Genomic DNA, 71,710 nt, shown 5'->3' with positions numbered 1-71,710 from the left:
GATGCGGGACCTCGGAAGCGCGTCGACGGCATGCGTATGAATGAGCTTGTGAATGAAAACAATCCGACTGAAGAAGGACATTGCTCCACGAAGGCCTCTTGAATCCATCAATCACTACACGTACTTTTTGAGCTGCGGATGGACAAATCTTCCTACTTCCTGACGACGAGAGTGATGTGGTGAATTTCTTGTGAATCGTACAGTTCCTAGCCGCATAATTTCCAAATCCACATCAGGAATTCGGATGTTGGGGAATATTGATTGAGGGGAAGCTAGCTTCTGTTATTCGCCGATCCTTGCGCTCAGGGACCCCAAACCAAATCTAATATTAACATAGTAGGTTGGCGTCCACCTCGGAGGCATCTCGGGCCGAGGACTTTGTCGAAGCGAGGGGAGGAGCTTCAATCGAATGAACCCGAGTGCGGCTTGGCACGCTATCGATCGCCGTTGAGGCCAAGGAACACGAGTGAACTAAGTCCGTGCACTCCACCAACTCTAAATTGAGCTTTCCATCGGTTTCGGGTTTCCTTGCACTCCGCCTTAGGGCGAGTCCTTTTTCCCACAACGATAGCGACGTCGACATACACGTGTCCGTCCTTCCACAACGGTCTGATATTGCGACTCCTCGTGACGCACTTTAGTATGCAAGGTCCGCATCGGCCCTCGCACGACCGCTTTGTGGCCGACTACGCAGTCGCTCAAAGGAAACAGAAGTCGTCTGACATTACAAGCTGGATCGTATTTGCATGCAAGAAAACAGAGCGACACAAAGGCATACGATGGGCCACAAATCTCCATCGCACAGAGCGAACGTCGGCGTCCACTCACCTCGTCTGCTTTGTTGTAAAGCTTGACGAGGACTCGCGACCTCAGCCGCCACGCCGCCATGGAGTCGAGGACCGCCAGCGGGACAGCGACGGCCAGCGCCATCTTCCTCTGTTTTCTTTCCTCTCGCAGCTAGTGAGAAGAAAGAAGAAAAACGTGTGAGCGCATCGTTCCGACGCCTACGCGCGACTACTCAGAGCGTCGTCACCATCGTGATGCGCGCGTGTGGCTCTAAGCCTCTGATGCTTCTTCTCTCGCAGCTAGACGACGATGTCGTCCGCCACCGCCGACAAGCTGAACACGCATTCGAACGGTAGCGGCCCTCGGCTTCATATTCATCGGTCACCTCCGCTTCCAGTCGCGGCCGTCATCTGGAAGGTTCCGTCGTGGTTGCGGAGGTCACTCCCGTCTCCGTCTCTCACCGCGTCCTGCGTGGCGCTCTCGCCGTCCTTCCTCCTCCAAACCAGGGCGCCGCGCTTGTAGGACGACCTCGCGCGGCATGTGTCCGGAGAGGTACGGCGTCTTCTGGAGGAGAGCCACTACGTGGAAGACTCTGCTGACCGAGGGAGACGTGACACCAGTTGAGAGAGCGACGAGAGACGCGAGAGAGAGTGTGGGAGAGGAGGCAGATGGGGAGAAAACGTGTGGGATGAACAAAGGTGGCAGAATATGATAATAGAGGATAAAAAGGAAGTCTAGTGTCGTGTAGAAAAGATAATGATTGAATGAGAATGTGTTGAGATGGTGAAAATAGCTAGATGATGTGTGAGAGGAACAAATATGGGAAGACAATTGATAAGAGGAGGAAATGATGGAATGAAAACAAGTATGAATGGAGCGTGTGAGAGAAAGTATGGAGACAATCAATGACAGATTGACAAGAGAGAGATTGTGTGAGAGGGGGAAAAGATGCGAGAACACAAGATTGGAGACAAACGTGTGAGAGAGGAAGAGGAGCCAACGAGGAAATTGAGTGCAGCTTTGTAATGCCAGCAAAGGTCCTGTAGGGGGCGTGCTAACATGAGTGTGACTGCACCTGTTACTGCATCAGAAGCTCACCCCATTGGTCAAATACTTCTTCAAGTAAGAAGGGACAAAATCTCAGTGAAGTATTGCTTTCGTTTGTTGAATCCAAAGTCTTATGGGTTCTTTGTTTTTCATTTTGTTGTTTTATCTTTTGTTTGCTGTGTAGTGTTTCCGTCGTTTTTTCGTTTTGTCCGTTATTCCTGATAACGGTCGCCACTTGAGTTGGTGACGAAGAGCTGTGGGTGAGCTGCTGGCGATCCATCTCACATTGTCTCACCTCGACCGCCATCGAGATGAAGGCTTCTCATCGTAACTGTCGATCCCAACCATCAACTCTCATCGTCCTCGTCGTCCCACCATTCGCAGCCTGAACATCCACTGATCATGTGAACACCTGAGAGAATGACTGTTGAAGCGTGACAACACCATGTCGAGAGAGAAGGAAACGTGTTTATGAGGAGGAGAACGTGTACGAGCACACGAAATCGATTGATTGTGGACATGCTGAACGTCAGCACAACAAACTCCATTTTGTTGAAGCGCTCGTTGACATTTCGATGTAGACTTTGGCCGTTCTGTCTGCTGTCTTCTGTCTCATGCGCAACATACCAGTTCTGTGTCTGCTCTCTCACCAGTAGTTGAGGATCATCTGCTGATGAATTATGTCACACCAGGGTCCTGTTGTGGTTTGCTTTCCATCCTGCCTTGCTGTCGTGAGGCGCGAAATCGGAACGCGTCGTTCAACACTAACCGACATCAAAGTAGTCTGGGATGTGTTGGAATTTGAGACGTCATGCTGTCGTGAAAATACTTGAGCGTGTGAAGCACTGAAAGATAAACACAAACAAACAGGTTGATACTACTTTTTGTCGATGGCCCAAATCTTGCACTCTACTTCCTATTCAAATGATTTTGTCTTCAGTTGAAACGATATGTGAACGTCTTTATATTTATGGGAAAATACATTAAAATCAAAAGATACAAAAGCATTCCATTTCTATATGTGTCCTTTAAGACAAATACTTTAATCTTTATTTCAAACGTATTCTTACAACACAATCTTCCAATGGATTCAAATAGTAGACAACAGACGCTCATATTTCAATTGATTGACATTTGACTATCATGTTCCAATTATCATGCCCTTGCTCAATAAATTGATTATATATAGTCCTTGTAATAACAGATTCGTCATAATGGTAGACCGATATATTTGAACTTAATTGTAACTCATAAGCCATATTCATGAAATGAGAAATATAAAGGAACTTCTTTATACTTCTTACAATAAATAGGTATAGAAGTATGATCTAGCATAAAGGATACGCTGAAGCACCTGTAATATATAAGCGAGATTTGTGTTTGTCCTTATTTTTTATTCAAGAAATGAGATTTGATTTGGTATTTTTTTCCCACATAATTGAAATGCGCTCTCCGTGAGGCTAATAGTCTCTCCAAGTCAGCTTTGCCCCAAGTAAAGCATTTGCCAAGAACTTCGGAACTGTAGCGGTCCAAGTGTTGCTCCGCAAAGATCAAGAGCGTCGACAACCAATCATCGGACACTATCGGGATCATCAAGTTGTGGACAAAGTGGCACTTACCGGCGTGCACGCAGTGGATTTGCGCAGCCTGCGACAAACATGACACACAAGTTCAACCTTCGCCAAGTTTGACTTTTTCGACCACAAAGCGACGACGACGCCTTCCACGTCGACGGCCGAAACGGCAAATGACAGCATACCGAAGACGGCTCCTTCTTTACCTGTGCCGATGACGTCAACATATACTTTCGCATTCCTCATCATTGGCGACAAGATTTGACTCGCGTGCTTGTTGGTCGCTCTAATGAAGTCGAGTGAGCGAAATTGGAGACGAGGAGCACGGCGCGAGTGTTTTTGGAAGCTTGTGATGAAACAGCGACGCTTTCGTTCTTTGGCTGCGCGCTCGCTCGAGCCTTTCGGTAAGTCCACTTTACCACCGCGCCAGCCCACTGTTCCACGAAGATACATACACGACATGCGTGGAGGAAAACAACATCTGCGCTATGTTCATGCAAAAGTAAATCAAACTTCCCAAGGTGTGGATTTCCTCTCAATTTTGTTCTGTTTCCAGAAAATATTTGATGTTTTGTTTGTGATGATAAGAAAAACGGGGAGAGTGAGGTCACCACATTCTGAGGGGCCGCAGGCGCTTAAATTGCAGCCACGCTTCGTCAGCTGCCTTGCACAAGTCGTGTCCTAGGAGTGCCTAGAAATGTGCGATACAAGTGGTCAAGCGTTTGGATTGAGTGTAGATAGAATCAAGTTGTATATTTATCTGTAAAAGAAAAGATGTCAAATTACAACTGAGGCATAAGTTATATTTTTTGTAATATTTGAGAATAAAAGTTGCCATATTGTCCAATGAAAAGTAGAATGCCCTCTATTTTTTAGAAAAAAAGCTGCACTTTTAACAATAATTAAGTTTGTATTTTCGGGGGTTTTTAGAGGCATCAGAGAATATTTTTACTTTTGCTATTTCTTGCTGATAGAGTTTTATTTGAAAGATAGCAAGTACCCCTATGGATGTTTCAGTGTACTACGCCCAGTTTGATTTTTATGAGTAAGTCCACAATAAAAACGAAAGGAATGTAGTGTGTATATTCCAGAACAAGAATGGCAAACAATGCAGTCAAGCTAAGAAATCCAATGTTTTTATTGTCGTTTAAAACAAAAAAGAGACAAAGCATGCAAACAGAGCATTCCTGGCAGCAGCCTAAAACTTTCAATCACTTGGGTGGTAACATGAGCGTCATGAGAACAAGGCCCCCGGTCCCCCCCCTGGTTTTTGGTGTTTTTTTCTTCAAGCATCATAAAAGTCATGTGACAATCTTCAACAACCACAATTGTTCTGTGTTAACGCTGACGTTTGAATTCATCCTCAATCGTGCGGAACAAATGAATAATTATGAGACAAAAGCCCGACAGTAAATAAAAAGACCCAGTAGGTTTTTTTTTTTTTTTTTTCAACACATAAAATAAAGACTTTGATTTGACATAAACATTTGATCCTACTTAAAACAAATAAAAGTCGTATAAATCTGAAGCATTATGCGCAATCCATCATGTACAACATACGCAGAAGCATGCAGCCAATGAGTCCGCCGCACTCAATACATGTACACTATTACAAAAGCAGAAAAACAGCAACTGCCAGTTTGGCACCGGGACACAAACTTTTAAAAAATCACGTGTTGAATAAAAAAAAATAGACAAAAAGATGGAAAACAAAATTGGGGAAAAAAAATCTGTTTTTTTTTTTTTTTTTTTTTTTTTTTTTTTTTTTTATGTTAATGATAAAGTTGCTTTATATTTGGGCGATATCGAGGAATTAAACTTAAACATAATTTTTGGTGAATTGAGCCAACAATTAGAGATTTTGTGGGGGGTGGGGGCAAAATTATATATATAATAAAAGAGGGGAAGCGGGCATTTCCACCATCAGTGAAAGAAAGGAAAAATGATTTGGTTTGGTGTCGTGGGACAAAAAAGAAAAAATGTAAATCGGGCATTGCTATCTATTTAAGAAAATAAAGTAAATTTTTATTTATGTAACTGGTTTAATAAATTAAAAAAGTGGAAAATATATAAACTCCAATTTGGCAATAATTCTGGTGGAAAAAAACAAACGCTTCCATTACGCAATGGAGATTAGTCAAGAATAATAATTATTTGGTATGATTGACCTCATTTAAACAAAAATAAATAAATACTTTAAAAGTGTTGTGGGGGGGGGGAGCTCCAAGGTGGGATAAAGCAGATGAATTTTATTGGCAATTCCATTGTGAAAAGATATCCATAATTATTTTGCTGTAATTCAGCTAATTAAAAGGGTGGAAAAAAGCACCAATTGGGGGTGGGGGGGTGAGGGGGCATCTACATTTCCACCATGGAAGAAGTCATCAACAAAAATGATGAACTTGGTATAAATTGGAATAATAAAAAAAAGGGGAAAAAAGTTATTTGTTTGTTTGTTGCCATTTTCCAACCGTGAAATCCTTCGTCAAAAGAGATTATTTGGTATAAAATTGTACAAAAAAAAAGGGGTTTGGGAATTGCAGCAAGAAACGAAGAAGAAGAAGAAAAAAAAAGCGGAGTTTGGTTGGAGGAAGCACCTGAGGGTCTCGACAATCGCTTGTTTGTTCCTGAGTGCTAAACGAGGAAAAACTGCTGGGGCTGAGCGTCGGACGCTATGTACAAGCCAATTAGTCCGACCTTCCTTTTCTCCGCTTTATCATCCACCAACGTTTTCCCCGACGCTGGAACCGACTCTGCGAGCGGAAGAACCCGCTACGGACTTTTTGCGGTTTTCCCCGGTCACGCCTCGTGAAGGCGATGGCCGTCGAGTCACTGAAGTCGACGGATGCGGACGAGCCGAGGTAGAAGTGAGCGATTCCGGCGGTGGAGGCTCTCCCCCGCTTGCCTGTGGCCACGGCAAAGGCTGCGCTTGCTGGAACTAGATGATCACGCGAGATTAACTTCTGCAGTCGCACGCACTACCACCATTGGGCCGCCCATTCCTCCGTCACTCCCCACTGAGGTCCATGTACCGCGCCCGGGTCGGAGTTGACTCTCCGTCGTCTCCCCCCGTGCCCGACTTGCTGAACCTGAGAAAGACCGCAACCATGAACGGTCTAAACGGAGCTACTCTCGGAGACGTTTATTGTGTCCGCTGCAATAACTGATAAATCCAAAAGATGACAATGTAATAGTGGTTGTTCCACGTCGCACAGAGAATATATGCTGCTGTGTGTGAAAGTAGCAATTGTGAAGGTTTGTAATTATCCAACTGTATGCCAATTATCTGTAGCCCGCCTGTGGCATTTCAATTATATGTAGCATTAAGCTGTGCAGGCTTTGGTGCGATGAAATATAATGGATTGGTAACGAGCCCTTTGTGTGTTTACATCGATAATGTTTGACTATTTGTTGTATGCTCCCGTTGTATGTGTGTCTGCTAAAACATTTTCTAACTTCAAATTATAGATGACAAGTGTCGTTAAACTTGTACTGAGCCCCTGGTGCAAGGTATAGAGAAAAACAAAAATCATGATAATCCTGTTCCCTCAGTTCAGTAATCCGTACCCTCAGTTAAACAAATGTCTGGGCTCCGTATACCTACGTATAAAATCTGTCAAGTGAAGTAAGTGTCTATTTGATGTATATATCTTACTGTGGATATTCTGGCGAATATGTCATGTCCTGATATATCCTACATCCCATTTGATCAACTAGAACGCACTATTGCTGCGTAGTTTGATCCTTATATCGCAGTACTAGCAGACTCTGCTACAATAGCCGCTGTTCCTTCACTTTCCGTGCTTTAAGCAGTCGCTTGCTGCAATCATGCACGCTATCGCGATAAACCTTCTATCCCCGATATGTTGACAGTATGTGTAGTTCTTTTTCTGGCACATAGCGGCCACCAAGGGTTCCTAGTTGAGTAGAGTTCGATAACGATTGTTGGGGCTACTTACTGCCGAACTGAGCTACCAGATTTTCCTTTTCAACTGAAAGACAAAGTTTGAGGGGGTTGATATTGGCAGTGGCCGGCTATCACGAATGCACGTTTCTCTGCAACGATGTTTTTATCGGCCTTTTAAGACATTCACTGGAGTCGTGCTCTCATATAAAGCTCTTCTATACCCCGCATGCTCCGATTGAAGGAGTGTTCTGGAAGAGATTTTGGGCAGCCGTCTCGATATCTTCCTCATTCCTGATCACAGGGGTTCCCAAACGTTTAGGAAGGAACCCCCCACTGCCCCCCCCCCCCAAAAAAAAATAACAAACCCGGTCACTGAGGACCCCCCCCCCACACATGTTTTGATCGGTGGTTTAAAGCTCAACATAACACTGACATTTTTTCTGTAAATAAATATGCTAAATGATAATCTAAACCGATTCTATTCCCCAGAACTGTGTGATGTTTGACAAGTACTGGTATCCCATTACGGATCAACAAGAGCTCTTAGAGCTTTACTTTCATTCTGGGACTTACCTACAAACACATTCTGCACGTGCTGAGCTCCAAACACAGGATTGATCTTAGTTTGAGGACCCTCAAACGAATTGTGAAGAGCATGGATTGTTCCGCCGAATCTATTTATGACCACCCAGAGGCAGTTGTGACTTTATCAGGAGGAGCTACAAGCTCAGGGGCTTTGCATGGCTACAGGTGGATGCACACAAAATGCAAAGACAGGGGCTGCACGTACGTAAGAAGATGTACGCTGCTCCCTTTCCACGATGACCCAGAGGGCACCGAATTTAGAAGGAGAAACGACTGCACGGGTCCAAATTTGTCTGGCATGTGATTCGTATGACAAATTAAAACCTTGGCATTTGTATCAGTGGAGCCGTGTGGTTTTCAAGGCGATTCTGTGCTGAATGCATACCATACAAGCATTGATCCAAAAGTCATCAGTGGCTACTTTATTGAAACCATGAAGGAATCGGTGGATGTGCGCGCATGTGTAGATCTGACATGGGGACAGAAAACAGTCCTCCGAGATATGCAGCGTTTCCTTCGTGGACCCACAATGATGTTCATGCTGGTGACAAGAGCTTTGTTGTTGGAGAGAGCACATCGAATCAGAGAATCGAGAGTCGCTGGGGCTTTCTCGTCTAGAGTGTGCGGAATTCCTCGGGACCTCTTCCGCAGACTGAAGGATGAAGGACATTTTGATGCCCGACTACTGGACAAGAACCTCATGTTTTTTGCTTCCTTGGTTTAATCCAGCAAGTAGCAACATTTCACAGGCATTTTGCATGTGCTTACTTCAGTTGGCCATCCTCTGTGCATATCATGCAAAGTTACAAATGTGCTCTTTGATATTTTCATTCCCAGGAATGGACTTTGATGAAAAAGTTCAATGGCATTCCCATTGCAAACTATGAAACTTTGCCCTCAAAATAACAATAACAATAAATCATGGTAAGGAGCAATTTCTAGAGTTAGAAACAAATTGTACTTACGCTGCAGTCTCACTGGATTTGATTCTTTGGCATGTAGCCTTGACGGCACTGCACCAACATTTTGGAGGACAGCTGTACTAGCTAAAGCTAAAAAAGGACACCCGTCATCAAAATGATTCATTCAATTAAGAAATCGGTATGTACAGTGGGTACGGAAAGTTTTCAGACCCCCTTCATTTTTTCACTCTTTGTTACATTGCAGCCATTTGTTAAAATCATTTATTAATAACTTCCACATTCATGTACACAGCAAAAAAAACGTAATTGTTGAAATGTATGCTGTTTTATATTAGAAAACTGAAATATCAACATTCGCCATAAGTATTCAGACCCTTTGCTGTGACACTCATATATTGAACTCGGCTGCTGTCCATTTCTACTGATCATCCTTAAAATGGTTCTACACCTTCATTGGAGTCCAGCTATGTTTGATTATACTATTGTTATTTTATAATACTATAATATTATTGATTTGTTATTCATTATTTATTATTATATTACAGTTTGTATATCTTTATCATTTATGATTACAATGACCCGAAGCACACAGCTAAAAATACCGAAGGATGGCTTCCGATCAACTCCGTGACTGTTTTGAATGGCCCAGCCAGAGCCCGACTTAAACCCAATTGAGCATCTCTGGAAAGACCTGAAATGGCTGCCCACCAACGTTCGCCTCCAACCTGACAGAACTGGAGAGGATCTGCAAGAGAATGGCAGAGGATCCCCAAATCCAGGTGTGAAAAACTTGTTGCATCATCCCCCAAAAGACTCGTGGCTGTATTAGCTCAAAAGGGGGCTGCTTCTACCTCCCACAAACATGCATGCTCGGGTGATTGAAGACTCGAAATTGCCCTGTAGGGGTGAATGGTTGTTTGTTTCTTCCTTCTAGTGCCCTGTGATTGCCTGGTGACCAGTTCATGGAGTGAACCCCGCCTCATCGCCCGAAGATTAGGCTGTGATAGGCTCCTGCACGCCCGCGACCCACCCTGTGAGGAGAAGCGGTACAGAAAACTGATGCACGGGTTATGTAATTATTTAATTTACAGGACATTTTATTTCTGTTAATACTGTAAAGACAGTCAATATCACAACTATTAAAAAAGAGGTAAGGAGAGTTACAAAGGATATATAAAAGTCAACACACCCCGTTTCAGTGGTGTACTTTAAGATGTCGACCTAACGCTACTGGTCGGGATCTGAAGTCTATTCAAGTCTCTGCATGACTGGAAATTAAATACAAGCTACTTTTAAAATAGGTTGTTATTAAAAAAGATTATTGTCTATTCCAGCAAAATATTGGTCGTGCTCCCTAACTGCATAGTTACAACTAAGGATTACGGTATACTTATAAAAATGTACAAGGTGAACCCTCAATTTGGACCGGAAGCAGTTTGAACCTCATTGAAATTTTATGAAAGAAGTTTGAAACAGCAGTGATTTTTTTTCCTTCACTCTTCACTTTGCCACAATATTACAGAAAGCATCCACCACATTAGTATAGGTGCGATTCTACACTTCATGAAATTCACCTTTCATAAAAGTGTCAATTTGAGTTTTATGTGGAAAATGTTTCCGATAACCCCGCCATTTGATTTATGACACTTCTTTTTGGTAACCCCTTAGATGATTTTGGATTCCCCACCAATGGAAGTGTGAACGCCATCTAATTCGTCCATCAGCACGAGCGTGTGCCTCATGCTCACTGGCCTCATGCAATGTTCATGTAACCAGCGCTGTGTGTCACCCGGACCTTTTGTGGCAAGTTGGTTGAAGGACTTATGAGGTGTGAAGGTGACCTGCTCCACCGCAATGAAGTTGCTTGTGATGCTGATTGATATCACCTTCTCTTGTACACATATAAAGGCGCAGAACAACCTTCAAGTCCCAGTCGATTATATATGCCATGGACAAATATGGTTTATGAAATTTTTTGTTTGTTGCAGTTCATTTCACCGCATAGCTTTTCATTGTAATATAATTCTAGTGACATCATTATAACGTGTATTGGCGCCTTGATATTGGCCACCCAAAATGCTGGATTTATTTTGATCAAAATATGAAGCTATAAACCACCGATCAGCATGCAGTGAGTAATACAGAAACAATGTCACAATCAACTAATTGTGAACATTAAAGTCTGTTTGCAATAAAAAGTGTGTGGTAATGAAAAGCAGTTTGAAGAATAAAGACCACTTACTTTCTACTGGTTTCAGGTATCTAAACCAGCTTGAGTACGAACTGTATTTTTGATCCTTGGTATAGTCTCAGTATACTGCACATTTCTGGGATTATATCTCAATGACCAATGAAAACGAGGCGATCAAGTTACGCGAATGGACTTTGGCAAATCGTGCAGAAACAAGGTGACGAACTTAAACCTGTAGACTGTAGACAAATCTCTACATTTTGCTGTCTTCCACACAGAATCATTTTTTTCAATTGGAACATTTGCGGACTTTTATTTTTATACAATCAGTGAATAACAAGGCACATGTAGTGCGATCACACTATTACCCTGAATACCTGCTTTATAAAATAACACAATACAACTTGCAGTAATAGCAGTAGAACGGTTTTTATAAAAGGAGAAAAAAAAAATAAGTACTTCCAACTTGCATGACAATACCCGTAAAGTTGTTTTAAACCACACCAAAAAGGGCTTCTTTAGTCAAAAACAATGATGCAAATGTAAGGTAAACATGTCCAAACTCCGTGTAAACAAGTAGACACCTGCTGGTATGAATAGAGGTGTTTGAACGCCAACTTTCAATCGCATTGTATATAACACAATGAACCACATAAAAGTGACATCATCCCCAAAACTAATTATCTGATCATACCACAGTACATTATAAAAGACCCCAAAACACAATCTGACAAAGTAGTCTACCGAAACTGTTCCAACATATGCAACAGTATCTGGTTTTATCAAAGTTTTAACTAGTTAAATTAAAATACAGCTAAAAGCTGGGCTTAACTTGCTATCCTTTCAGATAGATAGTGTAACAAAGATGTTTGTGTTTACAGAAAAATAAAAAGATATTAGTACCACACCAACATACACCAAACACTCCCCACCCGAGAACCCATGTGCTGTCACTTTTCGATTCATGCTCTCTTCATTGTTGTGGTTTTGTTGCTCATTCAGTATCCAACAATTGACTCATAATTTGGCAATAGACCCACACTAAAACAAATTTTTATAAGGGCCTTTAACATGCCATTTCAAGACATTCCAAAGTCAACTAATGGCACAAAAAAAGAAAATCATACCAAAGTCCACTAAAGAGGCAAATCAATATGACATAAGAATTACAATTTAAAAAATCAGTAAGTACACATTATCTCACACTGCCATAAGAAGTCGTGTGTCCATCACACCAAGAGTACATCAATGAGGAACAGGCATTTACAGAAAAATGTTGACACTTGAAGCATAAATATCTGGATTCTACACAAATATAAACACTTTGTTCCACATCATAGTGCTACCCACTTTGTGAACATAAATCCAGTTAGAACTTGAGGTGATTTGCAAACCGTACCAAACAGAAAAATCCACGAAAACAATATCGCACCTTGGTGAAATCAGTGATCAATCAATATAGAAATAAAATAAAGGATTCAAAAACCAATTACAGAACTATAATTAATATGAAAAGAAGAAAATATTACCTGTACAGAATTCCTCCGCTGCCGATCATATCAACACCTGATATTATTTTACAGATATTCGAAACGGCATCAACAACATAATTGGCATAATTCAGCCAAGGTATGACTGAAGACAGCATCCTAGTCAAGACCAATATAACTTCTTCAACACCGAAAACGTATCTCTTGTTAAGCGTCGCACCGTACCTCTACCCACAATCCTCTGTCCAAGGTAAGCACAATAGCTGTTACCTCCAACGCAGTCCGCACAACTCTCAGAACAGGCGTCATGCGTTCAGAAGAACATTTCCACGTCATTATTAGAAGAGACCTTTTTGCATGACAATTAAAGTCGATGTTTTTTTCAATCACCTTTCGCTTGTTCATACTTCACACCAAAAGTTGTTTGTGGCTCAATCATTTCTTCGGTGAAGTCTCGCCTTGTAAATTCGAAATCTACTTTCCCCCCTAGTTTGGAAGATTCCATCCGGAAAAATAGTGTTATGCCTAATTCTATTCATTGTGACATAGTTGTATTAAATGTCTCGTGCACTCCCCCTCTTCTCTGTCTCACCTGCACAAATCTGCCCTGATACTCTTCAAATTGGCCCATTTGAAATTGCGTTGTTCTTTCGAGGCAATTAGAATTGCCAGAAGGTTTATTAACCACAAACGCTCATCTGTAAGCCATTGGTGGATCCCCCCGTTTTGTTGATTCATGAAATCAAAGAAAAGTTCAGTTGCTTTGGATAAGGATGTGTTGGTTCCATCAAACACAGCCACTTCTCTCTAGCAGTACTGACGTATGGCAATTCGCTCAGTCCAATACTGACAGCTGCTGATCAGCGTAGCAATCGATCTTAGGAACAAAGAAGAACATTTTATCCAACAAGAAGCTGTAGCGAAAACTGCACTACTAGCATGGCCAACAAACATTCTGAAACATAATGACAAGCCTAGAGAGTAAAACGTGTTAGTTAAGCCAGGTAGAGAAAATGATTGACAATAACAGAGTTCTTTTTTCTGATCGAGCTGCCAGAAACTCCTTAACTCAACAGCAGAACAACATTTCCCACTGTTCACATTTCAATGATTGGCATAGCCTCATAGCACACTGTATATCACCCATACCTAATGTACATTGTGGATCACATGACTGCCTGCCACACACTTACATTGATTGACAGAGAATATTCACGAAACGAGGTCATTGGTGCATGCACCAATTACTAGGTTAGGCTATTTCTTTCATGTCAAATAGAAAGATGACATACCTTGATTTTACACTGTGTACTAACTCACCACCTGCCAAAAATAATTGGTGTGGCAACTTCACTTCGGCCACATAAACCCAGATTACAGAGAACTGATTTGCAACGTTTACAACACCCTCCCCCCCTCCCCAAAAAAAATCAACCATATTCACACTGCATCGTAATAAAAGAGCAAAAACATTCGCCTTGAAGATACAGCTCGATGAAATGACTAAATGTTTACAAGGGGGAACCAAGCATCTCTCAATAAAGGTGGCAATGAACTTCATTGCTTCTTGAAGGAAAATTCGAAAATTTAGAATCCACCTCGAAACAAAAAAAAAGGTTCCTGTCAAACCAACAATGTGCAAAATGAGTGAATCTGCCTGTGTTGTATATTAGCACGCTGGATTTCAATCTCTGCATTCCATTTTTGTCGATAGTTTTGCCAGTTTAGTCATCACATAAACTGGCAATGGTTTCACAATACAATATCTATAAAAACAGTAAATGACCACACATATTTTATGGTATTGCATAAACACCGTGATCATTATCCTCAGACCACAGCCTACCAGCAATTGATGAGCATGAAATGGCTTACACTTGACATACCAGAGGACACAAACGACTTCCATTTAATAAGCCATGGCAAACATTGAAGACACAACAAGATGAAAGGTACTTGAACATGGCAATATGGAGTCTGCTCAAATGTAAAAGGGCCCAAGTAACGCGGACAACATTCCTCAATCAATCAAAATGATTGTTTGAAATTTGAAAATGTGATTCACTGGGTGTGTAATAGCATATGTTTTAGCATATACTGATCCCTTAGCAGAACCCAGAAGCTCATTCCGCAGTAAGTAGCCCCAACAAATCGATAGATCGTGAACAAAAATGTGAATAACTGCAGGACAAGATACTTGCATTGCTTGAATCCGAGACGCGGACGCAATTTGTCTGTCTGCGAACTTCCCGCTTCTGTCGGCGAGAACTCAACTCAACTAGACCCCTTTGGCGGTCCGCTATGTGCCAGAAAATAAAACGACACTTACGTCAACATATCGGGATAAGAAGGTTACGTGATAAGCGTTGCAGCAAAGCGAATGCATAAAAAGCACGGTTAAGTGAAAGGAACACGCAGGCAAATTGTAGCCGGTCCTGCTAGAACTGCTATATAATGACACTACAGCATATTTGCCTTCAGTTGAACAAATGGGATGTATGATAAATCACACATGACACTTTATTCACAGAATTCACACCAAGTAAGAAAATTAACATCCAGAATAGAACTTTACTTCACGGTTACAGATATACTAGGTAAACGGAGCCCCAACATTGAATACACTGAAGTACGGATATACGAACTGAGGGTACATATTATCATGATTTTTAATTTTTCCTCAAACCTGGCACCAGGGGGACTCCGTAAAACTATATCTTTTTTGTAATTATTAAATTGAATGTGACAGAAAAGTTTAATATTTTTCAAGCTATTTTCTCTTTGTTAAATAAAAATCTATTCGTATCTAAAAACTAAAAATAACCCACTATAATATTCAATTGCTACGATTCAAATATTTTACAATATTATATACACAATTTTTTTTATTTAGTGATAATTGAACTATTTTTACTTTTTAATTAGAAAAATATATATAATCTATACAAACTTGCATAGAAATCCTGTACTGCATCTAAAAGTAAATCAATCTCTTTTTAGCTCGAGGATGTTTTTCTTTTGAAAAGAGGAAAACGACTTGTAGACGCTTCGCGCGGCGGTTCGCGCCGACCCGAACGACTCGGATGAGGCCTGAAGAAGCGCCCGCTTCTCGTTAGCCGTCGCGCTGGGGCCCAAAGTTAACTGGCAACGTTTCGTAGCATGGGACAAGACTAATCTGACGACAAAGCAGCAACAGCAAAACATTCCCAAAATTTTGCCTTAAATCCAAGTCAATCTTATAAGCATTTTCCCTAAATAAAAAACATGAACTGTTTGAAAAAACGATGTTTCATCTTTAAACTAGATTTATTTTTTTTTCCCAAGATCAAAAATATGGAATGATGAAGAGTGAAATTTTCTCTTAAATAAAAATTAATTTTTGTTGTTTATCAGGAATCAAATCATCTTAATTTGCCAATTAATGTCCAAACACAACTAAGGAAGTTGTCTCCGGTTAGTTGGAGCCGCTCTAGTACAACAGACAGTCAATTTACAGAACACTTAGGAGACAAAAAGAACTCAAGTCCAAAAAATTGACAGCTTGTTGTAAAGGAATTATAGTTAAGCAGTTTAAGAAGTTGATCGCAAGAGGGAAGAAGCTGTTGGAAATGTCTACTAGTTCTATTTGCATTGATCGGTAGCGCCTACCTGAGGGAAGGAGCTGGAAGGAGCTGGTGACCGGGGTGCGCAGGTCCGAGAGGATTTTGCACGCCCTTGTCTTAGTTCTGGCAGCGTGCAAGTCCTCAGGGTGGGTAGGGGGGTGCCGACAATCCTTTCAGCAGTTTTGATTGTCCCGCTGCAGTCGGAGTTTGTCCTTTTTTGGTAGCAGCGCCAAACCAGACCGTGATGGAAGAACACAGGACCGATTCGACGACCGCTGTGTAGAACTGTCTCAGCAGCTCCGGTGGCAGGCCGTGCTTTCTCGGAAGCCGCAGGAAGTACATCCTCTGCTGGGGCCTTTTTGAGGAGCGGAGTTGATGTTGGTCGCCCACTTCAGGTCCTGGGAGATTGTAATTCCCAGGAACTTGAAGGTCTCGACGGTTGACACAAGGCGGCTGGACAACGTGAGGGGCAGCTGTGGCGAAGGATGCCTCCTGAAGTCCACGATCATCTCTACAGTCTTGAGCGTGTTCAGCTCCAGGTTGTGTCGGCCGCACCGCAGCTCCGGGCGCTCCGCTTCCTGTCGATGACAGCGGTGTCATCTGCAAACTTCAGGAGTTTGACAGTCGGGTTCGCTGAGGTGCAGTCGTTCGTGTAGAGAGAGAAGAGCAGCGGAGAGAGGACACAACCTTGGGGCGCCCCAGTGCTGATGCTGCGTGTGGATGAGGTGGCGCGGTCACGTCTTCCTGACAGACAGGCGCGTTCCCGACGCGTGTGGAAAAGGAAGCGCAAGATGACGACGTTGATGGCGGCGGTCGTCCCCGGTCGCTCCCCCAGGGCTCATGGGAAAATGGAAGACAAGAACAAAGGTTAGTTCGACTTAAAAATCTTCCACTGACTTAATTGAACAAGCTAGAAAGTAAGCGGATATCAACCAAATTTAGAAGCGATGACAGAAACGCCGTTTACTGAACAGGTGACTATGGGAGGCTCGGTCGTGCTCGCGTGAACTTATTGACAAGTGAGAACCCAGTGTGTCCCCTCTCAGCCGCGGGTCGGTCGCCGGTTTTGGCTTTTCAGTTTACCCGCAACAATAACAAAGACAAAAGCAATGAAGGATACCTGCAGACTGGTAGAGGAATCAGGGGAAGATCATGCGCAGTGACGTGGGTGTAGCAAGCCGTTTATTGTACACCCCTGGGGAGTAATAATAAGAAATCAGTCGGTACCAGAGCTATTTTTAAATCGTCAATCTCGCAGGAATATCGCGGTACTGAGGAGGAAAACCACGTGTAGCGATTGTAATAGTGAGTTCAAACCGATCAACTTTCAAATACTAGTTACGTGATGGCAGGGGAGGAGGCGGTTTTTGCCCAAACAGGAACGAGGAAAGTGGGATATTAATTGCGTTAAAAACAAAAAGCCTCAGGAGGCTGCGCAAGTTTCATAGCTCGCGAATTACAAATTTAGATCCACCGATTGGGTAAGCACACAAATGGATTTATTGCAGGTTATGGGAGTGCTGACTTAACGCCGATTCTTGTGTGATTCTTGGTGATTGACATTGCCGCTGTTGGGAAACGTGTTAACAATGAATCATCAGTGTTAACATGTGATTCGTTATTTATGGAAATCATGTCAATGTTTGGTGACCATTGTCGACTTGGCCCTTCTCTAGGATATGAAGGCAGGAATTCTGGAGTCCCGGCAGGAACATCTTTTGCAGAGGTGTGATTAATTTATTCAAGGACTTGTTTACAGGACTCGTCAGCTGGGCCTCTGCAATGGTGGTTTGTATTCCTGTTGTTGTGTATTTGCTGGGCGAGGAGCCTCTAGGAACTTTGCTGTACTGACTCCTACCAGTAACATCTACTGCCGGCGAACCGCAGACAGCTATCGAAGAAGGGTGCCCGGGTAAAGTGGACACATTGATGCGTGATGTATCCCAACGGGAGGTTAGTAGTCCAATTCTGAACTTTGATTCAACACTATACTGATATTGGAGGTTGCTAGTTTATGCAGGTTCATCACAGGAAGTTGGATGGAGGAGAGCTGAGGAAGACACTGCGCATGCATGACTGGGGGGATACGGAGTAGGACCAATGTCGGAATGTCTACCACAATACGATGGAAGGAGTTCACCTGATATGGTAGTAAGTACCTTAGCGTGACACTGACGGTGAGTATGATATGAGTGAGTGGTAATGAATAATACGAAACAGCTATTGACACCCCTGCAGAGGTTATGATTCAAAAAGTGACAGATATATGGAAGTCGGCATGAACAATAAATATAGAGTAACTATGGTATAATGAGCTTTATTCATAAATGTGTATTCAACGACGCTATAACAACAAATTATGACGTCGCTAGATAGCACTAGCTTAGCTTTAACTTGCTCACTTCCGCATTCTCGCTTTGCGGTGAATAAATCGTCCAAAACGGTGACGACGACAAAGTGTTCCCTTTTCGACGTCTATCGACCTTCGGTGCGGTTATGTACTTGTCCCAATTGAATTGTTTAGCGAAACGAATGACGTATCTTGACTGCGACGGGCACCGTCTCCATCTTGTTTGCGTTCTTCTTCGTTGGCGAAACGCGAACTGGCGAGGACGCCGCCTGGCGGGCGCCGCGGTTGCCCGAACTGCCAGCAAGACACAAGCGCTATCAATCAAACGTGTCCATTGTTTCAGATGAGTGATCTTCCGACAAATTATGGATTGGATATCGGCTACCTTGGTCCAAAGTTTTGTTTACGAACACTCACTGTGAAACTACGAAAGGATGTAGTAAGATTTCAATGAAAATTCTGTATCATGACACGAGCATGTGATGAATCTCCTCATCTTATTAGCAATGTTTATCAATGCAAATTTGTCAATCACAAAGCCGCTTTTTTCCCCAGTATTTCACAAGGATTTATATTGAATTATCAAAACAAGAAGGCCAAAAAGATTTGGAGTTCATGTGCGAAATGGGATTTGTATGTATAAAACTGAATCCATGTATTTCTATTATTTGCATGGAAGAAATGACTTTGTGAATGACTTTCTTTACTCAGGTGATACAAATGATTTTTGCATGTGTTTAAAATGTACAATGGAAGTTCATGATTTTGTATTGTATTTTGTCCTTATTTTAAGTTTTCTAACGTAGTACCAGTGTAAAAAAAAAAAAAAAAAAGACTGTGATAAATAAATACAAATAATGACGTCAAAAACAAAAACATGTACAATATATTTGAACAATAGTATGTTAGAGGGTGAAAAAAAATGTGTGCATTTTCGTGTGGAACGGCCAAAACTCATCTTTTTGTCTTTGCTTGTTTTTATGAAGCGCGCCCAAACGCTTCCAACAGAAAGTGAAAGTTCAAGTTTGATGCTGCGAGACGCACAATTGTTTGTCAGCGAGCCACGGCACCGACGACAACGGGTTGGACCGGCTTTCGGGCATGCGACTGCTGACTTTCATCAACACGAAACACGTAGTATGTTCCGGGAGGGCAAGAAAAGCCTCCTAAAAATGGTCAAATTCAGAACGACACATCTTTACGATCATCCGTTTATTGGTCCAAATCTCGATCTCAAGTTCCAAAAACAAATGCAATCAACAACATTGTCACATTCTGAGCAACGGACAAATTGACAGAGTTGTTTGTTGAAGTGAATCCATAACAGGATTATAAAATCATTTTGGACTGATAAAAGGAGTGCGAGGCAAACCAGCAATCGACACGTTGTGATATCAATTCATCGTAGCTATTCAAGTGCTTGATACAACGAAAGAAGAAATCCTCTCAGTGTGTGACTGCGCCGATTTCTGACAAACTTAACGGACAGAAGAAAGCAACCCCATCGACTCAAACGAGTCTCACCCAGAGACACCAAAGCCAGCAAAAACTGTGACTTCACAGAAACATCATAATTGCACAAATTGTCTGCGTGAAGAACAAATCCCAAGCGTGATGAGAAAGCGCTCGATGGAGACGTCTCTCTCGTGTTCCGACACCTGCACGAAGAAGAGCACGTGAACGCACCTGGAAAGAGTCCCGAGAACACGAGCGGAGTCCGCGTCGGCGAACTCACCGTGCGACGGCGGCTGCGTCTCACTCGGAAGCGGGCGTCGGGGCGGCGGGCTCGGAATCGGCGTCGACGGCTGCGATGAATGAAAAAAAAGATGTGAATGAAAACAAGTCCGACTGTGGAAGGAAGGACATTTGCTCCACGAAGGCCTCTTGAATCCATCTTCACTCGTACTTTGAGCTGCGGTTGGGACAAATCTTCTACTTCCTGACTACGAGAGTGTGGTGGGGAATTTCTTTGGAATCGTACAGTTAATAGCCGCATATTTACAATTCCACATTCAGGAATTCGGATGTTGGGGAATATTGATTGAGGGGAAGCTAGCTTCTGTTATTCGCCGTCTTGCGCTCAGCCCCAAACCATATCTAATATTAAAATAGAGGTGGCATCTCGGGGCCGAGAAACTTTGTCGAAGCGAGGGGAGGAGCTTCAATCGTCGGGTTCAAACCGGACGTTCGGGGGCGGCTCCCTCGGAATCGAATGAACCCGAGTGCGGCTTTGGCACGCTTCGCCGTTGAGGGCCAAGGAACACGAGTGAACTAAGTCGTACATTTTCCACCAAATCTAAATTGACTTCCATTCGGTTTCGGGTTTTCTCCGCCTTAGGGAGCGAGTCCTTTTTCCCACAACGATAGCGACGTCGACATTCACGTGTCCGTCGTTCCACGGCTGACTATTTGCGACTCCTCGTGCGCACTTTTGTAGCAAAGGTCCGCATCAGACCTTCGCACGACCGCTTTGCCGACCGCGGCTCAAAGGAAACAGAAGTCGTTTGACTTACAAGCTGGATCGTATTTGGCTGCAAAGAAAACAGAGACACAAAGGTCACGATGGGCACAAATCTTCCCGACAGAGCGAACGTCGGCGTCCCTCACCTCGTCTGCTTTTGTAAAGCTTGACGAGGACCGCGACCGCCGCCGCCGCCAGAGCGAGGACCGCCAGCGGGACAGCGACGGCCAGCGCCATCTTCCTCTTTTCTTCCTCTTCGCAGAGTGAGAAGAAAGAAGAAAACGTGTGAGCGATCGTTCCGACGCGCGACGATCTGAGCGTCGGTCACCTCGGATGCGCGCGTTGCTCCGGATGCTTCTTCTCTCCAGCTTGACGACGATGTCGTCCGCCACGCCGGACAGCTGGAACACGCATTCGTAGCGGCCCTCGGCTTCATCGGTCACCTCCGCTTTCAGGTCGGCCGTCATCTGGAAGGTTCCGTCGTGGTTGCGGAGGGTCTCTCCCGTCTCCGCGTCCTCGTGGAGCTCCTCGCCGTCCTTCCTCCAAAACAGGGCGGCCGCGCTGGGGTAGAAACCCGTCGCGTGGCAGGTGACCGGAGAGGACGGCGTCTTCTGGAGGAGAGACACCGTGGGAAGCTCTGCGGGCCGAGGGAGACGTGGACACCAGGTGAGAGAGGGGCAGAGACGGAGAGAGAGAGTGTGGGAGAGGAGGAAAAGATGGGGAGAATGTGTGAGAGGAACAAAGATGGCAGAATATGGAAGAGGAGAAAAAGGTCGGTGTCGGTGTGAAAAGGATAAAAGATTGAGAGAATGTGTGAGAGGGTGAAAAATAGCTAGATGATGTGTGAGAGGAACAAATATGGAAAGAAAACAAGTTGAAGGGAGCGTGTGAGGAGAAAGTATGGAGACAATCAATGACAGATTGAAAAGAGAGAGATTGTGTGAGAGGGTGAAAAGATGGAGAGAACAAAAGATGGAGAAAACGTGTGAGAGAGGAAAGGAGCCAACGAGGAACGAGTGCAGCTTGTAATGCCAGCAAAGGTCCTGTAGGGGGCGTGCTAACATGATGTGACTGCACCTGTTCTCATCAGGAAGTCCCTCCCATTGGTCACATACTTCTTCAAGTAAGAAGGACAAATCTCAGTGTAGTAGTGCTTCTTGTTTAGATTCCAAAGTTCGTCACGGTCCAACTTGAGTTTGCTGACGAAAGCTTGTGGGTGAGCTGCGATCCATCTCATTGTCTTCACCTCCATCGAGATGAAGGCTTCTCCATCGTAACTGTAGTGTTCCCAACCATCAACCTCATCGGTCTCGTCGTCCCATTCGCAGCCGGACATCCACTGGAACATGTGAACACCTGAGAGAATGACGTTGAAGAGTGACACCATGTCGAGAGAGAAGGAAACGTGTTTATGAGGAGGAAGAACGTGTACGAGCACATGAAATCGATTTGAATTGTGGAAAGCTGAACGTCAACAAACCTCCAGTTTGGTTGAAGCGCTCTTTGACAGTTTCGATGTTGACTTTGTCGTTCTGCTCATTACCAATACCGATCTGTGTCTCTCTCTCCCAGTAGTGAGGATCATCTGCTGTGATTTTGTTCATCCAGTCCTGTTTGGGTTTTGCTTTCCTGCTCTTGCTGTCGTAGCGCGAAATCGGAACGTCGTCAACATAACCGACCTCAAAGTAGTCTGGGATGTTTGGAATTTGAGACGATGCTGTCGTGAAATACTTGAGCGTGTGAAGCACTGAAAGAAAAAACAAACAAAAAGGTTGATCTTACTTTTTTGTTTGATGGCCCAAAATCTTGCACTCTTCCTATTTCAAATGATTTTGTCTTCAGTTGAAACATTTGAACGTCTTTTTTAGGGAAAATAAATTAAAATCAAAAGATACAAAACATTCCATTTTCTTTTGTGGTCATTTAAATACTTTAATATTTATTTCAACTTATTCTTACACACAAACTTCGCAATGGATTCGACAACAGACGCTCATAATTCATTTGATTGAATTTTGACTATCATGTTACAATTATCATGCCCTTGCTAAATAAATTGATTTAATAGTCCTTAATAACAGATTCGTCAATAAATGTAGACGATATATTTTGTAAACTTAAGTTGTAACTCATGAAATATCCAAATGAGAAATATAAAGGAACTTCTTACAATAAATATGTTAGAATTATGATGTACTAAAGGATACGCTGAACACTTTTTTTTTTTTTTTACACAGATTTTGTTTGTCGTTATTTCAAGAAATGAGATTTGATTTGTATTTTTTTCCCACATATATTGAAATGCCGCCTCCGTGAGGCGAATATTCCAATGGCAGCTTTGCCAAGTGAAACCAGTTGCAAGAACTTCGGACTGAGCGGTCCAAGTGTTGCTTCCGGCAAAGTCAAGAGCGTCGACACCAATCATCGGAACACGATCGGGATCATCAAGTTGTGGACAAAGTGCACTTACCGGGCGTCACGCTGTGGATTTGCGCAGCCGCGACAAACAAGACACACAAGTTCAGCTTCGCCATGTTTTGCTCCTTTTCGTCCACAAAGTGACGACGACGCCTCCTCGTCGACGGCCGAACGGCAAATGACAGCAAACCGGAAGACGCGCCTTCTCTACCTGTGCCGATGACGTCACTTTCGCATTCCTCATCATTGGGCGACAAGATTTGACTCGCGTGGCGTTGTTGTGTCGCTCAAATGAAGTCGAGTGTGCGAAATTGGAGACGAGGAGCAGCGCGAGTGTTTTTGGAAGCTTGTGCTGAAACAGCGACGCTTTCGTTCTTGGCGCGCGCGCGCGAGCCTTTCGGGGAAGTCACGTGACCGCGCCAGCCCACTTCCCGAAGAAACATACGACGACATGCGTGGAGGAAAACTACATCTGCGCTATGTTCATGCAAAAGTCATCAAACTTCCCAAGGGTGTGGATTTTCCTCTCATTTTGTCAGTTCCAGGAAAATATTTGATGTTTGTTGGGATGATAAGAAAAACAGAGTGAGGTCACACATTCTGAGGGGCCGCAGGCGCAGAATGGCAGCCACGCTTCGTCAGACTGCTTCACAAGTCGTGTCTTGGAGTGCCTAGAAAAGTGCGATACAAGTGTCATGCGTTGGATTGAGTGTGAGAGAATCAAGTTGTATTTTTATCTGTAAAAGAAAAGATGTAATATTACAACTCAGGCATTTCTGTAATTTGAGAATAAAAGTTGCATATTGTCAATGAAAAGAGAATGCACTCTATTTTTAGATAAAAAGCTGCACTTTTACAAGAATTAAGTTGTATTTTGGGGGGTTTTAGAGGCATCAGAGAATATTTTATTTTTGCTATTTCCTTGCCTGATAGTTTTATTTGAGATATGCAAGTACACCTATGGATGTTTCAGTGTTCTAGAAAGTTTGATTTCTATGAGTAAGTCACAATAAAAACTAAGAATGAAGTTGTATATTCCAGAAAAAGAATGGCAAACAATGCAGTCAAGCATAAGAAATCAATGTTTTTATTGTCGTTTAAAAACAAAAAAGAGACAGAAGCATGCACACATTCCTGGCAGCAGCCTAAAACTTCAAATCAGCTTGGGTGGGAACATGAGCGTCATTGAGAACAGGCCCGGCTGGTTTGGTGTTTTTCTTCAAGCATCAGAAAAGGTCATGTGACATCTTCAACAACCACATTTGTTCTGTGTGAACGGCTGACGTTGAATTCATCCTTCATTCGTGCGGAACAAATGAATAATTATGAAGACAAAAGCCCGACATCAATAAATAGACCCAGGAGGGTTTTTTTTTTTTTTTTTCAACACATAAAAGAAAGACTTTGATTTGACATAAACATTTGATCCTCTTAAAACAAATAAAAGTCGTATTAAATCTGGAGCATTTTGCGCAATACAGCATGTACAACATTCGCAGAAGCAGCAGCCAATGAGTCCGCAGCACTCAATACATGTACACTATGTACAAGCAGAAAACAAACTGCAGTTTGGCACCGGGCACACTTTTCAAAAATCACGTTGACAAAAAAAAAATAGACAAAAAGTTGGAAAACAAAATTGGGAAAAAAATCTGTAAATTAGAGAAGTGCTTATAGTTGGCGTAATCGGAGGAATTTAAACTTAAACATAATTTTGGGTGGAATTGAGCAATCATTTTGAGATTTTTGTGGGGGGGCAAAATTATATATATTATAAAAAGGGGGAAGCGGGCATTTCCACCATCAGAGAAGGAAAATGATTTGGTTTGGTGTCGTGGGACAAAAAAGAAAAAATGTAAATCTGGCATTGCTACTATTACGAAATATAGTATATTTTTATTTGATGTAACTGGTTTAATTAAATAAAGCGAAAATAAATACTCCAATTTGGCAATAATTCTGGGGAAAAAAACAAACGCTGCCATTTCTGCTATGGGAGTTGTAGTCAAAAAAATAAGTATTTGGTATGATTGACCTCATTTAAACTAAATAAATAAATACATTTAAAAAGTGTGTGTGTGGGGGGGGGGGGGGGGGAGCTCCAATGTGGGATAAAGCAGATGTATTTTTGGCCATTTCCATGTGAAAAGTAGCCAAAAATATTTTGCTGTAATTCAGCTAATAAAAAGGGTGGAAAAAAGCTCCAATGGGGGTGGGGGGGGGGGGGCATCTTTTTTTTTACTATTTCCACCATGGAAGAAGTCATCAAAAATTATTACTTGGTATAATTGGAATGATAAAAAAAAATGTGGACCAAAAAAAATGTTGACATTTCCACCGTGAAAGCCGTCGTCAAAAATGATTATTTGGTATAATTGTACAAATAAAAAAGGGGGGCTGGGAAATTGCAGCATGAAAAGAAGAAAAAAAAAGAAAAAAAAAAGCTGGCTTGGTTGGAGGAAGGCGACCTGAGGGTCTCGACAATCGCTTGTTGTTCCTGAGTGCTAACGAGGAAAACTTGCTGGGCTGAGCTCGGACGCTATGTACAGCCATTTAGTCCGTCCTTCCTTTTCTCCGCTTTAGCATCCTCCAACGTTTTCCCGAGCGCGGGAACCGACTCTGGCGAGCGGGAAGAACCCGCGACGTCTTTTGCGGGTTCCCCCGGTCTACGCCTCGTGGATGGCGATGCGCGGCGAGCGACGGAAGTCGACGGAGGCGGACGAGCTGCGGTAGAAGGAGCGAGTCCGGCGGTGGAGGCGCGCCCGCTTGCTGGCCACGCACAGGCTGCGCTTGCTGGACGAGATGATCTCCGTGATGAACTTCTTGCAGTCCACGCACACCTCCATGGACGCCCAGTCCTCCGTCAGCTCCTCGGGGAGGTCCAGGTCGCCCCGGGTCGGAGGTGACGCGTCGTCGCCGCCGTCGTCGTCACCCGTGCCCGACTTGCTGAACCTGAGAAAGACGGTGTGGTTAAATTTCGTTCGCCTGTGCTTCCGAGCCGTTGGTCTCCCGGGAGAACTCCGACTTCCGTCTGGCATGGGGCGAATGAAGACTTCGAGACACTTGGCGTTTGGGCTAATTCGATTTCTTGAACAAGCCTTAGTGTCATAGCAGCTTCTACATTGCCAGAATGACGAAAAAGCCCCCGAAAACCCCGGGATCTCAGTTGATCAAGGTTCTAATTCTCTGGGCGTGAAATTAGCCCCCTCCCTGGTTGCATCCGGAAGGATGCTGCTCCTCATGACCATATTTGGAATCGCCCCCGCCAGCTGGTGTCTCTCCGTCTGGTCCATCTTTCTGCCCTGGGCCCTTTGTTGCGATAATGAAAAACAGTTCTCTTTGAAGATCTGGCCCGGTTGTAAACCCCCGACAGGTCTCTGTCAGAGGGGGCAGGACAACCCCAATATACATATAACTGGCTAAAGGATGTCCTTTGATGTAGAAGTACAAAGAAAAGGCAGTTGGTGTGAATACAGGTCTCCAAGCATTTGTCCTTCCCAAAGGAACTCTGATTGTGTTACTATTCAAATATACTCCTGTCAAGTGGGCGGCCAAGCCACATGAAGCGATGGAGCAAAAGGTGGAGATTGGCTTCTGTAGCTGGGTTCATGTGATTGAGCTTAGCCCCAGTTTCAATTCCTGGTTCAACCACCAGAGGTCGCCAAACCAAATTTAGATCATGAGTATGAGTCGCCAGGTCAAGCATAAGTCTTCTTAATATCTCAATACTATTAAACCCCCTATCATAGTAAACAAACACATACTGAAGTCAACCACTTATAGCCATTTGTTTGATTTTATATCCTTGAGATCATTTTGATGTTCTTTTGAAAATCATTGATAAAAAGTACATCAAGCCTCGTAAGGCTGTTATACATGATTCTTACTTTTGTATTACTATGCTTTGGAACAGCTTTTATGCAAAAACTGTAACCTGTGTAAGATTGTCTCTCTCAGGCAACGCAGCACAAGATGTACTACAAAGAAAAGAACGAACCTGTTGAATGCATGAGAGAATTGTATTCACATGAATGTTAATACATTTATTTGACATTTAACATATACACATGTATTGCAGATTGCTTAGAGATGAACATGGTGCGATGAAATGTATTGGTTGAGTTCAAGACATGTGAAATGTGCTCGAACGTATTGACTGAGAAAGCTATTTGGGTGAGCAAATCAGAGGTCAAGTCAGGATAAGGCTGAAAGTGAAAGTGAAAGATATTCCCACTCGGGTCACGTCAGGACACTCTGAAGTGGTAATAAAAAATAATAGCGAGGAGGGCGTGTCAGAATATGTAAACAAAAGGATTATTTTGGGAAAGGGAGTTTCCGAAAAGCAAGGTTATAAAAGCCTCACCCGATGATAAACGGGGCTCCTTATTCTCTCGAGATAGGGAGACACACGCTCTTTTCTCTCGCAATGATAAGGGACATGCTGGCAGGAGGAATTCAACAGGCTACTTGCATAGTACTTCATCTTTGAATTTTCCTCCGTAATTGGGTAAGACTAAAAGATTATAATAATAAGGTAACGAACAGAACCGCCATTGACATTGCGTGGATAGGGAAGAGAGCTAGTCAGCTGTCCAGGGATTCTTATATTCCAAATGATCTTATTATTAATTGGCATTATGGCTCCGTGGGACTTGATCACTCCTTAAAGCTCACTCAAAAGGGAATACTTGTTTTATGATTTCATCCTTTGAACTATTTCTACTCCTTTGCATTTTAGTTATTTTTATGATTGTTTATTTTATATGATAAACCCTTACTGTCATATTATCATCCATCCATCCATCCGTCCCCTCGTCGCCCCCTGAGGCCACACGTGCGGACCAAACAGCCAAACGACCCGAATCTCCTCCCCGCTATCAAAAAGGAGCCAATCCCAAATGTATCAATTTGCACGCGCAGCCTCGTGGAAGCGCCAAGGTTTCGCGGCTCTCGGTCGAAAAACCTCTCTCGAACGAGACGAGGAAAAGAGCGAGAGTCAGATCAAGTGTCCTTCGGAGCCCCGTACATCAAAACACCCGAAGGGACCCTGACTCGGATGGCAAACCACACACACAACAGAATAATGCAAACATTGAAATCAATGAACAAAAAACAGCGTAAAACACAAAAAACAACTGTGGAAGCACACATATCAAAATCAAAATACAAATCCTAAAGGTGGTCTCCCTCCATATGGTCTACAGCTCGTGTCATCGATGAAGAAACTGCTGTCCGTAATCACGGTCCATGAAATGGTCCCAGAGTCCAGGTTTATCCACGCGGGACCCCGAACAGCTCCAGACCACCCCTGGAAGAACAAAAGCATCTGCCAGTATTTTGCACCCAAATCAACCTTCATCCAAGCCATTTCCAAATGGATATCTAACAGTCCAACATACGGAGGGCAGTCAGTTCTACACATGTGAGGCAGACACGGTCGCGGCAGTTGCTTCATCCGGAAGTGATAATACCCCCCTTGCATCGCTGTATGCCTCCAAACCCCTGCGGACATGACTCCTACGCGTACCACCACCGCTGGATATTCTTTTGTTGCATGAAGGAATCTGAGCCAAGAAAATGAGCGAACTTCCATCACCACGTCTGAACCCCGGTCCTCGGAACTGTGAGGCAGACGCTCTAACCGGTCGGCCACCGTGCCGGCCACTCTCACGTCACGCTGTCTAACTTAGTCGACAAATAAGCTCTTGGTCTTAGTTGATCACCGCGTTGTTGCGTAAGGTCGGAGGTCACGTCATAGCTTTCCCACTCTACCATTTGAATGAATGTTTCATCATCATTTGGAAGGGCCAGCGCGTTACTGGACACCAAATGTTGTTTCATGTCACTGAAGGCCTTTTCCGTCCATTTTCTAAGTCCTTCTTTTTCTGACTTCCTTTTTCTATTTTAGACACCATGTTTAGCCAGACAACGACGTCGTCCTATCCCTCTTTTTTCTATGATTTTTATGTCGACTTTGATTTCGTCTCGACGTTGAACCAATTTTTCGAATTTAGCTGGCCCGCGACATCGTATTTGGTTATCCGTGTGCTGAAATGTTTCATTTTGTAAGGGGTTTGGAGTTGAACATATTTCCAGTCTTTACACGTTAAGCGTTCTTTCGAATCCGTTTGACTGTTATTTTTCCTTATTTTGTGAATTTGGAAGTCAGTTTATTTGCGCCGAGAGTGACCTAAATACTGACTTTATTCAAAATGACAGGGTGACAATGAATGTCCGGGCTTTGGTACTCCTCAAACTTCTCCCCACACGGGGCGGAGGATTCTCGCACCTGCTTCCGAACCCAGTGGTAATTTGCAATCCGGTCGTATACATTCATACTTCTACACATTCACACGATACTAGTAACGTATTTACAAACCCCCGGAAACACGAAATTTGACTTGCCAGTGACTAGTATTACCCTAGGTTTATTCTTCCGCAGACTTCTTTGTCGCGCAATTCTTTCCATCGAAATTGTCCATAATATGAATGCGAGCTAAGCCAAACTATGATCATTTCTACAATTTATTTAACAGGTGCCCCAACCCCTCTTCTTTCCTAATTTCCCGCTTCTCACCCCCCTTGCGGCATGGGCTTGTCCCTGCCCTCCTGACTTACCTCACCCAATTCGGTGGATTCTTGGCACGCTCCCCTAATCATCCCCCCCGTCATGCATGCACAGTGTCTTCCTCAGCTCTCCTCCATCCAACTTCCTGTGATGAACCTGCATAAACTAGCAACCTCCAATATCAGTATAGTGTTGAATCAAAGTTCAGAATTGGACTACTAACCTCCCGTTGGGATACATTACGCATCAATGTGTCCACTTTATCCGGGTCACGCCGCCCTTCTTCGACAGCTGTCTCCGGTCCGCCGGCCGTAGATGTTACGGGTGGGATGCATTCCAGCCAAGTTCCTAGAGGCGACTCGCCCAGCAAATACACAACAACAGGAATACAAACCACCATCCACATTTAAACAGGTCATCTACCCGTTGCAGAGGCCCAGCTGACGAGTCCTGTAAACAAGTCCTTGAATAAATTAATCACACCTCTGCAAAAGATGTTCCTGCCGGGACTCCAGAATTCCTGCCTTCATATCCTAGAGAAGGGCCAAGTCGCCAATGGTCACCAAACATTGACATGATTTCCATAAATAACGAATCACATAAGAATCGGCGTTAAGTCAACACTCCCATAACCTGCAATAAGTCAACACCGTCACCCTGCATCCTCCTGGGCGTCCTGAAAAATAAAGTTATGTCCAGAAATCAGAGTCAACAAGCAGAGTCTTCCCCGTGTCCTTATGTACACCGTCACAAAGGTCAGTTCGTCAACAGTCTGTGTAGACCTTGCCCACTTGTCCGTCATGTCCTCGGTCGTCATCAACATGTTAGTCTCAGATGACCCCACAAAGTGCATCAAAGCCTTCTCCACATGAGGGAATTTGACCCAGTGGTGCTTCATTTCTGCTTTTACTCAACACGACACAAACATTGAACACAAAACCATAAACATTGAGCACAGAATATATATTGGTTGCCATCACGTAACTAGTATTTGAAAGTTAATCGGTTTGAACTCACTATTATAATCACTACCCGTGGTTTTCCTCCTCAGTACCGCGATATTCCTGCTAGATTGACGAATTAAAAATAGCTCTGGTACCGACTGATTTCCGATGATTACTCCCCGAGTGTAGCAGAAACGGCTTGCTCGTATGTCGGTCTTTACACCCACGTCACCGCGCATAATTTTCCCAAGATTCCTCTACCAGTCTTCAGGAATCCTTCATTGCCTTTTGCCCAATTTCCAATATTACATCTGACAAATCCGCAAATCAAGTCACCCTCTTCCACGTCAGACCAGATTAATTCATCGATCAATGCCCCCCTTTGTATATTAGCCCCTAGGGCCCCAATACAGTAGATGGCCTTGGTCCATCGATATTTCCATGTGCAGCGTAGGAGGCTTCGTGAGGCATTTGCTAACAAACTACTACCAGACTCATTAACCAATCAAGTTGGAGGGCTGCTCCTTTCTGACCTCTCTCTTTCAACCCCTACCGACGTTGAATTTAAATTTTGAAGTGGAATTCTATCGGAGGACTGCATGACCTCATACTCCCATAACGGCAAAAATATTTCGAGCCATAATTTCTCCCACAATCCTATCGAGTGCCTCTGCCCACCCCACTGACTCGGGAGATTTCTGACTCTGAGTAAAATGTAACCCTCCTTGTACTGAAAACTCCTAAATATCTGCCCTGCCTAGCCTTTCCCATTTGTTGCTGTTCAAGGGCAGGTGACCTGCTTAATACCAATTACCAAATGACCTCAAGTGTGTCCCCACCATCTTCCGCCGAGCCACTGATCACCGACCGACTCCGACCTCCGCCACACGGCATCCTTGATGGCTTCGAGATGTGTCCACTTTGTCCCCCACTGAAACGGACTTTTCATCATATTGTTCCAATCCGCTTGGTAAACGTGGAGACGCAGGACCATTCAGCTGCTCTTTGTCTTTCCAGCTTTTCGCCGTCATTTAACATTTTAGTGCAAGTTCCCGGCTATTTTAGGGCTCAGGGCACCGCAGGACTTCCCAGATTATCCTGTCTGCTATTTCCTCAATCAACCTTAACTCGTATTTATTAATCTATATATGGTGCTTCCCGATGACCCCTTTTGTGTATCATTCATTACTTTATGTCTCACATGATCAATGCCTTGACCAAGCCTCCCCAACCGCCGTAAGGAACCAGTCCCCAATCACTGGGGCAACAATGTTATCTTCTTTTTAGAAATCTAAGAATACTATCCCTGATAAATGTGTCCCTTTCGCTCAAAAAGTAGCTCTCCGCTTGTCCACAAAGTGTTGTAATCGACCTGATTTAGGAGACAGAATGCAACTAAATAACCCTCCTCCAAATTGGCTTGCCAGACAGATGGAAAAATCCTCTTGGTCTTCCCTGCTCTAGTGCTGAATCTGGGGAGACAATCAAACAGATGAATCCTCATACCAAATCACGTCGTCATTCTCAAAGACATGTGCTCCTCATCATTTCCCTGGCACACGATGCAAATGAGGCACAGTCTCATATCGTATGTACCATAAGTAGCAACTCAACCTTGACCCCTCTATGGCCCATCCTTCACTTCTGTGAATGAAAAGAGTGGCATTCGCTATGCTGCATTCATAGTCACTATACTGTATCAACTAAATATTGTAAGGATGTCTTGAGTTGACTGGTGTCCCTCGCATCATTTTCTTAATTCTGTTTGCCCCAAACAGGAACTTCGATGTATATCCACTTACAAAAATCACAGCCTCCCGGTACATTCACAATTACAACCATCCTGCCACTTCCTTGTGTGCCATTCCGTAAAAAACCCAAAATGATTCCCTCTGACGCACAAGTTAACACATTTTTCATGACTCCTCTTCTAGGCATAAACAAGTTTAAAGCCATCGTACGCGTTAATATGCTTCTCACAATCTTCCGTCACTTCAAATGCTCTCTAAGCATCTATCCATTTATTAGCCTGCTACTTTTTTCTGCTGCAGCATCAGCACCATGAATAAATAGTAACACTCTGACCTTCAGAAAACTCTAGTGCCCTGCACATGGCCAGCAGTTCCGCAGTTTCATAACATCATTTATGGACCAAAGCGTGGGGATTTCAGAATTTGGGTTTCCGCGATATCTTCTATGGCCTCTTGTTTACAAGGATACTACGGCACGTCAACAAAAGCAGTCGGGTCTACCTCGAATGTTACCGGAGTCACGGATGTACACAGACCCCTCAGACCACAGTGAGTCCGGCAGCGAGCTCAACAGCTGTGCGGCGTCCTCATGGTCCGAGAGCTCTCTGCCATGGAATCGCGCCAAAGTCACATGCTCCATCACCCCTCCGTCCACCATGGTACCTTGAATACAAAAACATTCAGTACGAGGAGAGTACAACACATTGGGTATTTGATCTTGTTGCCAATCATTTGCCAAATGGCATTTTCTCACCATGGGTCCCAGTTCTCAGGCTTCATGACCTCGTGCAAGTGCAAGTGAAAAAGTGTGGAAAAGATGTCAAACTCATCATAAACCACTCACTCTGCTCTGGCGCCAAGGTGGAGGCAGCTGCCACACCTTGCTTCCCTATGTAAATACCTTTACTATTGAGCATCCAGTTTTCCTCCTGTATTGACTCAAAAGCTTCCCTAGAAACCAAATCGTCATAAAACAGTGTGGGATGGAGGGGATCGATCTGTTTTTCTGCTTCCATTTTTATTGATTGATTTATTTTTAATGGCCACTTTACAGGCCTGGGCCAATTGTAGCTTCAAAAGTTGCTCCTGCATGTCCTTTACCTCATCTGATGATTTGTGTTTTCTGTCGACAAAAAGTTTCAAATGGTGTGCCACATGACAATTAAAGAAGCTATCTCCCCCTTTCATGAGGTCAGGGTCTTTAAAAGTTCAGTCCTCACTTCAACCGGCAAGGTGTCAAGTAAAGCTATTCTAGAAATAACATTTGCCTCCCTTAAACGGGAGGGATGTGACCCGGTTGTCATGAACGGAACAGAGGATAGGACCCAAAAATGCACGACTCCAAAACAAATGGACAGTTTCCAAAAAGAGAGGTTTAATATACGGGCGTAGGTCAATCCAAGAAAGGCAACAGTATCCAAAAACATGAGGCAAAGAGGCAAGGTCGATAATCGGAACAGGGTCAAGTCTTACTGTGAGTCTGTGACGTGGAAACAAGGAATGCTGGAACGCGACGACAAGGTACAACGAACTGGCAACGAGAGGGACAACGAGGCACGAGGTTAAATACGAGGGCTAATTAGGTTGAACGAGGCACAGGTGGTGAAGATGCTCACAGGAGCAGGTGTGTGAGGACAAAATCCGGAACACACACACATGACACCGGTCTTATCTGTCCAAATACTGATGCAATGTTCGAAGTGAGAACTGGGATCCGTGAGAGGTTTGAAGTCCGGAAGCTTCGGCACCGTTGGGCAAGAGGACGGGAACATGTCGCACAGCAAACACTATAGGAGCAAAAGGGGCAAATCAAATTTCCGGTTCGACATTATTCAGACCCGACCGTGTCCAAATATCATCCGATTGGTGAACCGAAATGCAACAGGCGCGTATCAATCTCACTCTGTCACCACACGCCAGGCTCATGTTGTCCGTCAACTTTTTCAGCCCCTGGATCCAAATGACACCAACCGCAGCCAGTCCGGGCAGCCGTTTCTGTCAAAACTCCCCCCCAAATTTTTTTTTAAAGACAATTTTTGTATATTTACCCACCTTTTTGAATGCGGGCTCGTGCGGAATTGATAGGAGTTTTCTTTCCCCTCTACAATTGTTCTGCCATTTGAGCAGCTCCCTTGACCGGCAATTGCCGGTTAGAGTGACGTCACTGGGGAATGCAGCCCTATGGGGGGCACAAGTCAGTGCAAACTGTAGGCCGGTCCCAAGCCCGGATAAATGCAGAGGGTTGCGTCAGGAAGGGCATCCGGCTTAAAACCTTGCCAAACAAATATGAGCGTTCATCCAAAGAATTCCATACCGGATCGGTCGTGGCCCAGGTTAACAACGTCCGCCACCGGCGCCGTCAACCTGTGGGGCGCCGTTGGAAATTCAGCTACTGTGGGTCGAAGTCAAAGAAGAAGAAGAGGTGGAAAGCGGGTTCTTCGGCAGAAAGAGAAGAGGAAAACAGAGAGCCTAGAACTGAATGTGGGGACTTTGAATGTTGGGACTAAGACAGGAAAATCTCGGGAGTTGGTTGACATGATGATTAGGAGAAAGGTTGATATATTGTGTGTCCAGGAGACCAGGTGGAAAGGCAGTAAGGCTAGAAGTTTAGGGGCAGGGTTTAAATTATTTTACCATGGTGTAGATGGGAAGAGAACCATGTGGTGGAAGCTGAGACAGGACGAGTGTTGTGCAGCTTTTCGGAAAGAGGTGAGACAGGCTCTCGGTGGACGGGAGGAGCTTCCAGAAGACTGGACCACTGCAGCCAAGGTGATCAGAGAGGCAGGCAGGAGAGTACTTGGTGTATCTTCTGGCAGGAAAGGAGAGGAGGAGACTTGGTGGTGGAACCTCACAGTACAGGAAATCATACAAGTAAAAAGGTTAGCTAAGAAGAAGTGGGACACTGAGAGGACCGAGGAGAGGCGAAAGGAATACATTGAGATGCGACACAGGGCAAAGGTAGAGGTGGCAAAGGCAAAACAAGAGGCATATCAGAATCAGAATCATCTTTATTTGCCAAGTATGTCCAAAACACACAAGGAATTTGTCTCCGGTAGTTGGAGCCGCTCCAGTACAACAGACAGTCAATTTACAGAACACTTTGGAGACACAAAGACATTGACAAAAAACAATTGTGCAAAAAGATGCAGAGTCCTCGAGCACTTAGAGCAGTTCGAATGACTAATATCGCAATAGTCCGGTGCAATGACCATTGTGCAAAGGGCGCTGAGACTTCAAGGAGTGGATGCGGTTTAAAGTGACGAGTAGTGCGATAATCTGGGACAATGGTTGTGCAAATGTTACAGATGCTCCTCAATCATTGTGCAAATGGAGCAGATGCTACTCTGGCATGAGTGGCCGGTATATGCAAATAGTGCAGCACGGCGAGACAACTACAGCGAGTGCACGAGTAATACATCATTGGCCCCACAGAAATGTGACAACGAACTCAAGTCAGAAAATTGCCAGCTTGTTGTAATGGAATTATAGGTTAGCTGTTTAAGAAGTTGATCGCAAGAGGGAAGAAGCTGTTGGAATGTCTACTAGTTCTAGTTTGCATTGATCGGTAGCGCCTACCTGACCGTGATGGAAGAACACAGGACCGATTCGACGACCGCTGTGTAGAACTGTCTCAGCAGCTCCGGTGGCAGGCCGTGCTTTCTCAGAAGCCGCAGGAAGTACATCCTCTGCTGGGCCTTTTGGAGGACGGAGTTGATGTTGGTCGCCCACTTCAGGTCCTGGGAGATTGTAATTCCCAGGAACTTGAAGGTCTCGACGGTTGACACAAGGCGGCTGGACAACGTGAGGGGCAGCTGTGGCGAAGGATGCCTCCTGAAGTCCACGATCATCTCTACAGTCTTGAGCGTGTTCAGCTCCAGGTTGTGTCGGCCGCACCGCAGCTCCGGGCGCTCCGCTTCCTGTCGATGACAGCGGTGTCATCTGCAAACTTCAGGAGTTTGACAGTCGGGTTCGCTGAGGTGCAGTCGTTCGTGTAGAGAGAGAAGAGCAGCGGAGAGAGGACACAACCTTGGGGCGCCCCAGTGCTGATGCTGCGTGTGGATGAGGTGGCGCGGTCACGTCTTCCCTGACAGACAGGCGCGTTCCCGACGCGTGTGGAAAAGGAAGCGCAAGATGACGACGTTGATGGCGGCGGTCGTCCCCGGTCGCTCCCCCAGGGCTCATGGGAAAATGGAAGACAAGAACAAAGGTTAGTTCGACTTAAAAATCTTCCACTGACTTAATTGAACAAGCTAGAAAGTAAGCGGATATCAACCAAATTTAGAAGCGATGACAGAAACGCCGTTTACTGAACAGGTGACTATGGGAGGCTCGGTCGTGCTAGCGTGAACTTATTGACAAGTGAGAACCCAGTGTGTCCCCTCTCAGCCGCGGGTCGGTCGCCGGTTTTGGCTTTTCAGTTTACCCGCAACAATAACAAAGACAAAAGCAATGCCGTGAAGCCAGGAAGGGGGGCGCAACTGTTATTATTTGTCACGAGAGACTGAGAGAGACTCGTCAACCTGACGATCGCATCTATATGAAGGATGTTTCTCATGACAGAAAGAGAGCCAAGGAAAGGACTTTGTGGTGGAGACGGCGGAAAGCTGGAAAGACAAAGAGCAGCTGAATGGTCCTGCGTCTCCACGTTTGCCAAGCGGATTGGAACAATATGATGAAAAGTCCGTTTCAGTGGGGGACAAAGTGGACACATCTCGAAGCCATCAAGGATGCCGTGTGGCGGAGGTCGGAGTCGGTCGGTGATCAGTGGCTCGGCGGAAGATGGTGGGGACACACTTGAGGTCATTTGGTAATTGGTATTAAGCAGGTCACCTGCCCTTGAACAGCAACAAATGGGAAAGGCAAGGCAGGGCAGATATTTAGGAGTTTTCAGTACAAGGAGGGTTACATTTTACTCAGAGTCAGAAATCTCCCGAGTCAGTGGGGTGGGCAGAGGCACTCGATAGGATTGTGGGAGAAATTATGGCTAGAAATATTTTTGCCGTTATGGGAGTATGAGGTCATGCAGTCCTCCGATAGAATTCCACTTCAAAATTGATATTCAACGTCGGTAGGGGTTGAAAGAGAGAGGTCAGAAAGGAGCAGCCCTCCAACTTGATTGGTTAATGAGTCTGTTAGTAGTTTGTTAGCAAATGCCTCACTAAGCCTCCTACGCTGCACATGGAAATATCGATGGACCAAGACCATCTACTGTATTTGGGCCCTATGGGGTCAACCCTCCTGACTTTGGGCTGGGGTAATATAGAAAGGGGGCATTGATCGACGAATGAATCTGGTCCGACGTGGAAGAGGGTGACTTGATTTGAGGATTTGGCAGATGTGATATTGGAAATTAGGCAAAAAGCAATGAAGGATACCTGTAGACTGGTAGAGGAATCAGGGGAAGATCATGCGCAGTGACGTGGGTGTAGCAAGCCGTTTATTGTACACCCGGGGAGTAATAATAAGAAATCAGTCGGTACCAGAGCTATTTTTAAATCGTCAATCTCGCAGGAATATCGCGGTACTGAGGAGGAAAACCACGTGTAGCGATTGTAATAGTGAGTTCAAACCGATCAACTTTCAAATACTAGTTACGTGATGGCAGGGGAGGAGGCGGTTTTTGCCCAAACAGGAACGAGGGAAGTGGGATATTAATTGCGTTAAAAACAAAAAGCCTCAGGAGGCTGCACAAGTTTCATAGCTCGCGAATTACAAATTTAGATCCGCCGATTGGGTAAGCACACAAATGCTTCCAGAGGGGTTGGTTGGGAATTACGAGTCAACCAATATATATTCTGTGTTCAATGTTTATGGTTTTGTGTTCAATGTTTGTGTCGTGTTGAGTAAAAGCAGAAATGAAGCACCACTGGGTCAAATTCACTCATGTGGAGAAGGCTCTGATGCACTTTGTGGGGTCATCTGAGACTAACATGTTGATGACGACCGAGGACATTGTGACGGACAAGTGGGTAAGGTATCCCAGAAAGAGAAGAGGAAAACACAGAGGCTAGAACTGAATGTGGGGACTTTGAATGTTGGGACTATGACAGGAAAATCTCGGGAGTTGGTTGGTTGACATGATGATTAGGAGAAAGGTTGATATATTGTGTGTCCAGGAGACCAGGTGGAAAGGCAGTAAGGCTAGAAGTTTAGGGGCAGGGTTTAAATTATTTTACCATGGTGTAGATGGGAAGAGAAATGGAGTCGGGGTTATTTTAAAAGAAGAGTTGGCTAAGAATGTCTTGGAGGTGAAAAGAGTATCAGATCGAGTGATGAGGCTGAAATTTGAAATTGAGGGTGTTATGTGTAATGTGATTAGTGGCTATGCCCCACAGGTAGGATGTGACCTAGAGGTGAAAGAGAAATTCTGGAAGGAGCTAGATGATGTAGTTCTGAGCATCCCAGACAGAGAGAGAGTCGTAATTGGTGCAGATTGTAATGGACATGTTGGTGAAGGTAATAGGGGTGATGAAGAAGTGATGGGTAAGTACGGCATCCAGGAAAGGAACTTGGAGGGACAGATGGTGGTAGACTTTGCAACAAGGATGCAAATGGCTGGAGTGAACACTTTTTTCCAGAAGAGGCACGAACATAGGGTGACCTACAAGAGCCGAGGTAGAAGCACACAGGTGGATTACATCTTGTGCAGACGATGTAATCTGAAGGAGGTTACCAACTGTAAGGTAGTGGTAGGGGAGAGTGTGGCTAGACAGCATAGGATGGATGGTGGTGTGTAAGATGACTCTGGTGGTGGGGAGGAAAATTAGGATGACAAAGGCAGAGAAGAGAACCATGTGGTGGAAGCTGAGACAGGACGAGTGTTGTGCAGCTTTTCGGGAAGAGGTGATACAGGCTCTCGGTGGACGGGAAGAGCTTCCAGAAGACTGGACCACTGCAGCCAAGGTGATCAGAGAAGCAGGCAGGAGAGTACTTGGTGTATCTTCTGGCAGGAAAGGAGAGAAGGAGACTTGGTGGTGGAACCTCACAGTACAGGAAATCATACAAGGAAAACGGTTAGCTAAGAAGAAGTGGGACACTGAGAGGACCGAGGAGAGGCGAAAGGAATACATTGAGATACGACACAGGGCAAAGGTAGAGGTGGCAAAGGCAAAACAAGAGGCATATGATGACATGTATGGCAGGTTGGACACTAAAGAAGGAGAAAAGGATCTATACAGGCTGGCCAGACAGAGGGATAAAGATGGGAAGGATGTGCAGCAGGTTAGGGTGATTAAGGATAGAGATGGAAATATGTTGACTGGTGCCAGCAGTGTGCTAGGTAGATGGAAAGAATACTTCGAGGAGTTGATGAATGAGGAAAATGATAGAGAAGGGAGAGTAGAAGAGGCAAGTGTGGTGGACCAGGAAGTGGCAATGATTAGTAAGGGGGAAGTTAGAAAGGCATTAAAGAGAATGAAAAATGGAAAGGCAGTTGGTCCTGATGACATTCCTGTGGAGGTATGGAAGCATCTAGGAGAGGTGGCTGTGGAGTTTTTGACCAGCTTGTTCAATAGAATTCTAGTGCGTGAGAAGATGCCTGAGGAATGGAGGAAAAGTGTACTGGTGCCCATTTTTAAGAACAAAGGTGATGGGCAGAGCTGTGGCAACTATAGAGGAATAAAGTTGACGAGCCACACAATGAATTTATGGGAAAGAGTAGTGGAGGCTAGACTCAGGACAGAAGTGAGTATTTGCGAGCAACAGTATGGTTTCATGCCTAGAAAGAGTACCACAGATGCATGATTTGCCTTGAGGATGTTGATGGAAAAGTACAGAGAAGGTCAGAAGGAGCTACATTGTGTCTTTGTAGATCTAGAGAAAGCCTATGACAGAGTACCCAGAGAGGAACTGTGGTACTGCATGCGGAAGTCTGGAGTGGCAGAGAAGTATGTTAGAATAATACAGGACATGTACGAGGGCAGCAGAACAGCGGTGAGGTGTGCTGTCGGTGTGACAGAAGAGTTTAAGGTGGACGTGGGACTGCATCAGGGATCAGCCCTGAGCCCCTTCCTTTTTGCAGTGGTGATGGATAGGCTGACAGATGAGGTTAGACTGGAATCCCCGTGGACCATGATGTTTGCAGATGACATTGTGATCTGCAGTGAAAGCAGGGAGCAGCTGGAGGAACAGTGAGAAAGATGGAGGCATGCACTGGAAAGAAGAGGAATGAAGATTAGCCGAAGTAAAACAGAATATATGTGCATGAATGAGAGGGGTGGTGGGGGAAGAATGAGGCTACAGGGAGAAGAGATGGCAAAGGTAGAGGACTTTAAATACTTGGGGTCAACCGTCCAGAGCAATGGTGAGTGTGGTCAGGAAGTGAAGAAACGGGTCCAAGCAGGTTGGAACGGGTGGAGGAAGGTGTCAGGGTGTGTTATGTGACAGAAGAGTCTCTGCTAGGATGAAGGGCAAAGTTTATAAAACAGTGGTGAGGCCAGCCATGATGTATGGATTAGAGACAGTGGCACTGAAGAGACAACAGGAAGCAGAGCTGGAGGTGGCGGAAATGAAGATGTTGAGGTTCGCTCTCGGAGTGACCAGGTTGGATAAAATTAGAAATGAACTCATCAGAGGGACAGCCGAGGTTCGATGTTTTGGAGACAAAGTTAGAGAGAGCAGACTTCAATGGTTTGGACACGTCCAGAGGAGAGAGTGTGAGTATATTGGTAGAAGGATGATGAGGATGGAGCTGCCAGGCAAGAGAGCTAGAGGAAGACCAAAGAGAAGGTTGATGGATGTCGTGAGGGAAGACATGATGGCAGTTGGTGTTCGAGAGGAGGATGCAGGAGATAGGCTCTCATGGAAAAGGATGACGTGCTGTGGCGACCCCTAACGGGACAAGCAGAAAGGAAAAGAAGAAGAAGAAGTCAACCATGTTGTTTTTCAACGTTTTATCGAAAGAATGTTGCCTGATGCTCATGTTTTTTGGTCACGTGGTCCACGTCGATCCAATACATTAACTTATGTTATTTAGCACTGTATTAAGTCTTAAACATCCATCCATCCATTTTCTGAGCCGCTTCTCCTCACTAGGGTCGCGGGCGTGCTGGAGCCTATCCCAGCTATCATCGGGCAGGAGGCGGGGTACACCCTGAACTGGTTGCCAGCCAATCGTAGGGCACATATAAACAAACAACCATTCACACTCACAGTCACACCTACGGGCAATTTAGAATCTTCAATTCATGCATGTTTTTGGGATGTGGGAAGAAACCGGAGTGCCCGGAGAAAACCCACGCAGGCACGGGTAGAACATGCAAACTCTGCACAGGCGGGGCCGGGGATTGAACCCCGGTCCTCAGAACTGTGAGGCTGACGCTCTAACCAGTCGTCCACCGTGCCACCAAGACTTAAACAACCAAAGAAAAAAATTAGTTATTTGTAATAACAATCAGTTGTTGGTGTAATGTGGTGGCCACAAGCTTTATTATTTATTTGTTTATTTATTTTTGTGGCCACAAGCTGAATAGCTGCTCAACATTTTGACGAAAATAAATCAATAGCCCTGCCTCAGTCAACTACTTCCTGTTTCCAGCTTTGCTAACTGACAGTAGGACTCTAGCGCCATCGTCGCTGAGGAGGCAAATTACACCCCTTCTCCTCATATGGTTACCCAACGTTCCAATTTGTCACGCGATAGGTCTTAATAATCGACTAAAAACATGCCAGAAACGTCAAGACATTAATATTGGCCATTAAACATTTCAAAGTATATCCAAAAACAGTAAGCATGCCCTGCCCAAAAGAATTAATGCAAAAACGACAGTGAAAACAAAACCAACCTCTCGTGAAATACTTAACTACTATAAGCTACTGAAACTACTGAAAACATAAAAAAAAATTAAAAAAAATACATAATTGTAAACAAATGTAGTTTGGTTATAATACTTAAGTATAATAATCTTAAGGAAATGTATGGTCACGAGTAGGCCCCGTGTTTCTCAATTTGCTTTACCTGTTGATGTGAAGTGACATCATATCCAATTTAGCTTCCTTAAAATCTTCTGACTGGTCACTCGTAGGAGGTTGACAAATTACAGGAGTCTGTCTTCTGTATTAACATTTTCTTTCAGTCGTTGATGGCAAAAATGCAATTTTATCATCTAATTTGTTAAGATAACCTAACTTGACCACTCGTTTTCCAAAGTGATGTTCAGGTCACCTGGGACATCTCAGTGTTCTTACGTAAAGGCTAAATAAGTGTTGCTGTTGGAAAATGACTTCATCATAAAACGCTAAAAAATATATACTTTTGGTGATTACTAATTGTTGATTAATTCATATTAAAATGTGCACGTGCACATAATGTCAGAGAGCACTGAAGACTTTATCAATCATTCAGAAAGAGAAGTTACAAATTGTGAGGAAATTAGAACGTCTCACATTCACTTACGAAAACGAGAAACTGTATTTGCTCGGAGATAGTGAAGTCTAACTCTGGCAAGCGGATTCAACATTTAAACTGTTAAGGACGTAATATAATGTCAATGTTCAATAGATCATGGAACCTTCAATCGTCCTTGCGTGTTCGTTTTCTTTGTCCAAAGAGAGAGGAAAAAACAAGACACCAACGTGCTGAGTCTCAGGGTGCATTCAATCAACTGCCCACGAGAGTGCAGGTTCAGTGAATGACACACCTTGTTTATTTGAGCTAACTCCTTTTATACACGTCAGAAGGTTTCGTTATGACTGTTCAGCAGAAGGTTTTGATATATGTTTAGCAGAAGGTACCTCTGGCCTTGGATGTTTTCAGAAAAGGGAGTCATCCTAAGAACATCATTCTTCAGTAATCTATCTTGGGTGCTATAAAGAAAAGGGAGTCATTCAAAGAACATCATTCTTCAGTAATCTACCTTGGGTGCAATAAAAAAGAAAAGGGAGTCATCCTAAGATGTGGGCACCCCTCTGGCCTTGGATGGTTTGGAAATGGAACTTAATTGTTAAAGAAAGGAACATAGCTTCATGAGTACAAATAGAACAATCCAACAATTCCTCTGTTTACATAGTGGAACTATGTAACATACCCTAAGCAGTACTACTCTATGTGGAAGGCTATTAAGAGGATATATAAACAACGTAGTCATGAGCTAAGCATTCTTCATAAGGCAGTACTACTCTTGAGACAGGCCAAAAACCTCCCCATATATTGATTTGAGGAGGGAAAAAGACAAGTCCCGTAACATGCTAAGAGAAAAGACACTGTATATTCTTAATCAATAATTCATCCATCTGGACACGACGTCGTCTTGTGTGAGCAGAACTTCAGGAGTAGGAGCTCCTTCGGAGGTCATCAACATCTGTGATTCCGGCTGGTTCATATTCTTTTCCACCACTCCCGTGAACATAAGGTGTTTCCATTTTCCAAACCACGCCGTAGCTCAATCTTCCAGGGGGTTGGAAACGCCTGTTGAATCTGCCATTTCAGCAGCCAAAGTTTGTAATCCATGTAGGGCTCTCGTTACTTTTCCATCCAGGGCTGTCTTGTTGGGAATAAAAGTACAACATTGTGGACCAAACATTGCACAAACACCATTCTTTTCGGCAAGGATCATGTCAAGGGCCATGCGGTTTTGAATTGCCATTAGGGAAGTGGGGGCCAATTGTTCAGCTAAGCTTTCAATGGCATCACTGGTTTAGTTTACTGCTCTTTGCAAATGATAATAAACAAAGTTGATCCTATCCACATTCTTGTTTGGAGTTACTGGGAACAATGCAGAGATGATGGGCATATTTTCAAATCCTGCTGCAATTTGATCAATCAGTTTGTATTCATTTGGAACTCCTCTGGGCACTCCAATGCCATCGATGTATGTGGTTCTGTCCTCTGACCAATTATCGCTGATTGATCTCTTTGACCTCACATTAGTTTCTGTTTTTGGTCTCGTTATTTGATCCTTGGCGAAAATTACAGTGGTTGACGCCACATAGGAAATCATTATACATGTCCCTTTCCATTTGTCAGGTAATGCAGCTCTTACTACATTAATTTCACACATATTTGCCAAATCACCTAAAGACCTTTTGCTCAATAACGTAATATTTCCCCATGTAGTGACATCTATTATATTATGACAAAATGGAAATACCCCCACATATTTAGTTTTGTTCTGGTTAATTCTGTCATGCTTTAAACAAGTGTAATTTCCTTCTGCATAATGGGGCACTGCACTTTTAGGTAATTTTGGCCACATATTCTCATACTTGGCGCATCGAGGGCTAACGTTATGGTTTATTTTGTATATTTCAATCATGCAATTTAGTGAATCAATATCCATAATTGGTCCTGGAGCTGAACATACAGTGGGTCGTGCGGCTGCACACATTATACAATCCCCAAAATTGCCAAGTCGGGCCGTTTCTTGTAAGTAGGCTATCCACATGTTTTGTTGTGTGTATCCTGTGGCTAAAGCTAAAATTTGACTTGATGTAATTTTGTCTGTGTTGAAAATTTCCACTATGCAAGGTGGGTTGTTAAGTATTTTTACGACAGGAGGGTTTGCGACAGCCTCGGAACTTGATTGGTTGTTAGCGGTTTGTTCTTCCTCAAATACATTGACGTGGATAAGACCACGTGGTTCTCTTCCAGAAACATCCGCTCCTATCACTAAATATGAATGTTGTGTTTATCCAATTACCTGACCATTGATGCTTAGCATAATAGGGTTTTGTGTTGAATCATAATTTCTTTGGAATTTTATTTTATCCATTATTGCATTATGTTTTTTCTGGCCCTTAATGCCTTTGTCCACCATTTTTTGTGGGGTCCACCTGCCGGTAAAATGGGAGGTTTGTCCCAATGTCTGACACTATGTGTGACGATATGGCAAATTCTGCGCGCATCGGGTCTGTACCGTCTGATCGAAACATAAGTAGATGTATGTTCCTCTATACGAATTGTTATAGCTTCCACAGTTAATCACTTCGCATAAGTCAAAAACATAAGCATTGTTTGTTCCTTTCTTTGTGATTAATTGTAATTTGCGCCTAGAATTTCTAGGCGCAGCCGAGGAGTAGAGGGGGGTCCGGTTTGGTGGCCTCAGTATTGCATCTCTGCTTTTTGCAGATTATGTGGTTCTGTTGGCTTCATCAAACCGTGACCTCCAACTCTCACTGGAGCAGTTCGCAGCCAAGTGTGAAGCGGCTGGGATGAGAATCAGCAACTCCAAATCTGAGACCATGGTCCGCAGTCGGAAAAGTATCTTGGGGTCTTATTCACGAGTGAGGGAAGAATGGAACGGGAAATCGACAGGCGGATCGGTGCAGCGTCTGCAGTGATGCGGACTTTGTATCGATCCGTTGTGGTAAAGAAGGAGCTAAGCCGAAAGGCGAAGCTCTCGATTTACCGGTCGATCTACGTTCCTACCCTCACCTATGGTCACGAGCTGTGGGTCGTGACCGAAAGAACGAGATCCCGGATACAAGCGGCCGAAATGAGTTTCCTCCACAGGGTGTCTGGGCTCTCCCTTAGAGATAGGGTGAGAAGTTCGGTCATCCGGGAGGATCTCAGAGTAGAGCCAGATGAGGTGGCTGGGGCATCTGATTCGGATGCCTGGTGAGGTGTTCCGGGCACGTCCCACCGGGAGGAGACCCCGGGGACGACCCATGACACGCTGGAGAGACGACATCCTTCGGCTGGCCTGGGAACGCCTCGGGATCCCCCCGGAAGAGATGGATGAAGTGGCTGGGGAAAGGGAAGTCTGGGCATCCCTGCTAAAGCTACTGCCCCCGCGACCCGACCCCAGATAAGCGGTAGAAAATGAATGGATGGATGGATAATTATAATTTGGAATGGTGTTCCACATTTGCTTTGTTCCCTTTCTCCTGCTACATGAATTGTTGGTCTACTAAATTCCCCCTGTTTGCCGAATGCAACTTGAAGCAATAAATGCAACACTAATGAAACAATCGAAGTGGTTTGGCAAAACGACATTGTGACCTGTGGAACCAGGTAGTCCCTTTTCCTTCAAGTTGGTAGGCGTGTGAAGTCCTCGCAGTCACGGTGAACGGTCCCGTCCACCTTGGTTCAGGCCACTTCCTCTTCATCACTCGAAGCCAAACAGATGCAGGTGGATTATCGCCGTCCGACTGGATGCCTGCAAAGCTGGACAGAACACCTCTTAATAGATCAAAGTAAGACAGTCGTGACAAGGAAGAAGGTGACTCAAAGGTTGAGCCAGAACCTGGACCAGTAAAAGAAAAAGGAAAAACATGTTATATTTCGAACTGGCTGAGTTTTATTGTACTATTTACAGATGCTCTGATGGAAATGAGCACAATTGGGAGAGCTCTCAACCATGACATATTTGACTGTGCACAGCACTTAGCCAATTTTTGTTTTAACGTTGCATTCATATGTTCAACAACTCATTTCGTTCACGACTCGTTCAATTACAGCCAATCCAGCCACTCGTTCCCCATTGTTTTTCCTATAACAACAGCCATCCGTAAACAACTTTCTCCCTCCCTTCAACGGTTCTGACAATAAATCTGAACGACATGCTTTGTCTTTTCTAGCCTTCTCCTCACACCAATGCATTCCTACAGTTACACCGTCGGCCATGTTAGTATTGACAGGTGTAAACTGAATATGCGGTTGTTCTAACAATGATAAATTTTCATTTTTTGCTTGTTTGAAAAGGTAAATAGTCGTGAGTTGATGAAAGCGGTTGTGGAGTGTGTGGTGTGTACGCAGAGCGGGTGCATTAGCACCACATGTGCGCAGATTTCGATAAGGGCAACAGCTGCTGCTGCATACCTCTCGCAGTCAGATGCACATGCTACAATTGGTTCTAACAAAACACTCGTTGGTACAATACAGCAGCGGCAGTATGAGTTTTGTTCGAGATGTCCAAGTGAAACGGTAGTTTATAGTTAAGAAGTGCCAAAGCAATGGCTTGACTTAATTCTTGTTTAATTTGTATGAAGAGTTCTTTCTCATCATGTGTCCAATTGAGTTTAGCCGACAGATTTCTTAATCCTTCTCGTTTAAGTGCCAATGAAATGTGAGGCGCAGAAAATGGCATTTTAAACAAAGGCAATAAATCCGATGTCAGGTGAACAACTGCCCCAACACCCTCTCGTCTCACCACTATTCTATCAGTTTGTAAAATACCATGAGTATTCTGGAGGGTCAGGGGGTGGCAGGAATGGCCCCAAGGACACAATCCACATCTTCCACTCCGCAAATGCCTGCAGCACGCTGATATTTATTTGACACGTGTCGAGCAGTCCCCAATAGATGTCAACAACATGAGTCACAGCTTTTTGTTGGACACATGCCAGCACATGTGTACGCAGGTCTCCTTTGGCCGGCAGCATGGGTCCATCTGGAAACACAATGTCAAGTCCGTGTACTACACGTGCAATGGCAGCATTATATTTTTGTAAAATGTCTCTTTGGCACATTTCCCCTGCCTCGTCCTGTTGTTTCACCGTGTCCTCTGGGCAGCAGGTCGAGACAACAGTTGGCAGTGTGTCCCTCTTGTCCACAGGCGTAACAACTGTAGTTACTCTGTGCTTCAGCAGGGCCTCGACAGACACGTGCCAACGTGTCCAGTTTTTCCACATGCAAAAAATCTTATTGTCATGAACGGAACAGAGAATAGGACCCAAAAATGCTCGACAGGAGCAGGTGTGTGTGAAACAGGGGGGAAGACAAAACCCGGAACACACACCCATGACAGTTTTCTCTCCTGTGTGTATTTTCATGTGTCGTTTCAAATTGCTCTGAAAAGCAAATATTTTCCCATACCGAGAACATTTCCATAGTTTATTTTCAGTGTGACATGTCAGATCACCTTCACTCTGTCCATCATCATCATCAGTGTGAGGAGGGTGTGACGTCATGTCGTCACTATCTGATAGTGGAGCTCAGAGTCCATTTGCTTGTGATCCTCCACAGTGGTCTCCATCAGCTTCTGTTGTCATGTGCTGACTTGAGCTGTGCTAACTTGAGCTTGGAGGCTCCGCCACTCTGCTCTCTTTACTTTGACCTTCATTTTCACTCTTCAATGGGACACCAGTCGAAGGAAACTTGGTGATGTCCTCCTCCACTTCATGTTTGATGTGAGTGTACTCTTCCTCATCCTCTTTTTTAATGGGAGTGGGCTCCAATTTCTCTTCTTCTTTGATGCGGTGGACCTCTTCATCCTCCACTTCCTCTTTAACGTGAAGGGGCTCTACCTCCTGCCCCGCAGAACGAAGATCTTCACTGATGTCTGCAAGACACAAGAAGACAAACACACATGGTTTGGTCACATCAATTGTCATGTTTGACTTAAATGTTGTGTCATATGGTTTATATTTATATTTAAGTTTATTCGGACAGTCAGTTGAGTTAAGGTTTATTGGATATAATAAAAATAGGCAATAGTCATTCTTTCTCATCGCCAGTTCCTTGTACCTTGTCGTCGCATTCCAGCATTCCTTGTTTCCACGTCAAAGACTCACAGTAAGACTAGACCCTGTTCCGATTATCGACCTCGCCAAAGGTAGAGGTTGCAAAGGCCAAACAAGAGTCATATGATGACATATATGCCAGGTTGGACACAAAAGAAAGAGAAAATGATGTCTACAGGTTGGCCAGACAGAGGGATAGAGATGGGAAGGATGTGCAGCAGGTTAGGGTGATTAAGGATAGAGATGGAATTGTCTTGACTGGTGCCAGTAGTGTGCTGGATAGATGGAAAGAATACTTTGAGGAGTTGATGAATGAGGAAAATGAGAGGGAAGGAAGAGTAGAGGAGGCAACTGTGGTGGACCAGGAAGTGGCAATGATGAGTAAGGGGGAAGTTAGAAAGGCATTCAAGAGGATGAAAAACGGAAAGACAATTGGTCCTGATGACATTCCTGTGGAGGTATGGAAGCATCTAGGAGAGGTGGCTGTGGAGTTTTTGACCAGCTTGTTTAATAATTCTAGCGGGTGAGAAGATGCCTGAGGAATGGAGGTAGAGTGTGCTGGTGCTCAGTTTTAGAACAAGGGTGATGTGCAGGATGAAAAATTCTGATGCTTATATAAAAACGAATAACAGGCGCGTCAAGATCAGAATTCACCGTCATCCCGTATCGGTTAATTAGCAACAGAAAGCTCTGCGATTCCTCATTAAGTCTAACATACTTTGATAATTGTCAGATTTACTTTTCGACAGAAATGTTTGTTTTGCATTTCAGCAATGAGACAGAAATAACATTATACTCTCTTCTCTCTGGTGCATCATTGAACAGTATGCAAACTTATATATTTTTGGGGTATTTAATTACCTTTTGAAACTTAAATTTAGAAGTGATGGGTCAATTTTTTTAATTTCCTAAGGAACTCCTAAAGAATGTGTTGAACACAGGCATGTTTTGCCACTCAATCCGAGTGGCACCTCAATGAGGGGCCGTGTTCCAGTGGGAATGTGACATACCCTCGATACTAACGAGGAGTCCCTTGTACTGCATTCACCTAGTGTCTACCACGTCAATTCACCTGAACGCATCAGCAATGCCAGCTAACGAGGCGGTTTGCTGGTCCTGCTAACGGATAACACGAGAGCAACAGTTTCAGTCATGTAGTGGTTGTTATGTTCACCAAACAGGCGTAAGGTCCCTGTTTGGAAACGAGTCTGATGGGCTTTTTTGTTTTCCCACAAAGAAGAGCCCCACGAAAAGCTAAAGACCAGTTGAAGTTAACTCCCCGTCAGTGAATCGGACCCCTGTCTTCCACGTGACAGGCGGATATACTGTGCACTACACTACCTCGGAGTCTTTTGACCTACTTTCACTGAGTGTATGCACCTGAATGCATGGCAATGCCAGCGAGCCGTTTTGCTGGTCCTGCTGACGGACAACACGAGAGCAACAGTTTCAGTCGTGTAGTGGTTGTTATGTTTGCCAAACACGTGTAAGGAAGACTGGAGGTGGAGGAGAATACAAGAAAGTCAGTACAAATGCGGGTAGCCAAGTAATGAATCGAACACAAGAGAACGAATCACAAGAGTACCACGGACGATACTACTGGTGCTGGATTCCTGGATCTGGAAGGCTTACTGTATCTGCAGGCAGTGATTAGTGCTGATTGAGAACAGGTGCGTGGGCGAGGAGGTGATGCTTGCTGGAGAGTTAGAGAGGGAAAAGGGAGGCATAAAGTGCCACCCAAGTTCCAAAAAGGAACTGCAGGGCACAGATCATGACAGTCCCCCCCCCGAAAGGGATGCGTGACACCGTGAAAGCAGGATGTCTGTTGATTATGTGGGGTGGAGGGGGTAAGGCCGGAGGGCTAAGGGTGCTGGTGGTGACAGGCTTGAGCAGAGACACATGAAATGTCGGGTGGATTTTGAGAGAATGAGGGAGCTTCAACTGAACAGAGGTGGGATTTAAGACTTTAGTGATCGGAAAAGGACCAATGAAGCGTGGCGTGAGCTTCCGTGATTCGGTCTGGAGAGAAAGGTCACGGGAGGAGAGCCAAACCATCTGACCCACCTTGTATACAGGCGTAGGGGAGCGACGAAGATCCGCCAACCGCTTGTTTCTTTCGGCTGACCGAGCCCTGACGTCCTTCCAAATGTAGTTAGAGTTGTGGGCCCACTGAAGTACTTAAGAGCATGTGAAATTGGGGACGAAAAGCCAGTCTGGAAGTCCAGTCTTGGGATCCGGTTGGGTCTGCACAAATACTGTAGTTACACATTTAACAGCTGAATGAGGTGCAAACACTCAAATGATCCTCACATCAGAGCACATTTTCCATTTGGAGCTGTGTTGGGTTATTCACGTGGTTTTAGCGCATTGGTCCCCATTACTAATCAAAATGACAGAAAATACTTTGAGAGATAGGTTCCACTAACCCAAGCCGTGATCGTATAGTGGTTAGTACTCTGCGTTGTGGCCGCAACAAGTCCGGTTCAAATCCGGGTCACGGCAAGAGCGAACCCCTGCAGTTGCTTTTTGCGCCGTGCTGCTGGGACAGTAAAAATCCTCCACAGGGACTTGCAGAGGGCTCAAACCTTTCTGGGGCTCGTGGCGGAATGGATAACACATCTGACTATAGATCAGAAGATTTGAGTATCAACTCCTGGCTAACTCGTGTACAGCTTTGCATATGGTGTTAAACCCAATTCAGAGTGCTGCATTGCATATGGTCACTTTGTTTGTTTCCTTTCTTCAAATCACAAATGGCCAGAGGAATTTCATTGATGTAGAAATAAGAAGAAAAGATGGTTGGCTCGATAACTGCTCAAAACACTTGGTCCCCTCAAAAGAATTCTGACTTCAGTAATGCTTAAATAAATTCCATTATGACTTATCATTTGTAAATATTCAATTCTGCTTGTGAGTTGGTTACTTGGTGGGATGGTCTGTCAATTAATCCATGTCCGCTTTTGGGCACAACAGCCACCACAGTTTCCATAGTGTAGTGGTTATCACGTTCGCCTAACACGCGAAAGGTCCCCGGTTCGAGACCGGGTGGAAACAGCTTTTCTTGCTTGTCAGGCAGCTGTTGTACGTGGTGTGCTGGTGATGTTCTGCAGTAAAAGTTACCATAGCTTAGTTGTGTGCATGTGCCAAGCCAGCCAAGGTGATCAGAGAGGCAGGCAGGAGAGTACTTGGTGTATCTTCTGGCAGGAAAGGAGAGAAGGAGACTTGGTGGTGGAACCTCACAGTACAGGAAAAAGGTTAGCTAAGAAGAAGTGGGACACTGAGAGGACCGAGGAGAGGCGAAAGGAATATATTGAGATGCGACACAGGGCAAAGGTAGAGGTGGTAAAGGCCAAACAAGAGGCATATGATGACATATATGGCAGGTTGGACACTAAAGAAGGAGAAAATGATCTATACAGGCTGGCCAGACAGAGGGATAGAGATGGAAAAGACGTGCAGCAGGTTAGGGTGGTTAAGGATAGAGATGGAAATATGTTGACTGGTGCCAGCAGTGTGCTAGCTAGATGGAAAGAATACTTCGAGGAGTTGATGAATGAGGAAAATGAGAGCAAAGGGAGAGTAGAAGAGGCAAGTGTGGTGGACCAGGAAGTGGCAATGATTAGTAAGGGGGAAGTTAGAAAGGCATTAATGAGGATGAAAAATGGAAAGGCAGTTGGTCCTGATGACATTCCTGTGGAGGTATGGAAGCATCTAGGAGAATTGGTTATGGAGTTTTTGACCAGCTTGTTCAACAGAATTCTAGCGCGTGAGAAGATGCCTGAGGAATGGAGGAAAAGTGTGCTGGTGCCCATTTTTAAGAACAAGGGTGATGTGCAGAGCTGTGGGAACTATAGAGGAATAAAGTTGAAGAGCCTGACAATGAATTTATGGGAAAGAGTAGTGGAGGCTAGACTCAGGACAGAAGTCAGTATTTGCGATCAACAGTATGGTTTCATGCCTTGAAAGAGTACCACAGATGCATTATTTGCCTTGAGGATGTTGATGGAAAACTACAGAGAGGGTCAGAAGGAACTACATTGTGTCTTTGTTGATCTAGAGAAAGCGTGTGACAGAGTACCCAGAGAGGAACTGTGGTACTGCATGCGGAAGTCTGCAGTGGCAGAGAAGTATGTTAGAATAATACAGGACATGTACGAGGGCAGCAGAACAGCAGTGAGGTGTGCTGTAGGTGTGACAGACGAATTTAAGGCGGAGGTGGGACTGCATCAGGGATCAGCCCTGAGCCCCTTCCTGTTTGCAGTGGTGTTTGATAGGCTGACAGATGAGGTTAGACTGGAATCCCCGTGGACCATGAGGTTTGCAGATGACATTGTGATCTGCAGTGAAATCAGGGAGCGGGTGGAGGAACAGTTAGAAATGGAGGCATGCACTGGAAAGCAGAGGAATGAAGATTAGCCAAAGTAAAACAGAATATATGTGCATGAATGAGAGGGGTGGTGGGGGAAGAGTGAGGCTACAGGGAGAAGAGATAGCAAGGGTGGAGGACTTTAAATACTTTGGGTCAACCATCCAGACCAATGGTGATTGTGGTCAGGAAGTGAAGAAACGGGTCCAAGCAGGTTGGAACGGGTGGAGGAAGGTGTCAGGTGTGTTATGTGACAGAAGAGTCTCTGCTTGGATGAAGGGCAAAGTTTATAAAACAGTGGTGAGGCTAGCCATGATGTACGGATTAGAGACAGTGGCACTGACGAGACAACAGGAAGCAGAGTTGGAGGTGGCGGAAATGAAGATGTTGAGGTTCGCTCTCGGAGTGACCAGTTTGGATAAAATTAGAAATGAGCTCATCAGAGGGACAGCAAAGTTTTGATGTTTTGGAGACAAAGTTAGAGAGAGCAGACTTGGATGGTTTGGACACGTCCAGAGGAGAAATAGTCAGTATATTGGTAGAAGGTTGATGAGGATGGAGCTGCCAGGCAAGAGAGCTCGAGGAAGAGAGAAGGTTGATGGATGTCGTGAGGGAAGAAATGATGGCAGTTGGTGTTCGAGAGGAGGATGCAGGAGATAGGCTTACATGGAAAAGGATGACGCGCTGTGGCGACCCCTAACGGGACAAGCCGAAAGGTAAAGAAGAAGAAGAAGTTCTCTCGGCTTCATTGCAACTCATAGCCTTTCTGTTAGGCCTAAAGTGATTGCACATTGCCCATTTAGCTCTGTAAATATATTTTTAAATTTGCTTTCCCAAAATGTATTGAAGCCACACGTATTATAACTCAACTGATTTGGAGTAAACTGAGAAGCAAAACTTATGCATTTGTTAAAATATTTAACCTTTAGACATCTTTAAAATTCCAGTTTGAAACTGAGAAACAGCGCAAATAAGTACAATTGTCTGCTACTTCACAGGTTACATTGACAGTAATAAAATAAATATGAAAGAGGTCAGTAGAAAGTCATACAAATCAAATATTAAAAATAAATTTTACAATTACACAAACCGTACAAGTGCACAAAAATAAATAATTACAAAATTAAACTACATAAAAAATACAAGTCGCCATATTAATATCTACTGAACTGACAAACGGCAACTTCATGTAAAAAATTCAAGAAACATTTAACTTTTTTCTGTTGGTAGCACACAACAGGAGCAGACTGTTCTTCGGTACAAGTGCTCTGTTGAAGAGTTTACGCCCATAATAATCTTTTGCACGACCTCAAAGGTGTCACGGAGGTCACTGGGGTATCTGAGATTTAGCACATAAATGAGTCCAAAATGCATAGAGCAACCATTAGTAGGTTTTGCAAAACCTTGATGATTTCAAGGACAACTCCAGCATGCAGTCATCACTTGAGGCATGTTATTTGAGGACATAAATGCCCATTGTCATGTCTTCAATGGCAAAAAAGAAACAAGGTCAAGAACAATTATTACCAACCAAAGTCGAATGAATTCCGCTTACTTTTTTGACGTTCTTCTACGTTCACAATTTTCATTCGAGTCACACCATTCTATTTTCAACACATTCCAAAAATTCACGCCAAATTTGCTTGTATTTTTCTCACTCCAAAAACATTGTGGAATTTTTGGAAAACTCAGTTTTCATCACTAAAATCCCAATGCAATGCGGGAAGGCCGTGTGAAAGCGAGGGCTGTCAGGTCCTTGTTTCAGCACGTGACGGCCAGCTGGAATGCTGGCCGTCCGGCTGCCCTCCAGTCTCCAGCCTCTCAATCCTGATTCCCCTTCACTGACAGAACCATTCACGGTGTCCGCGCAGGAGACTGGGATTCGATTCCCCCACGGTGAGAAGGTTTTTGCCAGCTTCACCTTTTGGTGAAGCTGCTTTTCATGGAAGATTTATAATAATAATAATGACAATTTAAAAAAGGCCTTGTTCACAACCAGACTTAAAAGAAGGGACCTTTCACATGGGAAGTGCACATGATCACCACTAAACGACAGTAACATCCACTCCACTTAAGATTTACAACGTGACCAGCAAACCACGTGCAACAGCTCTGACGAGAGAGACAAAAAATAACCTGTTTCCACCCGGTCTCAAACCAGGGACCTTTCGTGTGTTAAGCTAACATGAAAACCACTACACTATGGAAACTGTTGTGGTTGTAATAGCCAAGAGTGGACATGGAGTTAATTACAGACCGGGCCAGCGTATGAATATTTTGAATGCTAAGGCATGATAAATTCACACATAAAAAAGAAAAGAAAACGTAAATCGCTGATATATTTGTGGATCTGACAAACATGTAAATAATTTTGAGACAAATCTCCCCCCTTAGTTGTAGATATCAGATTTAAAAAGAAAAAGAAAAAAAAGCTTTGTTTCTACCCATGGACGTTTCTCATATGAAGGGAACATGATAGCCACTACACTACAAAACTGCTACTTATGCTGCATTCACACAGGATGCTACAGCGAGTTGTTGCTGTGCGTCACTCGTGGGCGTTCGCGGGTGGTCATCGCGCACGTAGCCTACCAGAGAAGAGGGGGAGGGGCCTTACCTGTTGGAGGTGTGAACAACCGCACATCCTCATGATGCAATAGTGATGGGCACGGCAATTCTTTTGAGTGTACTGCATCATTTAAAGCAGTTCTATAAAAAGATTCGTTCACCGAATCGTTCGGTTCATTTTCAGAGACTCATTCAAGTGCTTCCTCATTCCGTTCATGATCCATCCCTGAGGTTCATGTTCACTCAACACATTCACCGAAGGACGATGCGTTGTTGTTGTCACGTAAACTAGGAAAGGCGGGGAGATTTTAAAAAACAAAAACCGTCAGCGAAATTACCACCTACCTATCTCTGTCTCGGCAAGCTCTTGAACACCCGGCATCGGTTGTGACTCATGAACATGTGTGCGAGCTCAGCTACCGAACATCCTTCTGCATCCCCTGACGTCCAGCGAGGATCTCACTTTTCTGCATTCCACCGCGGTGGACAGCGTCGTTGACCAGCACCCGCCACCCGGGCTTCCTGCTCACTGTTATTGTCATCTGATTAGCGTCTTTGGGTGTCTTGCGAAGCGCTTCATAAGTTTATTGTATTATTATTATTATTATTATGAAATAAAAAGCTTAATAATCGCATTAGAGACACAGAGGGAATTATATGTGTACGTACATACATTTATTATTAATTTACATTTATTTTAATTATGTGTGCTTGTTTCTATGTGCTTGACTGACTCAACATTAGCTATCCCTCGTGTAAAAACCGCGTGTTAATTGCAGATATATTTGTGCCAAAGATTTTGACAAAAATCTCTCCCATAGTTTTTCATGGCAGATCAAAAGAAAAAAGAACAACTAACAAGCCTTGTTTCCACCCGGTTTCGAACCAGGGACCTTTTGCGTGTGAGGCAAACGTGATAACCACTACACTATGGAAACTGCTGGTTTGGTTTGTCCAACAGCCCCAACAGTACTTTTGGGAGCTGCCAGCCAGCAAGCCAATGGAAAAAAAATCTGCATTTGACGTTTTGGACGGTAAATCGAACAGATTCACGACTACCATCTACACATCCAGGAGAAACAAGTCATCAGGGGCCTCATGTGCAAAAACCTGTGTGGCTTTCCTACTGAAACATGGCGTTGCTCAAACCCAGAAAACGTCTGCACAAAAACGTGGCGCACGTTCTTTTTCACGGCAAAGTTCAGATGTATCAAGAGTGAAATGAGCATGGAAATGTGCGGTGCCTGACGCCAACTTCATGGCTGGCGTACGCACGTTTCTGCAGCTGTTGGTGATGGTGGGAAGGGTTAGAGAGACACGGGGGCCTGCGCGCTCGGAGGATGTGCCCAAAACCGTGGTAGATGTTTGAATTTCTTCGCGTGCCCTCTGGCCTGAACGGTAACTTCCAAAAACAAAAGTAACGAGACGACAAATCCGGAAAAGAGAGACAAATGAAACCAAATGGCCTGTGCTGCATATTTATTCCTTGGGCGACCCTCCGATGAAGCGACGAGAAAGATAGCCAGATGTTTGATATTTGCCTGACATTCGCCAGGGACTCTCTACAAGTTACACGACAATTTTCACTGCAAATCAATCCAAACACTTTTTCTCATTCTGATTGCTGTTGGAGTTGGCAATGGGTTGCGGGTCATCATTGCCCCGTGACCGTCTCGCCCCACCCCTACCAGTATCCCCAATTTGAATGCATGGCACCCCAGCACACATGATCACAGTACAGCAATAATGGTGATGTTTAGGAATATGTTTGACGATTATTGCCTTTTGGTGATTTTTAATTGCATCCAGTTTTTCTATGATGCAAGATATCAGCAAACCTTGACCTGTAGTAAGTAGTGGCCTCCCATTGCCACCTACTACAGCAAACACAATGAAAATCTTTTGATATATGCTGATTTGTTCCTCATTTGTCACCCTGGGATGTGTAACTTGTAGACGGTCCCTAACACAGACTGAAAGCGACATGTCGACTCAAGCGCCATTATTGCCGTTATTACATCTACATTTTGGGTGACCAGAAATCCAGCCGCAAGTTTTTTTTTACAGACAGTTTCTGAAATTGTCCTCCACATACTACACACGTGAAATAGTCAAAAATGTTGTAATGAGGCCGAGTACAAGCGTGTGAGAACTGAATGTTAGGCGAATAACAAACATCCGGGCAACTTTCTCTCGGTATATTTATTAAGATGTGAAGGAGCTAGTTTGACTTTTACTCGTTGGGAAAATAAGCGTTCGGATATAACCGATTTTGAGGTTTGCTGTTTTTCCAAACTCTTTTCAGTTCGAGCTGTGCAGTATGTGTAGTTGTGTGTTTCATGAAATATAACATAAAATTTCACTCGAGGTCGTATTTTGTGTGTGTTCTCAATTTAAGTCAACCTCTGTAACCTCGGACTCAAAATGTCGTAGTGTGGAGCAACCTTCAGATTCTGAAGGTTTGTCGTCATTTCGCCAAAAGTTAAACTTGAAAAATTTGATGGGGTCCCCTTTTCGAGACATTAGTTTGATTTTTAACAATTAAATCAAAATTACGATAAACCGGAAGTAACGCAAACGTCGCTCCCGGCTTATTACTTTCTCCTAAATTAATTACAATTCTTATTTCATACACAATCGCTACAGTATTGATGCAAACCGCGTGAGGAGATTTCAAGTTTTGAATTTAGAACACACAGAAATAGAAGCTATTTCAGTAAAATCGACACGTCGCCCGCCATTTTGTGTGTGGCATCTCAAACCTAATCTGTGTTGAGCAGCATTCTGTACCGTAGACACAGCGTTGTAAATGCTTGCAAACGTGAGAATAGTAAGATTAGCCTCTCAGTAAAACGTGTGAAATCCTTTGTGTTGGGAGACAACACTTGGCATCTACGGCGGCCGCAATTTTGTCTCTCTGCTTTGTGTATTGCAACCACCAGGCTTCGCCATGTGGTCGTACGCGTCACTCATAGAGGCCTCCGTAGTCCGCCATCTTTGGCGTCCACGTGACATCATGTGGCTCTTCTTCGGTTGGTCTTTGCGGTCGACTGCCACCTCATGGAAGTTTGCGTCATGACGTAACCTGTGACCTCCCCCCTCTCGAAGTTACCCGTTAGCCATCTACCCGCTAGCAAGCTACTGACGATCGCCTACAAAGACGCCCGACCGATCGATGATTGTTACTTTGGGAACAATAAACTTAGCCTGTCTGTCGCCCCACATTATGATTTTCTGCTGTTTTGCGAGTGCTTTTTCGACGAGTTTTAACCACGCTGCGCGCCGCAAGCCACCGCACCGCAAGCCACCGCACTCTCCCAGAGCCTAGCGTTCCTCGTAACCTAGCAACCGCTAGCCGCTAAGCTACCGCATACGCCAAACGCCGCGATTGCTTTTATTAATTTAAAAGCTTCCGTTTGTGATCGCTTTCAAAACGCCGAGAGACGCGATTGGTTTCATTAAGTTAAAGGTTTATTTTTTATTTTTCTCTCGTCTGCAAAACGGCTAAAGCCATTCAATCCAACCGCGCAACGATGGCGATTGTGATGAATTGAAACGTTCCCGTTGTCGCTCGTTTGCTTCAACACAACCGCAACAATTGTACGATTGAAGCGTTGTGCCTTTTTTATTTTTAACCAATTTTGAGACTTACAACGTGAGAGTATGACAAGCTTTAGCAACGAAGGCCCTCCATCACCCAAGCGATAAACGCCATCTTCCATTCGCGTACGTGCACTGCACATTACAGGAACCACATTGAGTGGTTTAATTACGTGCTTGTCTATTTTTAATCACTTTGGGTGACACGTGCCAAAACTTTGAACATTTGCTGGAAAAAACTGACACCTGGTCCGGTTCGCTCGCGACAAGCCCAAAAGTCAGGTATCCTCCTTCGCGACCCCACAAGGGGTCGTTTACTAAGAAGTGGGTACGACTGCACATGCTATCCTTGAGATCATACGCAGCTTTGCGAATAATGTGAAGCAAGACCCACGACAGCCCCTGCTTGGAGGCCACGTCCCCGAGCTCGGCCAGCCCGCCGTGATGGTCTGTTCTGACTCCGACGTCTCCAAATAGCGATGACAAGCGTCCCGTCCAACTGACTGGGCAAGCACATAACTGACCACTGCGATGACCAGGGAACAGCCGTTACTAAAATAAAAATTCGCGGACCAAAACCCAGTTCGACAATCCGACCTCGACAGTCTCCGACCGTGCCCTGTGACTCACTGAATGACTTCAGCTACCTGTCAAACAAAAAGACAAGCACCCATTTTGGCGTCTTCTAGGTAAACTCACCGCTAATGACTCATCAGGGAAATTTTACTTGATTACCACACTTGAACGTACGTTCCAACATGACGGACTCGTTGATACTGCAGCAGACATCACTGTCATGTCCGAGGACGTGTTTGACCTACTGCGTGACAAAGTACAGCAAGACAGCCGTACACTTAACCTTCAACACTGTGAAATGACAATTCGCCCCCTTGCTTTGGTGAACACCCACTTAAGCTCGCGAGTGTGGTTCCACTGGACAATAGGGCCACATTCCATAATTCATCCTGTGTTCGTGTCACCTGTCAAGTCAGTACCTTTGCTCATTGGACAAGATCTGCTAAGTCGTTTCATGCCATTAATTGACGACGCTGGACGCGAGATTTATGCACAGGTGCGCCGGCCCCTGAAGCGGCCAGAACACAATAGAGAATTCTCCCAGTGCTACGCTCTCATCCTCCTGGATGCGTCGCCGCTACCAAAATCGCAGCCAGATGACAGCTTGACGAAAGGGATGTGCACACCGGAAACGCTGAAGATGTCCACCAGTGGGCGCTCTCGCAACCATTTTTCCAAGCTTTTGAGACCACAAGACCCCTCGGTGAGATGGAAAACTGCGCCCTATGATATATACGCATATTACGGGCCCCGGACCTCATTGGTCCATCCATTCAGCTGTCACTCTAACCTTGATTGTGTCTTTCTTGATTAGCTGGCCGTCACTCTCAGGTGCCATCTGTTTTCCCGCCCGGCCCACCCTTTTGTTTCCAAGGCAACGCCTGGAACCCAACTCTTCTGGTGCACCTGCAACGACCACTTGGGTTGTGCAATTCCACAGTGGTCTCCATCACCTTCTGTTGTCATGCGTCGACTTGAGCTGCTTGAAGGCTCCACCCCTCTGCTCTCCTCACTGACCTTCATCTTCACTCTTCAAAGGGACACCAGTCGACGGAACCTTGGTTATATCCTCCTCCTCTTCCTCTTCCTATGTGGGGGCACACTTCTTCCTCTTCTTTTTTAATCAAAATGGGCTCCTTCCTCTTTGATGTGGTGGACCTCTTTGTCCTCCACTTCCTCTCTAATGTGAGGGGGCTCTGGCTCCTGCCGCTCAGTACGAAGATCTTCAGTGATGGCAGCAAGACAGAAGACAACCCACATGAGGAGATTTCAAGTTTTGAATTCAGAACACGCGGCACGGTGGCCGACAGGTTAGAGCGTCAGCCTCACAGTTCTGAGGACCAGGGTTCAATCGCCGGCCCCGCCTGTGTGGAGTTTGCATGTTCTCCCCGTGCCTGCGTGGGTTTTCTCCGGGCACTCTGGTTTCCTCCCACATCCCAAAAACATGCATTAATTGGAGACTCTAAATTGCCCGTAGGTGTGACTGTGAGTGCGAATGGTTGTTTGTTTGTATGTGCCCTGAGATTGGCTGGTAACCAGTTCAGGGTGTACCCCGCCTCCTGCCCGATAACAGCTGGGATAGGCTCCAGCACGCCCGCGACCCGAGTGAGGAGAAGCGGCTCAGAAAATGGATGGATGGATAGATAATACAGGTAGACTGCAACAACCGTCACTTCTAATGTCCATCCATTTGGTCACATATCAAATAATATGTATCCCTGAATTGCTTAAAGTGCAAATAACAAAGTCAGGCCACAGAGACAAGTCGCAAGCTGGCATTGCTGATGCATTCCGGTGAAATGAAGTGGGCAAAAGACTCCTCATTAGTATAGTGGAGAGTATCTCCGCCTGTCATGTGGGTTTGATTACACGAAGGGGAGTTGACTTCATGTGGCCCGCAGCTTTTCATGGGGGTCTTCTTTGTGGGGAAACAAAAAAGTCCATCAGCCTGGATTCCAGACAGGGACCTTATGCGTGTTTGGCGAACATAACAACCACTGCACACCTGAAACTGTTCCTCTCGTGCTATCTGTTAGCAGGACCAGCAAACCGCATCGCGAGCTGGCATTGGTGTTCAGGTGCATTGAGGTGTGCTCGACAGTCAGTGACTGTTGGGCAAAAGACTCCTCATTAGTATAGTGGACAGTATCTTCGCCAGTCAAGCGGAAAACCGGGGTTTGATTTCCCGACAGGGACTTGAGTTCATGTGGTCTTTAGCTTTTGGTGGGCTCTTCTTTGCGGGAAAACAAAAAAGCCCATCAGCCTCGTTTCCAAAGAGGGACCTTACGCGTGTTCGGAAAACATAACAACCACTGCACGACTGAAAATGATACGCCCATGCTATCTGCCTCGCGAGCTGGCATTACCGATGCGTTCAGGTGCATTGTGTGCTTGACACTAGGTGAAGGTAAGGTAAAAGACTCCTCGTTACTATAGTGGACAGTATCGCAGCCTGTCATACGGAAGAGTGGTGTTCGATTCGCTGACGGGGATTTGATTTAATGTGGTCTTTAGATTTTGGTGGGGCTCTTCTTTTCGGGAAAAAAAAAAAACCCATCATCCTCGTTTCCAAACAGGGACCTTACGCGTTTGGCGAACATAACAAACACTACATGACTCAAACAGTTGCTAACGTGCTATCTGTTAGCATAACCAGCATACTGCCTCGCTTCCTGGAATTGCCGGTGTTCAGGTGCATTGACGTGTGCATGAAACTAGGTGAACATAACAACCACTGCACGACTGAAACTGCTATCTGTTAGCAGGACCATCAAACCGCATCGCGAGCCGGCATTGGTGTTCAGGTGCATTGAGATGTGATCGACACTCGGTGATTATTGGGCAAAAGACTCCTCGTTAGTATAGTGGACAGTATCTCTGCCTGTCATACGGAAGAGTGGTGTTCGATTCGCTGACGGGGATTTGATTTAATGTGGTCTTTAGCTTTTGGTGGGGCTCTTCTTTTCGGGAAAACAAAAAAGCCCATCATCCTCGTTTCCAAACAGGGACTTTACGCGTTTGGCGAACATAACAACCACGACATGACTCAAACTGTTGCTCATGTGCTATCTGTTAGCAGGACCAGCAAACTGCCTCGCTTCCTGGAATTGCCTATGCTTTCAGGTGTGTTGACGTGTGCTCGACAACCAGTGAACATAAGCTACAAGACTCCTCGGTAGTACAGTGGACAGTATCTCCGCCTGTCACGCGGAAGACCCGGGTTCGATTCCCCTACGTGGAGGTGAGTTCATGTGGTCTTCAGGATTTTGTGGGGCTCTTCTTTGCGGGAAAACATAAAAGCCCATCAGCCTCGTTTCCAAACACGGACATGACGCGTTTGGCAAACAAAATAACGACTATAACTGTTCCTCTCGTGGTATCTGTTAGCAGGACCAGCAAACCGCATCGCTTGCTGGCATTGGCGTTCAGGTGCATTGAGGTGTGCTCGACAGTCAGTGACTTGGGCAAAAGACTCCTCATTAGTATAGTGGACAGTATCTTCGCCAGTCAAGCGGAAAACCGGGGTTTGATTCCCCAACGGGGACTTGAGTTCATGTGGTCATGAGCTTTTGGTGGGGCTCTTCTTTGCGGGAAAACAAAAAAGCCCATCAGCCTCGTTTCCAAAGAGGGACCTTACGCGTGTTCGGCGAACATAACAACCACTGCACGACTGAAAATGTTACGCTCATGCTATCTGTCAGCGGAACCAGCCAACTGCCTCGCGAGCTGGCATTACCGATGCGTTCAGGTGCATTGTGTGCTTGACACTTGGTTAAGGTAAGGTAAAAGACTCCTCGTTACTGTAGTGGACAGTATCTCCGCCTGTCACACGGAAGACTGGTGTTCGATTCCCTGACGAGGATTTGATTTAATGTGGTCTTTAGATTTTGGTGGGGCTCTTCTTTTCGGGAAAAAAAAAAAACCCATCATCCTCGTTTCCAAACAGGGACCTTACGCGTTTGGCGAACATAACAAACACTACATGACTCAAACAGTTGCTAACGTGCTATCTGTTAGCATAACCAGCATACTGCCTCGCTTCCTGGAATTGCCGGTGTTCAGGTGCATTGACGTGTGCTTGACACTAGGTGAACATAACAACCACTGCACGACTGAAACTGCTATCTGTTAGCAGGACCATCAAACCGCATCGCGAGCCGGCATTGGTGTTCAGGTGCATTGAGATGTGATCGACACTCAGTGATTACTGGGCAAAAGGCTCCTCGTTAGTATAGTGGACAGTATCTCTGCCTGTCATGCGGAAGAGCGGGGTTTGATTCCCCGATGGGGAGTTCATATAATGTGGTCTTAATCTTTTGGTGGGGTTCTTCTTTTCGGAAAAACAAAAAAGCCCATCATCCTCGTTTCCAAAGAGGGACCTTACGCGTTTTCGGCGAACATAACAACCACTGCACGACTGAAACTGTTACGCTCATGCTATCTGTCAGCAGAACCAGCCAACTGCCTCGCGAGCTGGCATTACCGATGCGTTCAGGTGCATTGTGTGCTTGACACTAGGTGAAGGAAAGGTAAAAGACTCCTCGTTACTATAGTGGACAGTATCGCCGCCTGTCACACGGAAGACTGGTGTTCGATTCGCTGACGGGGATTTCATTTAATGTGGTCTTTAGCTTTTGGTGGGGCTCTTCTTTTCGGGAAAACAAAAAAGCCCATCATCCTCGTTTCCAAACAGGGACTTTACGCGTTTGGCGAACATAACAACCACGACATGACTCAAACTTATGCTCACGTGCTATCTGTTAGCAGGACCAGCAAACTGCCTCGCTTCCTGGAATTGCCGATGCGTTCAGGTGTTCGACAACCAGTGAATATAAGCTACAAGACTCTTCGGTAGTATAGTGGACAGTATCTCCACCTGTCACGCGCAAGACCCGGGTTCGATTTCCCTACGTGGAGGTGAGTTCATGTGGTTTTCAGGATTTTGTGGGGCTCTTCTTTGCGGGAAAACAAAAAAGCCCATCAGCCTCATTTCCAAACACGGACATGACACGTTTGGCAAACAAAATAACGACTGTAACTGTTCCTCTCGTGCTGTCTGTTAGCAGGACCAGCAAACTGCATCGCTTGCTGGCATTGGCGTTCAGGTGCATTGAGGTGTGCTCGACAGTCAGTGACTGTTGGGCAAAAGACTCCTCATTAGTATAGTGGACAGTATCTTCGCCAGTCAAGCGAAAAACCGGGGTTTGATTCCCCAACGGGGAATCATGTGGTCTTGAGCTTTTGGTGGGGCTCTTCTTTGCGGGAAAACAAAAAAGCCCATCAGCCTCGTTTCCAAAGAGGGACCTTACGCGTGTTCGGTGAACATAACAACAACTGCACGACTGAAACTGTTACGCTCATGCTATCTGTCAGCAGAACCAGCCAACTGCCTCGCGAGCTGGCATGACCGATGCGTTCAGGTGCATTGTGTGCTTGACACCAGGTGAAGGTAAGGTAAAAGACTCCTCGTTAGTATAGTGGACAGTATCTCTACCTGTCACGTGGAAGACCAGGCTTCAATTCCCCGACGGGGAGTTGGTTTCATTTGGTCTTTACCTTTTGCTTTTGGTGGCGCTCTTCTTTTCGGGAAAACAAAAAAGCCCATCATCCTCGTTTTCCAAACAGGGACCTTACGCGTTTGGCAAACATAACAACCACTACATGACTCAAACTGTTGCTAACGTGCTATCTGTTAGCAGGACCAGCAAACTGCCTGGCTTCCAGGAATTGCTGCGTTCAGGTGCATTGACGTGTGCTTGACAAACAGTAAACGTAGGCTACAAGACTCCTCGTTAGTATAGTGGACCGTATCGCTGCTTGTCATGCTGAAGACCGGGTTTCGATTCCCCGACGGGGAGCTGATATAATGTGGTCGTAACCTTCTGGTGGGGCTCTTCTTTAAGGAAAAACAAAAAAGCCCATCATCCTCGTTTCCAAAGAGGGACCTTATGCGTGTTTAGCGAACATAACAACCACTGCACGACTGAAACTGTTACGCTCATGCTATCTGTCATCAGAACCAGCCAACTACCTCACGAGCTGGCATTACCAATGCGTTCAGGTGCATTGACGTGTGCTCGACAAACAGTGAATGTAACCTGCAAGACTCCTCGTTAGTATAGTGGACAGTAACTCTACCTGTCATACAGAAGACTGGGTTTCAATTCCCCGACGGGGAGTTGGTTTCATTTGGTCTTTAGCTTTTGGTGGCGCTCTTCTTTTTGGGAAAACAAAAAAGCCCATCATCCTCGTTTTCCACACAGGGACCTTACGCGTTTGGCAAACATAACAACCACTACATGACTCAAACTGTTGCTAACGTGCTATCTGTTAGCAGGACCAGCAAACTGCCTGGCTTCCAGGAATTGCTGCGTTCAGGTGCATTGATGTGTGCTTGACAAACAGTGAACGTAGGCTACAAGACTCCTCGTTAGTATAGTGGACCGTATCGCTGCTTGTCATGCTGAAGACCGGGTTTCGATTCCCCGACGGGGAGCTGATATAATGTGGTCTTTTCGGAAAAACAAAAAAGCCCATCATCCTCGTTTCCAAACAGGGACTTTACGCGTTTGGCGAACATAACAACCACGACATGACTCAAACTGTTGCTAACGTGCTATCTGTTAGCAGGACCAGCAAACTGCCTCGCTTCCTTGAATTGCCGGTGCGTTCAGGTGCATTGACGTGTGCTCGACAAACAGTGAATGTAACCTGCAAGACTCCTCGTTAGTATAGTGGACAGTAACTCTACCTGTCATACAGAAGACTGGGTTTCAATTCCCCGACGGGGAGTTGGTTTCATTTGGTCTTTAGCTTTTGGTGGCGCTCTTCTTTTTGGGAAAACAAAAAAGCCCATCATCCTCGTTTTCCACACAGGGACCTTACGCGTTTGGCAAACATAACAACCACTACATGACTCAAACTGTTGCTAACGTGCTATCTGTTAGCAGGACCAGCAAACTGCCTGGCTTCCAGGAATTGCTGCGTTCAGGTGCATTGATGTGTGCTTGACAAACAGTGAACGTAGGCTACAAGACTCCTCGTTAGTATAGTGGACCGTATCGCTGCTTGTCATGCTGAAGACCGGGTTTCGATTCCCCGACGGGGAGCTGATATAATGTGGTCTTTTCGGAAAAACAAAAAAGCCCATCATCCTCGTTTCCAAAGAGGGACCTTATGCGTGTTTTGCGAACATAACAACCACTGCACGACTGAAACTGTTACGCTCATGCTATCTGTCATCAGAACCAGCCAACTACTTCACGAGCTGGCATTACCAATGCGTTCAGGTGCATTGACGTGTGCTTGACACAAGGTGAAGGTAAGGTAAAAGACTCATCTTTAGTATAGTGGACAGTATCTCCGCCTGTCAGTGCACAACTGAAACTGTTGCTAACGTGCTATCTGTTAGCAGGACCAGCAAACTGCCTCGCTTCCTGTAATTGCCGGTGTTCAGGTGCATTGACGTGTGTTTGACACTAGGTGAAGGTAAGGTATAAGACTCCTCGTTAGTATAGTGGACAGTATCTCTGCCTGTCACGCGGAAGACCGGGGTTCGATTCCCGGACGGGGAGTTGAGTTCATGTGGTCTTCAGGATTTTGTGGGGCTCTTCTTTGCGGGAAAACAAAAAAGACCATCAGCCTCGTTTCCAATCACGGAAATGACACGTTTGGCAAAACAAAACCACTGCATGACTGAAACTGTTCCTCTCGTGCTGTCTGTTAGCAGGACCAGCAAGCTGGCATTGGCGTTCAGGTGCATTGAGGTGTGCTCGACAGTCAGTGACTGTTGGGCAAAAGACTCCTCATTAGTATAGTGGACAGTATCTTCGCCAGTCAAGCGGAAAACCGGGGTTTGATTCCCCGACGGGGACTTGTGTTCATGTGGTCTTCAGCTTTTGGTGGGGCTCTTCTTTGCAGGAAAACAAAAAAGCCCATCAGCCTCGTTTCCAAAGAGGGACCTTACGCATGTTCGGCGAACATAACAACCACTGCACGACTGAAATTGTTACGCTCATGCTATCTGTCAGCAGAACCAGCCAACTGCCTCGCGAGCTGGCATTACCAATGCGTTCAGGTGCATTGACGTGTGCTTGACACAAGGTGAAGGTAAGGTAAAAGACTCCTCGTTACTATAGTGGACAGTATCTCCGCCTGTCACACGGAAGACTGGTGTTCGATTCGCTGATGGGGATTTGATTTAATGTGGTCTTTAGCTTTTGGTGGGGCTCTTCTTTTCGGGACAACAAAAAAGCCCATCATCCTCGTTTACAAACAGGGACAAGACGCGTTTGGCAAACAAAACAACCACTGCACGACTGAAACTGTTCCTCTCGTGCTATCTGTTAGCAGGACCAACAAACCGCATCGCGAGCTGGCATTGGCGTTCAGGTGCGTGGAGGTGTGCTAGACACTCAGTGATTGATAGGCAAAAGACTCCTCGTTAGTATAGTGGACAGTATCTCCGCCTGTCACGTGGAAGACCGGGGTTCGATTCCCTGACGGGGAGTTGATATAATGTGGTCATTTGCTTTTGGTGGCGCTCTTCTTTACGGGAAAACAAAAAAAAACATCATCCTCGTTTCCAAACAGAGACCTTACGCGTTTGGCAAACATAACAACCACTACATGACTCAAGCTGTTGATAATGTGCTATCTGTTAGCAGGACCAGCAAACTGCCTGACTTCCAGGAATTGCCGATGTGTTCAGGTGCATTGACGTGTGCTCGACAAACAGTGAATGTAAGCTACAAGACTTCTCGTTAGTATAGTGGACAGTAACTCCGCCTGTCATACAGAAGACTGGGTTTTAATTCTCCGACGGGGAGTTGGTTTCATTTGGTCTTTAGCTTTTGGTGGCGGTCTTCTTTTCGGGAAAACAAAAAAGCCGATCATCCTCGTTTCCAAAAAGGGACCTTACGCGTTTGGCAAACATAACAACTACTACATGACTCAAACTGTTGCTAACGTGCTATCTGTTAGCAGGACCAGCAAACTGCCTGTCTTCCAGGAATTGCCGATGCGTTCAGGTGCATTGACGTGTTATCGACAAACAGTGAACGTAGGCTACAAGACTCCTCGTAAGTATAGTGGACAGTATCTCCGCCTGTCACGCGGAAGACCGGGTTTCGATTCCCCGACGGGGAGTTGATATAATGTGGTCGTGAGATTCTGGTGGGGCTCTTCTTTTCAGAAAAACAAAAAAAGCCCATCATCCTCGTTTCCAAAGAGGGACCTCATGCGTGTTCGGCGAACATAACAACCACTGCACGACTGAAACTGTTACGCTCATGCTATCTGTCAGCAGAACCAGCCAACTACCTCGCGAGCTGGCATTACCAATGCGTTCAGGTGCATTGACGTGTGCTTGACACAAGGTGAAGGAAAGGTAAAAGACTCCTCGTTAGTATAGTGGACAGTATCGCCGCCTGTCACGCGGAAGACCGGGGTTCGATTCCCCGACGGGGAGTTGGTTTCATGTGGTCTACAGGATTTTGTGGGGCTCTTCTTTGCGGGAAAACAAAATAGCCCATCATCCTTGTTTCCAAACACGGACATGATGCGTTTGGCAAACAAAACAACCAATGCACGACTGAAACTGTTACGCTCATGCTATCTGTCAGCAGAACCAGCCAACTGCCTCGCGAGCTGGCATTACCGATGTGTTCAGGTGCATTGTGTGCTTGACACGAGGTGAAGGTAAGGTAAAAGACTCCTCGTTACTATAGTGAACAATGTCTCTGCCTGTCACGCAGAAAACCGGGGTTCGATTCCCCGACGGGGAGTTGAGTTCCTTTGGTCTTTGGCTTTTCGTGGGGCTCTTGTTTTGTGGGAAAACAAAAAACCCCATCAGCCTCGTTTCCAAAGAGGGACCTTACATGTGTTCGGCGAACATAACAACCAAAAGTGTTTAGACACTATAAAAACATCACACCGCACCCCGCATCAGTAACACCGCCTTGCGCATTTCCCACATCCTGTACAAAAGGCTTTATTGCTTGTGCTGGGACCACAAATAATAACGGAGGTTATATTAAGATATCATCTCACAGGTTCTTGCAGATGTTTAAACACAAAAAAAAAAAGAATCCCACCGCACCACTCAGTAGCACCGCCTTGCTCATTTCCCACATCGTGCCCGGCCCTTTTCTGTCCTCTCTTGTCCTATGGCTTAGTTGTTGTATGTCCTCACCAGGTGCCCCCCTGTCCACAAATAACAACTGAATTTGAGTTTTGTACCGTTACTTGTGGTCAAATATCTCGACTGTCTAATGATTTTCTTTGACTGGCAATGAGTCTTTCACATCTCTGTGGAGATGTTTGAATTCAGCAAAAATGGAGGCTTTTCAACCATAAACGTCCTTTTCTAAGGTCATGCCACTGCATTTCAATCTGATTCAAATCTGGATTTTGACGAGGCCACTCAAAAACCTTCATTTTGTCATTTTAAGCCATTCATAACCTTAACTGAGGCAAGGGAGGCCTGCAGTTCCTTTGAAAGTACTCAATGAAACCAATTACTCAAATAACTTTAAGAAAATCAAAATTAAAAATCAAGAGCATAAAGATAAAATAAAATAAAAAAATAATAATATATGGGAGTTGACACACACCATTTCAATTTTTAACTGCCCAAAAAGCAACAACATATGCATTGGGCCCTACAGAAACAATATTTGCTTTATTCACTTAAATGACTTCATGAAGAAGCTGTTTGCGGACCAGACTTAGTTATTGTGTGTGTGCGACACCATAGGAAGAGGGCTAATTTTACCATATCCACTACCAAAACAACAATAGAAACATCTGCAACTTACCGCAAGTTGTTTTCTCAAGTTAGAAATGGGCTGAAATGTCCAAGTTTTGGCAGTCACAATTTATGAGCTGCATGACAAAGCTGTTGTTTTTTTGGAGTCTGTAAAGTAAACACACTTGCGCAGCTGTTTGCCCACCCCCCAAAAAATGTGTTATTTTGATTGGATCGCGAAGGCTACTGCCTCGAGTCATCTGATTGGTGAATTGGAATCAAATGACACTCGTGATCACGTTGGATAGGCGCAAATGCGCCCTATAAGGAAGTTGAACATGTAGTCTAAAAATAGACACGCACACGCAGGAATGGATAAATAAAAGTAGCGAACGGCATGTCGATTATTGTCACGGAGTAAAAGTATCGATCCTTCTTCAAATAAATACTCAAGTAAAAAGTGTGATTGATTTAAAGTACACTGATGAGTACAGTTTATGTAAAATGTTACTTGAGTAAATGTAACGGAGTAAATGTAGCACGTTACTACCCACCTCTGTGTAAAACAAAACACTTTCTGTACAGTTCATGAATGGATACCACTTACAGCACAGGTGTCAAACTCAAGGCCCGGGGACGTGATCCGGCCCGCCACATCATTTTTTGTGGCCCGCGAAAGCAAATCATGTGTCAACTTCCATGATTCTTGCTAAAATCTGTTCCAAATTTGTGTGTAATATTCATATGTCGGCAACACGGTGGAAGACTGGTTAGAGCGTCTGCCTCACAGTTCTGAGGACCGGGGTTCAATCCCCGGCCCCGCCTGTGTGGAGTTTGCATGTTCTCCCCGTGCCTGCG

At 44.8% G+C, this 71,710-nt stretch overlaps 2 protein-coding genes and 2 non-coding genes across 15 annotated transcripts; 1 reads left to right on the top strand and 3 right to left on the bottom strand.

Moving 5' to 3' along the window:
- Positions 1 to 19,652: 19,652 nt before the first annotated feature.
- LOC133473752 (major histocompatibility complex class I-related gene protein-like) lies at positions 19,653 to 23,695 on the bottom strand. The gene is made up of 8 exons (XM_061765348.1): positions 23,387 to 23,695; positions 22,397 to 22,663; positions 21,994 to 22,272; positions 21,245 to 21,553; positions 21,063 to 21,170; positions 20,969 to 20,986; positions 20,191 to 20,260; positions 19,653 to 20,113 (listed from the first exon to the last, which is right to left on the bottom strand). Exons 1-7 carry the CDS (start codon positions 23,448 to 23,450, stop codon positions 20,211 to 20,213), a joined length of 1,095 nt encoding a protein of 364 aa, XP_061621332.1. The 5' UTR covers positions 23,451 to 23,695; the 3' UTR covers positions 19,653 to 20,113; positions 20,191 to 20,210.
- A 710-nt stretch (positions 23,696 to 24,405) lies between these two features.
- LOC133473753 (protein spire homolog 1-like) lies at positions 24,406 to 38,784 on the bottom strand. Of its 12 annotated transcripts, XR_009787226.1 has the most exons (5): positions 36,174 to 36,314; positions 35,232 to 35,406; positions 34,912 to 34,989; positions 29,953 to 34,776; positions 27,335 to 28,642 (listed from the first exon to the last, which is right to left on the bottom strand). XR_009787226.1 is itself a non-coding variant. In XM_061765349.1 (4 exons), the coding sequence occupies exons 1-4, from the start codon at positions 36,777 to 36,779 to the stop codon at positions 26,001 to 26,003; spliced, it is 996 nt and encodes a 331-aa protein (XP_061621333.1). In that variant the 5' UTR covers positions 36,780 to 38,784; the 3' UTR covers positions 24,406 to 26,000. The 12 variants fall into 12 exon arrangements, 1 of the variants encoding a protein (XP_061621333.1); XM_061765349.1 differs by lacking the exons at positions 27,335 to 28,642; positions 29,953 to 34,776; positions 34,912 to 34,989 and adding exons at positions 24,406 to 26,286; positions 36,624 to 38,784 and having other exon boundaries at positions 35,232 to 35,444; positions 36,174 to 36,514; XR_009787229.1 differs by having other exon boundaries at positions 29,953 to 30,067; positions 30,126 to 35,406.
- A 13,192-nt stretch (positions 38,785 to 51,976) lies between these two features.
- trnav-aac (transfer RNA valine (anticodon AAC)) lies at positions 51,977 to 52,049 on the top strand. The gene has a single exon. It is a non-coding gene; the product is annotated as a tRNA-Val (tRNA).
- Positions 52,050 to 56,794: 4,745 nt separating this feature from the next.
- trnav-cac (transfer RNA valine (anticodon CAC)) lies at positions 56,795 to 56,867 on the bottom strand. Its single transcript has one exon. It is a non-coding gene; the product is annotated as a tRNA-Val (tRNA).
- Between the last annotated feature and the right edge of the window lie 14,843 nt (positions 56,868 to 71,710).

This window comes from Phyllopteryx taeniolatus, unplaced genomic scaffold, assembly GCF_024500385.1.
Source record: "Phyllopteryx taeniolatus isolate TA_2022b unplaced genomic scaffold, UOR_Ptae_1.2 contig_44, whole genome shotgun sequence".
Taxonomy (NCBI): domain Eukaryota; kingdom Metazoa; phylum Chordata; class Actinopteri; order Syngnathiformes; family Syngnathidae; genus Phyllopteryx; species Phyllopteryx taeniolatus.
Note: the sequence above shows the minus strand (reverse complement) of the source record. Positions and strands in the feature narration are given on the sequence as shown.

Excerpts from the sequence above, each read along its gene's own strand:
- LOC133473752 (XM_061765348.1), bottom strand. The coding sequence starts at position 23,450 with ATGGCGAAGCTGAACTTGTGTGTCTTGTTTGTCGCGGCTGCGCAAATC. Across the intron at positions 22,664-23,386 it reads AATCCACAGCGTGACGCCCG|TGCTTCACACGCTCAAGTAT; the intron begins GTAAGTGCACTT and ends TTTTTCTTTCAG. Across the intron at positions 22,273-22,396 it reads GCGCTTCAACCAAACTGGAG|GTGTTCACATGTTCCAGTGG; the intron begins GTTTGTTGACGT and ends TCATTCTCTCAG.
- LOC133473753 (XM_061765349.1), bottom strand. The coding sequence starts at position 36,779 with ATGAGCCCTGGGGGAGCGACCGGGGACGACCGCCGCCATCAACGTCGT. Across the intron at positions 35,445-36,173 it reads TGTTCTTCCATCACGGTCAG|GTTCCACCACCAAGTCTCCT; the intron begins GTAGGCGCTACC and ends CTGTACTGTGAG. Across the intron at positions 26,287-35,231 it reads CTCTTCCCATCTACACCATG|GTTCAGCAAGTCGGGCACGG; the intron begins GTAAAATAATTT and ends CGTCTTTCTCAG.